General features: G+C 45.9%; 1 protein-coding gene across 1 annotated transcript; it reads left to right on the top strand.

Moving 5' to 3' along the window:
- The first annotated feature begins 19,523 nt into the window (after positions 1–19,523).
- On the top strand, positions 19,524–67,941 carry LOC142564054 (acetylcholinesterase-like). The gene is made up of 4 exons (XM_075674872.1): positions 19,524–19,566; positions 50,531–50,816; positions 58,037–59,259; positions 67,774–67,941. The coding sequence occupies exons 2-4, from the start codon at positions 50,550–50,552 to the stop codon at positions 67,913–67,915; spliced, it is 1,632 nt and encodes a 543-aa protein (XP_075530987.1). The 5' UTR covers positions 19,524–19,566; positions 50,531–50,549; the 3' UTR covers positions 67,916–67,941.
- Positions 67,942–72,089: the final 4,148 nt, after the last annotated feature.

The following is a 72,089-nucleotide window of genomic DNA, read 5'->3' as shown; positions in this document are numbered from 1 at the left end:
AATAAGTGCTAGCGCTTTTTCATTCATGTCATCCTGGGTGCAGCAGTGAACATACGATTGATGTAGCCAAGCCAGCGTTCACGTCATAAACGCAAAGGGAAACATCCGAACACTTCAGTCGTCCCTTGAAGTGTGAACTGCCGCTCACTGACACAAGTAAGCCCCACTACCGTATGAAATACATCACGACACTAAATATGAAAGGCTACTCACAGTTGGAGATATTTGAGTTTCTCCTCGTATGTGCAATCAATAATAGGATTGAAAACTGGGAGTTCGGGGAAGCCCACTGGTACAAACGGGGCGACAAGAAGAGACGTGAGCTATGAAAGAAAACGCCCGAGCGCTCGTCGACTTGCTTTCCTTGCTTACTTCCTGCCTTATTGCAGAATTCGTACCAGTGCATCTGTGCCATATTGCGGCTCATAAAAAGTCATCAACCAGAAAACCATTGTTTTCAGTGTGAGTCGACATGCAATAGACCATTTTTGATTGATGCACTTGACCGGCGGCCTGTATATGCATTCCGATCGACATATATTTGGAAAGGTAACGGGTCACTCCTTCTCCACGGGCGTATCACAACCATTTTATAACAGTTAACCAGGAACAGGGTTTAAACCAAGCCTTCACTTTCCTTTCTGGGAAAAAGCCTACAACAATATTGACACTGTGATTGCTCAGGCCAACAAGAAAATCTCCATTGCTTTCTGCCCCAACGAGCATAGGTCGGCAGAACATGTAGCCTGCCTCCTCGCATCGCGTCCACTGGGCATGGTGGCACAGGCGGAATGACGGTCACTAATCCGTTTGTTTTCATCGTGCAGCTCTCCATCGGTCTTTTCGTATCCCTGGATGGCATACACATGCTACCGGCGGCATCGTCCAGGGAAGCAAGCGACACAAGCTTCGTCACGCTTCACGGGGCGAAGATAACGTGTTCAGCACCTTGGAACTGTTTGCCCCCATCCGCGACTAGGCCCACGTGGGACGAACTACGTGACAAGCAGCCAGCGCCGCTTCACAGCGCGCCTATATGTAGCCTGCCTCCTCGCACAGCGTCCACTGGGCACGGCGGCACCGGCGGAATGACGGTCACTAATCCGTTTGTTTTCATCGTGCAGGTAAGAAGACAACACGACTACTGTATCCGTTCTAGCGATCCGTTCTTGCTGTTGCTACTGTGCCCGCAGCTTTGTTGTATGCTTATGAACGCAGTGACATGGTTAAAAGAGCTGCTTTTGCTAGCGGGAGACATTGAGAGCAATCCAGGTCCTGATCTAGCGCAAATCGTAAAGCAGTTGAAGGAAGTTCCAGCCGATATCAAGGAAATTAAAGAAGGACGGCTTGCCAGTATAGATAAAAAAAACTAGATGCTCTGTGATGCCTGGAGTCGACGATAACCCCATGCGTAAGCCAAATACAAGACAGTCATGAGAGTGCAAGGAAAATGGAAAAACGAATGGACGACTTGGAAAACGAGAGTAGACGGTCAAACCTAATAGTATACGGCCTGACCGAAGCAGAAGGCGAAAACAGTGAAAAGCTAGAACAAACCGTAAATAAGACCATTATACAGGACACGCTTGGCTTGCAGCCTATTGCTATAGAGCGAATTCATCGTGTCGGTAAACCAGCGCATAGCAAAATAAGACCAGTAATCTTTAGGCTTCTGGATTCTAGACAGAAATCTATAATATTAGGAAAAGGGCGCAAGCTAAAGAACGCAGGTTTCTCTATCGGGGAAGAGTTCTGTAAAAAAACTTGAGAAATCAGGAAACTGCTGTGGAATAGCGCCAAGGAAAACCGAGAAAACCATGACAGGGTTTCTTTGTCATTAGACAAGCTTTACGTTAATGACCAAGTTTTCGCTTGGTACGAGGACAAGGGGGAGAGAGTTTTACTTAAGAAAAAACGTAGGAGCAAAGCGTCAAATCATGCGAAGCCAAGCGCAGTCAAAGAACTGACGTTATTGACCGTAAACGCGAGAAGCATTTTAAGTAAGACTGACGCGCTTGAGAATCTACTCTTTGAACATTATCCAGACATAGTAGCGATAACTCAAACGTGGCTGCCCTCGGCCATCTTAAATCACGAATTTATGCCTCCCGATTACTCCGCCATTCGAAAAGACAGACAGACACGTGGTGGTGGCGTGGCACTGCTAATAAAGAAATCCCTCCCATACGAACCGTTGCCAAATTTGAGGGATGCTGAGGCCTTGTTCTGCAGAATTACCTGCAACAACACTGCCATAATTATAGGCTGCGCTTTCCGAAGTCCTGACTCGGACGAAAGCTTCATAAAGAACATACATGGGTTTCTGCAGTGCCACGCTCACAGCCTAAGAATTATCATCATGGGGGACTTTAACCTTCCAGAAATTAACTTCTGAAATTAAAGAAAATGCAATACTCATCACGCACTTCAGAAGCACTAATTGATTTAATGCTCAACTTCAACCTACAACAAGTAGTTGATCAACCAACACGCTCACATGGTACTGCAAGTAATATACTCGATCTAATACTACTCTCTGATCACTTATTCGTAAACAAAATACACACTAGTATTGTTGAAGGTATATCCGACCACAATATACCAATATGTCACCTACCTCCGTCGTTTAGCATACAAAAAAAGGTCTTTAGAAAGCACCGTTATCGACTTTGCGAAGTCGGACGACGCCAATGTTTTGACGTACATGGCACATGAATTCACGGATTTTGCGGAAATGGCTTGCAATCCTTCGGCAGACGCAAATTCCCTCTGGATTAAGTTTAAGACAGTAATACATGACTGCATTGAACAATTTATACCGTTAAAAACAAGAAAATTGCGCAAATACAACCCATGGGTAACGCGTGACGTAATTCACGCCAAACGAAAAGTGAAAAGGTTACGTCGGTCTTTGAATAAGACTAAAAATGAATCACTTCAGACATCAAAATTGATTACCGCCAAGGCAGAACTCAAAGTCAAACTAAGCCACTCCAGAAAAGAATATTTTAATACTACCCTGCCTAACTTCGTAAAAAGTAATCCACACAGATTTTGGAATCACTTCCGTGCACGCAAAGTAATCACGCCTGAACGACCCCACGATGAAAAAGTTTCTCAAGCTAATGCATACAACAAGTACTTCCAATCGGTATTTACTGCAGATAACGGGTTTGTCCCCCCAATAATTCCTACAGGTTTCACCATCGACTCACCAAACATAACTGACTCAGGAATCTTTAACCTCCTACTCGGATTGTAGACGAAAAAATCTAGTGGCCCTGACGACGTCCCGAACGAATTCTTAAAGCGATATGCAGAATGGTGCAGCAGGTATCTTGGCATTATTTATCTACATATAACTTTCATCCGGACTTGTGCCAGATGACTGGAAAAAAGCAATGATAATTCCAATCCATAAATCAAGTGACACAAACTCTCTTTCCAATACAGACCGATATCACTAACTATTACATAGTGCAAGATACTAGAGTATATAATTTTAAAACACCTAACAACATATTTTGAAGAGAATGGCATACTAACAGCCAATCAGCATGGACTTCGGCACGGGATGTCAACATTAACAATATTGACTGAAGTTATACATGACCTAGCACAGACTATTGTCAACCGCGGTCAAACAGATATAATATTTCTAGATTTTAGCAAAGCATTCGACTGTGCGTGTCACAACAAGCTAATTGCAAAATTGGAGTCAATTATTGGAAATGAAAGCATTACAGCCTGGACTAGGGATTTTTTATCACAACGTTCACAGTTCGTTTTCATGATGAAGCATCATCTGATACAGTTCCTGTCACATCTGGCGTTCCTCAGGGCTCGGTCTTGAGGCCCTTACTATCTTTAATTTACATCAATGATATCGTCAATAACATAGCATGCAGCATAAAGCTTTTTGCAGATGATTGCATTACATATAAAGAAATAAGAAGTTATGAAGACCACCTTACTTTGAACAGATGCCTTAACGAGATCAATGCCTGGTGGGAACAATGGCAAATGTCTATCAACATCAAGAAATCAGTGACAATGGCAGTAACAACAAAGAAGATTAAGTCAGGATTCACCTACCATCTCCATGGTACACCCCTAACTAATGTTCAGCAACACAAGTATCTAGGACTGACTCTAGCATCAGACTTGAAGTGGAACAAGTACATTGCCAACATCACTTCAGCAGCCACCCGTAAGCTTTTAAGCTTTTCTTCCTTAAAAGGTCCCTGAAATCTGCTCCCAGTCATATCAAACTGCTATGCTATAAAACCTTTATGCGGCCAGTACTAGGATACGCCATCACGGTTCGGTTTCCTCACACAAAGACAAACATAGCCGAAGTGGAAAAAGTTCAAAGGAAAGCAATACGGTTTATTCCCAACAAGTACAAAACCACTGATTCGCCCACAGAACTCCTGGCTTCATCCGGAATGGACACACTGGTAAACAGAGCACAGTAAGCTCGGCTAAAATTCATACACAATTTGTTGCACAACCGCATTAACATTAATTCTTCAAAATACATTACTTTCTCTACGTCCCGTATTTCACGCCATAAGCATGATAAAATGTTAGTTGAGTACCCTTGTAAAACGGACATATTTAGATACACTTTTTCGCTACTGGTGGTAGGGAGTGGAACCACCTCGACTCAGCAATAGCTGATATAGACTCGCCTTCAATTTTTAGTCAAATGATAGAAAAGAATAAGGAATAACTGATAGAAATATTTTAGTCTTATGCAAATTTGTTTTTATATTGTTTAGATTTATCTCTTATGTTATGTTAGATTGTATTAAGTTATGCACTGTTAGGTTGTAAATGGTTGTGTTGCATTTATATCCCACGAGATTGTATTGAATGCCAACTTATTGTATTTATAACATCTGTTTTATTGTTATAGCTGACTTCACTAATTATATGCATAAAACGATGTCTTTATTTTTTTGCATCTTGTATTTTTTTTCCAGACTGTACTGTGTAGCTATATGTAGCGTATCTAGTTTATTGTACTTTGTATTCACATGTTCTATGAATAATGTTGTATCAACGCCTACATTGTAACAATATGCCCACCTGCTATTGTCTCGATGAAGAGACTGGCAGTATTGAAAATAAACAAAATAAACAAAATAAACGGAACTCATACTCACTCACGAAATATTACTATGTGAATGTACTGCCAATCCCAAGGGGATCATAGCAGGTGGGCATATAAGTTTGGTAAATATAATTAAGAATAACACATATTGTAGTACAATAGTATTCCAAATAAAGCAATGATATAATTGCAACGAAAGTACATTGAATTACAATTATGTCTATGGGGGAAACACGTGGAATGCGGGAGGTGAAAATTCAAGGTGATGAGCAAAACGAGAACAAGGTGTAAGCAGGAGCCAACGTTTCGACGAGTGGACTTGTCTTCAGGGCGACGTATGCTTTCCTCACCACAGTATATATAGGTGAGGTTCTTCTAAAGGGGAGAGGGTGTAAGGCGGGTGGGTGTGGCAGTGAGGGAAGGTGTGTTGGCGTGTCGAATTGAGAATGAACGAATGTTGTGCACAAGCCCAAGGCCAGAGCCAGGGCCACCCCCACCGCGTCTGTCAACCATGTGTCAACGCGCGCGTGTTAGCCGGCGTGTCAACGGCGTCTGACACGCCGGCTGAAAAAAAAAGGAGGAAAGAAAAAAAGAAAAAAAAGGGATACGCCAAGAAACCAAACTAGGTGTTGTTGCCTATAGCTTGAAGTTTAGCATAGCGAATAGATTCTAAAGCTCCCTTTGAAACGTTTATGCCTATTGGTTGCACTGTCTTGAACTTATGGATAAGGTAGATTCTCTGTATTTTCTTTTTCGTTCAGAACGGAAATTTGACTGTAATATGTAGAGTTTCAGTTCATCAAAGTTATGACCTGGTTGGTTGAAATGCTCGGCGATGGCTTTGGGAAGCTTTTTAGCTGTGTTCGGGCGATGTCCGTTCAATCTGACGTTCATTGATTGTCCTGTTTCATCGATATATTGTTTCTTACAGAAGGAATATTATTCAAGCATATAAATCACATCCGAGCTTGCACAAGTAAAACTATATTTGACTTCATGTGTATAACAATTTGCGGTGCTTTTAATTTTAATGTCACTTTGAAGGTGCCTGCAGGTTTTGCACCTGGGGCGACAACATGCTTTTATTACGGGGGAATGCTGTTGGCTCACTTTTGCGCGCACTAATATGTCTTTAAATTTTCTGTTTCGGCGATAGGTAACCGTAGGTACATCCGGGAGCGCTTTTCTCACACGCTCGTTACTGGATAATATTGGGTGGTATTTTCGTATGATCTTATTTATGTTTCGGAGTGCCTTAGAATGTATTGTTATAAAAGCGGGCAGTCTGTCAGATTGTAGTGTTGGCTGTTTTTTTGCCAATTCTGAATGCCTCTCCAATCTTGGCGCGGCATCATAAGCTCTATCGAGAGCAACTTGTGGATAGTTTTAAGGTCATTTAGGTGGTGGATATAATCGTGGTCTTCGCTGCAGATTCTTCTTATTCGTGTCGCTTGCCCGACAAAAATTTATTGCTTGCAATGTCGCGGGTGATGACTGTTGTAGTCTAAGTATTGCTGGCTATCCGTAGGCTTCTGGTAAAGTGTCGTTCTCAGTTTTCCGTTTTCTATGTAGAAGTTGATCTGACTAGGAGAGTGGTGAGCAGTAAATTTTATACTCGGGTGAACGCCATTGAAATGGCTAATTAAGTTGTTTAAGGCGCTTGCGCCGTGTTCCCATATTATAAATATCTCGTCAATGTAACGAAGCTAGGTGTGGGGTTTTAAAGGGTAGGATTTCAAAAAGTATGCTTCAAGCTGTCCCATGAAAATGTTCGCATAAGTTTGAGCGAATGGCGTGCCCATGCTAGTGCGGAATGTTTGCAGGTAGTGAATAGAATCGCATTCGAAATAGTTGAGCGCGAGAACTAACCTCTGGAGCGTGCGCTTGGGGATTGATTGCGAGGGATCTAGAAACGGCTTCAATTTCTTCACTCATGGGAATGTTGGTGCAAAAGGCAGAAACATCCAAACTGACTAGAATAGCTCGGTCGGATAGGATTTATTGGTGTTGATGCCATCGATAATTCGAAGGAAGTGCGGCGTGTCTTGAACAAAAGATGGGAGGGTGGTGGACATGCTAGACAGGCGGTGATTCAAGAATTTAGATAGTGAGTCAGTAGGTGTGTTGTGTTTTTTTTTTTTTTTGAAGTGAATGTTAGGAGAGGTTGGCATCTTTATGTGGTGGCACCGGCTACTCCTTGTCAGTTGGCTGACGAAACAAATTTGCGCAAAAAGGGAGAATAGCGACACTAAATATAACACTCAGTAGAACACCGGATCAATAAAAAATATACAGTCCAACAGTACATGAGTCGCAAAGTTCTGTGCATGAGTTCAGTCCACGTACGCATATATCAAGTCCGATGTTTTGAACAGCCAAAACACACAACAGCACTTGTAATACACTCCAAGTACAGGACAGAATTATACGTATTGCGTAAAAGTTGCGATCACCACATAAACCAACTACGCACCACGAACAACGTTTATGTAACTCATTTAGCGTATTCGGATCATCCAATACTTAATATATCCCCCAAATGTTGGTCTCCTCTAAAAACTTTTTCAGAGCAAGAAGCGCTCTTTTTTGAAGGCCCGCAGTTGGCCATGGGCCAAGTATCTTTTTTAGATTGAGTGGTCTTCTGTCTAATATAAGCAAATTAGCTTGCAGTACCGTTCTTTGTGTATAGTATTTCGAGCACTCGAGAAGAAGATGATGCACATCTTCGTCTGGATGGCCACAAGAACACTGCGGACTAGAGACACGTTTTATTCTGTACAAGAAGTGTCTCGTAAATGCAGTACCAAGACGCAGCCGGTGTACCAAAGTTTCAAATTTTCTGTTGTCTCTTAGGGGTGTGTTGTTATTAGACATAATATGCCGACCTGGGATTTCTGCCTGTAAATATTTCTTCGACCGGAACTTCATGTATTTTAACAACAAGATAAAAGCAGCCTGCTTTTTTGTTCTTGGGCATCATGAAGCGATATTCAGATTGCGTGATTAGTTCCCTGGACAGGAGCTCCGCTATTGTGTATCACAATATTACTATAATCTGAAGTTGGGTTGTTGGGTTAGAGTCGAGTTTTCTGTATTGGGTGTGGTTGCTCAGTGGTTTAGAGGCCTCAATCTTGTACTTTTCTATAGGCGAGATTACGATACTGCCGCCTTGGTCTGCTGGCTTTATTACAATATCATTCCTTTTCGCAATTCTTTAAGGATTTGGTGTTGAGCGCGGGTCAAGTTTTTGCGTTTCCGGCAATGCCGCGCTTACTCTAGAAATCCCTTTGATATCAGCTTTATGTATAAATCCAGGTCTGGGCACTGTTCGGTTTCCGGTGTCCACGTGCTAGGTGGTCTAAGAGAGTCTCTATCTTGTTTTCCTACATCTGGTCTATCGAAAAAGAACTCCTTGATGTGCATGCGTCGGGAAAACTCTGTTATATCTTTGTGGAGTTCGTATTCGTTTACTGCGTTGTTCGTCGGACAGAACGTTAGACCACGTTTCAGGAGATCAACTTCTTCGTAGCTTAGACTCTGGGATATATCTGCTACATTGTAGCAGTGCTCTGGATGCTACAAGAAATACAAGAAGACGTCTACAAAAGAAATTCAAGCAATAATTTCAATGAACTAAAAAGTTCAGCAGGGAAAGAAACACTAACATTATACTAGACTACGAAAAGAAAATACCTACTGGATGGATGGATGGAATAACTTTAATGAAAGGTCTTGCTAGCTACGGGACGCAAAGTCCCATAGAGCGGGCTGCTCCCACGTTGGGACCGGGAGTTGTAACTCCCTGGCCGCATTGTGGGCTCGCTGGAGGGCCCAGAGCTGCTCGGCCAGGTCCGTGCTGCGTAATGCTTCTTGTAGCCTGGCGGGGTCTTGATCCTTGCTGGCGTGGGTCCGACCACAAGGCCAGAGCAAGTGATGCACGTCTAGTGTGCTATGGCAATTTTCGCAATATGATGTTTTGTATAGGTCAGGCATGTAGTGATGTAGTCTGTTCTGCGTGGAGCACGTGTTTGTTTGAAGAATTCTGAACGTGAGGGCTTGAGGCCTGGTGAGCTTATTGTGAGGTGTGCTGTATATTCTGTGGTCTAGATAAAAGTGCTTTGTTATCTCGTTATATGTGGAGGGAGGGTCCCGATTCTCGCTGGGATGGTCACGACAAGAATTAGTGGCGTCGCGGAAGGTCAGTTCTCGCGCGCTCCTGTGAGCCATCTCATTGAGATTGCGAGGAGCGTCCTCGATATCTCCGAGATGTGCCGGGAACCAGCAGATGGTGGGATGCTGCAGCGGTGCGGATCTATTGATTAATTGTAGTGCTTGGCGTGCAACTGCTCCTTTCTGAAAGGCTTTGACGGCCGAGCGTGAATCGCTGTAGACGTGGGTGGTGGTCGGGTCTGTGAGCGCGAGTGCGATGGCGACCTGTTTGGCTATCTCGGACTTGTGGGTCTTGACTGTGAGAGCGTTTGTGACATGTCCTTGCTTATTGATCGTGGTGGCAACGAAGGCCTTCCTGGTGGGGTACTGTGCCGCGTCTACGAAACAGGCTAAGATCTTCTTATCACGTATTTCGCGCAGGATGAACGATCCGTGTGCCAGCCTTTTGGGTTGATGGTGCGCAGGGTTCATGTTCCGCGGGAGTGGGCGAACCGTGTAGGTGTTGCGTGTGTCCGTCGGAACGCTTTGATATATATTCTCCATTACTGTGGTATCATGACCTAATTTGGCTAGGATTTTTCTACTTGGTATTGTTCCAGAGAGTCTTGTCCATTGAGCCCGTTCTTGAGCTTCGGCGATTTCTTGAAGTGTATTGAGTACTCCCAGTTGCAGCAGGAGCTCTCTCTCGGTGTTCTTGGGGATACTTAGCGCTAGTTTGACTAGCTTCCTCAGTTGTACATTGAGTTTGTCCTTCTCCGCTACCTTCCATCTGTGCATGGCCGCCTCGTAGGTGAAGTGGCATAGCGCAAAGGCGGGTGTTAGCTTCAGGAGATTTTCTTCCTTAAGGCCGTGTTGCCTGTTTCCTACGCGTCGTATGAGATTCAAGGCATTATTCGACTTTGTCACGATCTTCTCCACTGTCGCGGCGTTGACGTGCTGACGTATGGAATTCTTCCTCCGTCTTTTCTTCTGAGAGTAATGGAGTGTGTGTCTCTGATTTCATTCTTTGGCTTGGGACCGCTTCTCGATGGTTTGTAGACAAGGAGCTCCGACTTCGTATGCGAACATCGCAGGCCGGTGGGAGTTAGGTATTCCTCGATCGCGTCGATCGCTTGCTGCATAGCGCTTTCAATTGATCCCAGGCTACCTCCGGGGACCCAGAGCGTTACGTCATCTGCGTATATCATGTATTTGACGTTCTCGATTTGATCCAGTTTCTTGCCTAGGGCGGCTAGGTTAAAAAGCGCAAGGTTAAAAAGCGTCGGAGAGATGACAGAACATTGCAGTGCGCCCTTGACGCCGTGCTTGTATTTCTGGGACTTGATTTCTGCTAGACGGAGGGTGGCCGTTCTGTTGCTCAGGAACGATTTTGTATAAGCGTAGAGTCTCGTGCCGAGGTCGAGGTTGGAGATGGTGTCGAGTATGCAATCATGTGATAAATTATCGAATGCCTTTTCAAGGTCTAGCCCTAGGATTACTCTCGCGTCTCTCGTGTCTGCGTCAATGATCTGGTGCTTGAGTAGCTTCATGGCGTCTTGGATGGATAGCCCGGATCTAAAGCCGATCATTGCTGCGGGGTAGATATCTTTTTCTTCGAGGTTCTTCGAGAGCCTGTTTAGGACCGCGTGCTCGGCTACCTTGCCGACGCAAGACGTCAGCGAGATAGGTATGAGGTTATTGATGTTGGACGCCTTGCCAGGCTTTGGGATGTGCACGATGAGGGCCGTTTTCCAGTCTTCGGGTAGTGCTCCGTTCTTCCAGATTTTGTTGATTTCCTCTGTGAGGGTTTCGATTGAGGTTTCGTCCTTGTGCCTTGTTAGTTACGCCGTCCGGCCCCGGCGCTGACATGCTGTTTAGGTTCTGAAGCGCCGTGCGTATCTCTTCGGTTGAGAAGTCCTGATATAGCTCTGGGTTTGCTTTGCCGCGATATTCTTCGGCGGTCGTGCCTCTAGCATTTTTGGCCAGCGGTAGGTAATTGTCGGCGAGACGGTCAATGACCTCATTTTCCACGGTAATTTTGAGTTCCTTGTGCATGATCCAGTTCAGCGTACGACCCTAGTCCGCTTTGGTTCTGTTTCTGTCTAAAAGATGTTTGAGCAGGTGCCATGTCGTCCCGCTGTTGATGCGGCCGTCCGCGGCGTCGCACACCTCGTTCCATTGCTGGTTAGATACTTGCGTGCAATATTCTGCAATCAGACGGTTGAGGGAAGAAAATCTTTCCCTCAGCCGTCGATTGCGTCTTTGTTCTTTCCATCTCCTGGTGAGCGATTGTTTGGCTTCGAGCATGTGAGCCAGTCGGCTGTCCATGCTTTGATCGGGGAGATCTTCCTCTATTTCCTTCGTGGCCGCCTCAATGTCGGCCTTTAGTTGCGACGTCCATTGTTCAATTGATTCTCTGCCTGTTCGGCGTTCGCGTCTGAACTCGCGGAACTTTTCCCAGTCGATGTACGTCATTTTTCTGGGTTCTCTGGATGGGTTGTAAATCGTTGTCTAACCAATGTGATGATCCCTGCCCAGATCCTCGAAGGGGTTGTTCCACTGATAGTTTGGAACGTTGCGGACGAAAGTGAGATCTGGCGTTGTGTAGCGGTTGACCGAGTTACCCGTTCTTGTGGGGTATTCGGCGTACGCGATGAGCGTTAGGTCAAGTTCATCGGCGTCGTTTACTAAGTACTTGCACTTGGCTCTGCTGGCGACGTATCCCCGGGCGGTGTTAGGGACGTTGAAGTCCCCGGCCACGATCATGGCGTTGTCGCCGGCACGGTTGCGGGCGAGCTGGAGTATTTGCCTAATTCTTTGTGCTCTGTGCTTGGGGCTGCTGTAAACGTTTAGGATGAATATGCTTTTGGCGTTCTTGGCTCTAGGGAATACTTCTGTGAGAATGAATTCGCAATTGCTGTGGTCGTGATTAATCTTGTGTGGCGTGTGGGCTAGCTTGTTGCTGACCAACGTGGTCATACCTCTACATTTGTGTTGCGGTGTCGTTGCGGTCACGTCATAGCCGGATAGCGAAGGTGTAGCGGTATTTGTCTCTTGTAGGAGAATGACTTGGGGTTTGTCTTTCTTGGCTCGAATGTATTGTTGCAGGGAGGCCTTTTTTCGGAGGTAGCCCCTACAATTCCATTGCCAAAGGCGAAATGTTTCAGTTTGCACAGCCATCTATGTTGTTGGCGTGGGGTGGCCTTTGTGAGGCCACGTTGTTGCTTTGTCTATCGAGCGACAACGCCCAAGGTAGCTTAGTGATAGCAGACTGTGACGTCACAGACGGGTGGTCTGCCATTTCTAGCGCGTTGGACCTTGCCCCATGGATGTTGATCGTCTCCATCATGTGATTGATTTGTAACGTTATCCTGTCGTATCCTTCCTAGAGGGTCACTACAGTCGTCGCAAGTTTGTCTTGCCCTTCCTTTAGAGACGCGATGGCAGTTGCAAGCCCGCCGAGCAGTTTCTTGATTCCCTTAATGTCGCTGTCCGTGCTCGATGGATGTGTGTTTGTCACGGCTTTTCTCTTATGCGGATTGCACGTGGATTCCGTGACCGGTACTTCCACTACCATGGGTTCTGACGTGGCTTCGGTTTGATTAGAGTCGGAGGGTGCTGGCGTTTTGAGTTGTCTGATTTCCTCGACGAGTCGAGTGATTGTTTGCTTTAACTCTTTGTTTTCGTGTTCTAGCCTTTTATTGTATTTGCTATTTCTACTTGCTCTGGCCGTGCCATTGGACTCACCTGGTTGGCGGCCAGCTGTTGGTGCTGCTGTTCTTGTCGCTCCTGTTGTTGGTGCTGCTGAAGTTGTTGGGCCCACTTCAACCGTTCATCAATGCCAACTCGTGGGCTGGGGGCGAATCGTATCCTTGACGAGGATCTCTGGCTCGGGTTCCTGGAGCGCCCTCGCGATCGTGACGACAGGCGACTGCGGTTCCTCGATCTCGAGCGGCCTCGCTCGCCGGACAAGCGAGCACCTGTGTTGGCGGCCACGTTGTCGTTCATGGTGCTACACTCGGCGCTCTTGAGCGGCGGGAAGTCGTGCTGACTCAGGGCGATTGGTCCTGATCTCGTGGTGCTTTTGCTTGCGTTTGCTGCGATTCTTATTTCAACTCGTCTTCTTCGGACGACGTAGGGGAGTTGGAAGCGGTTCGTGCATTCCTTGCTTGCCGTGAAGTGATTTCCCTCGCAGAGCGCACACTTGATCAAGGTGCACACATGATCTGCGTTAGGGTTAGCTAGTCCACAGCCTTTGCAAATCGCGTCGTCAGGTGAAGGCCATACGTCCGCACGATAGCCGAGTCTGCCGCACAGATGGCACATGGCGATCTGCTTGCGGTAAAGAGAACACTTGATCAGGGCATTGTCGTATCTGACATAGTTTTCGACTCGAAAGCCGTCGAAGGCGATGATGACCGTGCCAGTTTCCTTGATTCTCTTTGCCGCCAGAGCGAGCGTGTTGCGTGGGTTCACGATCTTGCAGTTTATGGAGTCCTGCGTCTGATCGAGTGGAACCCCTCTTATAACGCCTTTGCACGTTTTGTGCGGAACCTCCCTATATGCAGTGGTTTCAAACGTTTGCTCTCCTATGGAAATGCTGCGGATCCTGAGGTATTTTGCTGCATTCGCTTCGGACGGTGTGCTGACCACCATGATATTCTGCTTCAAATTGGGGCATATCGTGTCCTCGCTTCGCTGGTCAGGTACGATGCCAGCAGCCATGCAAATTGCTTTGGTGACCGTGGGTTGGCCTACCTTGGCTATGTTGATACCGCCACGTATGCGAATCACGATCTTGATGTCATCTTGGGGCAGCGCGGGCATTCTGCTTGCTTTGATCAAGGAGTTTCTCGCTGTTCAGACGGTTGCGTTCGTATTTCCTCCCTTTCGCTGGTGGTTAACGAGGCTGAGCTGGCTCAACGCAGTCTTGATTACTGACGGGCGCGGCACCACGATAGTCCACCCAGCGTCTGCGGTGAAGTCCTCCGGGCTCATGCCTTGACCATTGACTTCGTATGCCATCGCTGTAGGGTCGTTCTTCGGTGGAAGGCTCGTTTGTTGTGATCACTGTAGGCACCCGCAGCCGGGGTCGGCGCGAGGAGGTCTGGGGTCGGAAATTTGTGTGGGTAGAAAAAGAAAGACAAAAAATCAGCAAGCATACTTCCATAAATCAATAAGCTTAAAAGTAAAGACGCAGTGTCAGATTTAGAATTTCGCTTTCAATAGCAGGTGAAAACTGGGTAGTGATGTACCTTTATTAATGTGTACAGGAAGTTAACTGCGTTCTCTTATTCGATAATGCTTATGTCTGGCTGGATGTCTTAGCAAGCTAGAGATGTATTCAGCTGCATCAATATTTGCTTGATCATGCATGAGTAAGTACATAAATTTTAGGCGAGCTATTTCGGCCCTGCGTTGTAGTGTTCGTATTCATGCGGTTTCCACCAACATGGTAGGTGAATCGTATGGCCCATAACTGTTACATATAAACATGACGACCTTTCTCTATATAACAACAAGTTTATTAATGCCTTGTTTAGTGAAAGGGAACCACACGATACTTGCGTACTTTAGTATCAATCTTTAGTTTGGTATCACATCGCTCTGATTTCTTTCTGGTTCAGTTCCGGTTCCGACACACAAAAAAATATAACAGTTGCAAACCGATTTAGCGTAGTCCAATTTGCGTAGCCTCCTTGCTATACGTTGCCCAGCGCTATCTAATTGTCTACATGACACATGCGCAAATTCACACGGTCACAGCCAAATTGTAGCAGGTTTTATTTATAAAGAGTACATTGTAATTTAGTGGTATAATGCTGTAAACAATAAAGAAATGCCTTGAATATAATAAAAGAATGATAGTAAGTCTGATACAGAGCATATGCGCAGGCATGACAAGCGATAAAACCTAAAGAAGCATGCCGAAGTATTAAACATACAACCAATCACCCTAGTTTCTGTGCCTCACAAGTTCCACAATAACAGTTATAAAAAGTTTGCATATTGTGAAGAAGCAACGCGATCGCCAAAGGCGCAGCTCAAAGTGCGTCACCGATAAATATAACTGAAGTTATCCAAAAGGAATGAAAGCAACATAATTAGAATGGGAGCTGTTCACTCAATTTAGTAAGTTAGTGTAGAAGCTGCGAAAAAGAACGTCAAGATTCATCGTAGTGTGCAGAACGATTTATTATGAAATAGCGTAATGTAACCTGATGTCTGACCTAACTACGTTAAGCGAGAGCACACATGACTGAAATTGCGGCTCACGTTACCGTTCAGGAAGGTAGCGCTGGACGCTCAACATTTCGAATATCCGTGGTTGCTCCACGCGTGCAACAGGAGTACTAATCACCACACTAATTGCACACAACGTAGATGTGTACGCAGCACGCGTAGTGCACCGCCGTGGCATGACATGCACACAGGCGCTCGGAACGCCATCGCCGCATTCGCACATACAAATAGGACACTATGTTTGTGCAGCATGCGCGTGCATGGCAGAGAAACAATGACGAGCAGGTTCTGAAAATGAATTCTAACTGAATCGAAGAAACTTCGAATCGAAGTACTCCACACCAATCGCGATCCCTTTCCACGATGCTGCCGATATTGCAGAAGGCTAAAGTAAAGCCGAGAGTTACGCTCGTTATCGTGTTATGGTAGAGAGAGTTATGGTGTGAGAGTTAGAGAGATAGTTATGGTGGAGAGATCGAGGCTTCCTCGTTCCCCCCTCACACTCGCTGCATCATGCCAAGGATGCTGGAGAAGCGAGCGAAGATTTAGGAGCAGAGCGGGAGGCAGCGAGCAGGCAGGCTGGAAGCAGACGCCGTACGTATCGAATGAGCGTCGCGGGCGCTGCGACGGCTCTCATCAGACGCTACATAAAACTCGCGTCTGCGTGTGTGTGCGTGTGTGTGTCTGTGTGTGCGTTTGTGCGTGTGTGTGTGTGGGTGGGTGTGTGTGTGTTTAGGTGTGTACGCGTTCATGCGCCCGTTTTGTGCTGGATATTTTAATTCGGAAGCATAATATGACGCATTCCGCGAATATCCTCCGTTGTAGTCGGCGGCGTGAACGAATAATGGTGGTGCCAAAAATGGCCGATGAGACAGAGTAAAACCGGATGAAAAATGACTCGAAGTGACATCAAACTTATCAGGGAGATTCCTGCGAACTAAGTAAATTAATGCGCTTGAAAAGAATATTACGCAAGTTTCGGTCTTAGTGGGAATCGAGCCCGTGCCTCCGGGGTGCCAGACGACCATGCTTCCCCGACTCGATGGCGGCTCGACTGGTTGACTAAATGTGTGCCTAGTGCGTTCTTCATTGGGCACGTGACGGCGCACCCAATGGGTGTGAGGATGCGCCATGTCTGGAGTATGTAAAATGAGTGTATCAAATAAAAACCATCATTCTCCAATTGAACGCCGTTGAGCTATTTTTCAAGTTACGAGTTCCTCGCGGGCAAGCGAGCCCATTGAGATGCTTGGCGCGTTTGCATTTGGCGTTACCAAGCCATAATTAAAATTTGCGCGGACAAGGACGCGCAGAAGAAAGGCTATTTCACCATTAGCGACTTTACTGACTTCTCATTCCCACATGTAAGTAGTCTTAAAGGTCTCTGCCGAATTTCTTTATTGCGATAGCAAATGTATGGACACTCTAGGCGCATCTCTGCCGTCGTCGTACTCTCCGTATAAAGTCCAGGTGCGATAACATTGTCGTTTAGTGCCGTAGGCCATCTGTACGAGAGAAAGCGTGCGAGCGTGAGCCCACGATGATGTTTCCATATCACAGGCGCAAGGGACGAAACTGCAAGGCACCTGAGGGAGAGGCTGGAAGGGGCTGTTCTATTCTGGCGGCTGCTGCCAATGGCGCGACAGTGGGGGCCCCATCTTGAAAGCGATCTGCAATGGGACAAGGTGCGCGCCGAGTGCTAATAGCTTAATGTGCGCTGCGTTTTCGCCGCTTACTTCGCGTTGAAGCGAGAGGCCGCACGAAGGTCTTTTCGCTCGCTGCTGCTGCCGCCGTGCTTTTTCCAGGGTTTTGACACCGACTTTCCGCGGTCTTCGAGTAAGACGTGTTCGTATTCGCATGTCCGCGTGTGACACCATGCTCGTTAATTTGGTTAGTGAATATGTACAAGTTTATACTGCTGATAAAACTACGATCTTTACTTCGTAAAGGCGTCTACTAATTTTCTACCGCTATCGATGCTTCGCCGTTCGGACGAAACTGCGAAACTTTCCCGAGTGCGTAGGTGATAGCAAGCAAAGGGCTCCAGAGAGGAATATTGCCCAAGAAGAGCGGTTTAGCTATTTTTTTTTCTTTTCTCAGATAGCATCGGACAACAGAGGCAAAGACGGGTGTAATAGAGAACCATTGTGGAAAAGAAAAGGTTTCAGTGCAGCTTCCACGACCCTGTCACACATTGAGAGCATAGGTCATTTTTATAACGTCCTATTTTCACTGCACTGGTCGGGAACTTCTTCATTGTGCATCATTCTGATCTCTCCACCGGCGCTAGCTTGTTCGGCTGGCAGCGCTAGCCGTGCTGCCTGCACATCCACGCTTGTGTGCCAACTTGTGTCGTGATTAGTACTCCTGTTGCGTCCGTGAAGCAACCACGGACATTTAGTTGTCCGTTGAGATGAAATGCCTCCCAATCTTCGTCGAGTCTTGCGTTGCTATATTGACACCTGCACTTGCATACATTTTACGGATGACCGCTTTTCACCGTCTAAGAAGCGTTATCGCGCAGCGCAGGGCGCCCCTGCATGTGTCGGAAATTACTGGAATGTTATCAATCGTTCTATCCACTGTCTGTTGTCGCCGAAGCTCATGTAATCTGATTGAATTATGCGCGACGCGAATGGTGTAGGAATTTCTGGAATACACGCGGGCACCAGCGATAACTCTGGAACGATCCGTGGCTCATATGTAAAAGCTAACGCGCTTGACCCGCTGATCAGATTTCCGATGATGGCCGACTGCGTTTGCCGCTATCGTTGTGTTTTAATTGCAGCCTGATTTTGTGGGCACAGTTTCGCCCAATAGAAGTTAGTTTCGTCGTTCACAGTATTGACGCTGTGTTCTTTGACGTCACTATTACGTGACAATATGAATGAAAGAGAAAGTAAACATCACACGATCATCTCAAATTTTCGGGCGCTACTGTTCGCGCATTAAACACAACAATGAATAATTGAAGGTGCTCCTTGAAGCGGTCTTAAACAGAAGAAGAACAAAAAATAAGCAATAAAGAACTTTAATATGCTGCCATTTTACTTCCTGTCATTTCAATGAAAATAAATATTATTTAACAATAACGCGAATGGAACAAGAGCTTCTCTATGTATAGTGAGAACAACGAATCTGCAAAACTGAAATGCAATATTATAAATGGCACTTGCGCTCTATTTTAAAACAAGCTATTTGCATACGCAAAAACAATTACCACATTTATATTTACTACCCCGCTGCTTGGGCATCAGGTTCGGCACACATTCATCTTGATGCATCACAACGAATATAGATTTCGAATATTTGTAATATTCCCTTTTTTGTTTCTTTTCTTGGTTTCAAGGATTCAGTAAACGAAATATGGCCCTCCCTGCGAAGAAGCAAAAGTTGTGTTGTCGTCAAGAATGCTGGCCGAAAAAATTTACAAGCGGTGTGACATCCGTGCCGAAGTGTACGGTGGTGTGGTCCTGTGCCTTAGACGCGGCGCATGGAATGTGTTGCCACACTCGTTATTTTCACCATTCAGGTGCATCTTAGTCATTTAGAAATATTGCCCCAACGTGATCAAAGTGTAAACGTTGGGCCGCTGGCCATATTTTCTTTAACCAGTATTTTGAGGATCACCTCAATGTCTCCATTGCAAATCCAGCTTAGGTTACCTACTATCCTACAAGCCTCTAGGACACGGGCACGCCACCAGCGCCAAGTTTTATCGCTGGATGGATACTATGACATTCCGGCGAAACGTGTTCAACGGTGGGTGCTCCATCCTCTCGCGCTATAGACGCAGTAGCGCATAGCGCCGTTTCTCTATTTTCTTGCTATTCCATGTGGTAGACTAATCTTATATCACTCGCACCTCCTCGCACAAGCGGCTTGTGTTCCACGGCCACGTCCTGTGGGAGCATATTTGTTATCAACAACCCGCAGCCCACGTGCCAAGAAAACGACTATCTTTTTCTGAATATATATTTTTTGTTGTTCTTGCGCTGTATAGCTACCATTGTGGCTTCGGCTTGACGGACATCAGACGCTATCCTCGGACGACGGTGAGTGCTAGACGCCGGAGCGACGGCGGCTCTGTCTCTCGGTCGGGAAAATGCAGCGAAGGCATTTTGTTGTGGCACTGTTGCTGCTAAAGTTTAGGTCAGTCTTGTTTGTGCAGTATACGGTGAAACGGGAAATTACTGTGTGCATCGCTGTCGGTTGCTCTTGCCGTTTTCACTGGAGCAGTAATGTTACTGTTTTCTATCTTTACCTCATGAAATATGAAAAAAGAATTATGCCCTTATTGTCGCCAATATTATTTGTGCTGTAGGGTTCGAGTTGTATTATTCTTCGCGAATTTTCCTTTGCCTGCTCTTCTGGGCTTGTGGTGACTGTTGGGTGACGCTTGCCGACGAAGCAGCACGAGTAAGCGCAAGCTCCTTTCTCCACAAAAGTATTATTTGCTGCATAACGAATTCACTAATTTATTTCAGCTCTGCTGCTGTAGCTGTTCGGTATGTGACCACTCTGCCATTCCTCCGGAATTGTTACGTTAAACTGGGCTGTATAGATCATCATCTTCGTCGCTGTCGCCGTGATCATTATCATCATCACTATCCAATATTAATGTCGGCTCCGGAAAGAAAGTCTCTCCTACGATCTCCGATGGCCCCTGTCTTGTGCCAGCTCCTTCCAAGTTGCGCCTACAGATTTTCTCATTTCATGAGCCGCCACCCCCACCCCCCACCCCCTCCCTAATTTTCTGCTGTCCTGACTACGCTTGTCTTCCATTTGCATCGATTCTGTCACTCTAATGGGACAACGGTTACATGGCACACGCACTACAGTGCGTCCCCAGCTCCATTTTTTCTCTTATTGTCTGTCTTCAGGCAAATCGGCTATCCCCATTCGCTCTCTGAACCACATCCCTCTATTTCTGTCTTTTATCGTCACGCATACAATATTTTTTCGCTGTATCGATCTTTGCGAGTCCTTAACGTGTTCTCAAGCTTCTTTGTTAACCTCCAAATTTATGTCCCTATGTTAACAGCGACAGCACACAATGATTGTGCCCTTTCCTTTTTAACGACATTGGTAAGCTTCCAGTCAGGATTTGCTAATACGTGCCATATGCACTCCAACCCCGCTTTATTTTCCTTTAATATTCTTCTGCAGGCGCAATTTTTATTTGCAGGGTCATAGCGCATCTACATTATCTACGCCAGACATGTCTTTGCGAAACTGAAACTGCCCTTGAGTTATGATATGGCGAATTATTTAGAGATTGCGATCTGCTGCCGTAGTGTAGTGGTAATGTACTGGGCTTGGATCAATAGGTCAGACGACTGAATACGGGTAGTGGCATATTTGCCTTAATTTTATTGCTTTAAAACGCTTTTTCTTGCTTTACGTATCAAAAAAGATATATGCGTCAGTCAGGCACCGCGTATTTCTAGCTCTAGAGCTGGTTTTCGCTCCAGTACCTAGCGCCTCCCAGTATGCCGCGCCTGCTCAATGCCCCAGCAACCTGCGTGCGACACTGTGGCCCTAATCTGGCATGACACTGGATACTGGGTTTTGCAATAGCGCCAACACGACCTAACACATCCACCAAAACTTCTCAGGTTTCTCTAGTGAGTGTGCAGGTGAAAAGTAGACCAGTGAGCTTTCCAGCAGGGTGGAACAGATTTTTGTGTTAGTAATGCATTTAAAGATAAGAACAGTGCGCAATGATAACGGTAATCCTGCGTTTACCTCCAAAGTTTCAGTTTACAATTCCTGCACTGCTGAAAAGAAGGGCCACATATTTCATATCACAAAGCCACATGTCGCCCACGTTATGCCTGCAAGCTTTTCATAACTTTCGGCACTCGCAAAAGGAGAACTAAAGTACAACGCAAGGTTTTAGGCACATTTTTTACCAAGCAATGACAAATTCATGACATTTATAAACGCTAAATACTATCTTTCCGCCCCTTGGTCTACCGGAAAGCTCCCTGGAGTAGCGATTTACTCGCAAGCCGTAATTCACGAAAGTGAGGTGTTCATATTCGGGTAAACGGGTATAGCCGGTCCGATATGTACGCCTTTCTATTTTTGGTCTTCCCAATTATTCAACTGACTTCTAACGCTCACCATACCCACTCATCATACCGTACCCGCCCTCGTGAAATATTCGCTATGGTATCGGCTACAGCTCCGAGGGCACTGGATGGAATCCTGGCCGCGGCTGCCGCATTTCGATGGCGGTGAAATGCAAAAGCGTCCGTGTACCATACAACGAATGCACGTTAAGAAACCCCAGGTGGTCACGATTATTACGGATTCCCTCACAACGGCCTGCCTCATAATCAAGTCGTGGTTATAGCAGGTAAAACCCCGGAATTTATGGTTTAGGTTATGGCATTTATTATTCATTAGTAATTATGAATTTATGACAGTTAGATATGGTAAGTTCATTTACTGATACGAATGCGGGTGTCAAAAACAACTTGCTTAGAGAAAGTACAGAAACCACAAGGTTAAAGCCCATTCTAATTGTCATAAACAATGGAGAAATTTTCTTTTCGGAGAGAACAACACAAAGCATTTGTTCCTCCGCGTAATTAACAGCGCATATCTCCTGCGACAGCATTAACCTCCACCGCTTTGTTATGCTTGCAAGGCCTATAGCCAATTTTGTCCGCCTTTCTGTAGCTTTTGAAGAATAAGTCGCCCTCGAGAAATAATTTTTTGAGGCAAACATATTTTCAACCTTGAATTCGATACAATTTCGCTAATAGATTGTCCACATCGGTAGAAAAAAATGGTCGCTCGCTAAATATTTGTCGCTAAACCAACCGAAAAGTAGGTAAATCTAGCGAAAATATTGTTGAAGTAGAAACATTGTGCTTCAGTGAAGCTTCGTGTTACCTGGATTGCCCCATGCGCGTTAGGTCTGCACTTTTTTTGTGTTTGTGGTTGGAACAGTAACTCCACCGTTGGTCCTTTTTTTCGTGCTTCTGTGTTAATAGGCATTCTCCCTATTTATTCTTTTCAATAGCTATGCTCATGGTTCTGTGGAGCTATAACTAATATTTGTTTGATAGTCAATAAATTTTAAAAGGAGCGGTGCGCTTTCAGATTCTTGCGCGTTCAGCGTATTGAAAAAGTTCCCGCTCACGTCCGTGTGCTACTGCCTAGTAGGGCCCCTATAAGCCTAGCGATGTTTCTGATTCAACTATTAGCACTCGTGCTTAAAGTCCAGCTTTTGTTGCCTTTTTCTTCAGCTTTTCAGCGTTCGTTGTATTCCACGAGATTTCGTGAAGTGGTTCAATGTATGTAGAAGGTTTGTAGGAAGAGATCAGGAAATTCGAAAGTCGACGTGAGAAAGCAAGCATCATTTCGTTTACTTGAATAAAGAAAAAAAAAAGAAAAGTGTCTCTCGTGGCCAGATTCGAACCAGCGCATTTGCCGGATGCTCTACAAATTAGGTCACCGACATTTGGATCAAAGCTCCCTTTGCCTACTATCCCGGATTGGAGGTGGTTGCCGTCTGCTTGACCAGTCAGTATCTCGGCGGATACGTTTGCGCCCATACGTATATGCACGCAGCATTAAATGCATTAGAGCCATCACAACAAGTTTAGTACGTGGTTAACAGGAGCAGTTAGTATGTTTTAAAAGAGAACAAAACTACAAACAGAATTCTTTATGTGAGATCAAACGTGATACCCTAGAGGGCGATACATTTCATATGCGGTTTTAGTAGTCTGCTCCTACATAGCCCGACCATTTTATGTATTTAACGTTAAAACAGTAACCTTGTATCAACACGCTCCATCATAGAACCCGGATAATTAAATGTTTGGTTGGCTGTAAGTACTGCAGTGGCTGATGGCCGAACTGATTAATTAATGTTTTGCTGCACAGTTAAACGTAAAACTTTTTAACAGCTCACACTGGAGCCAAACATTCATGTTCTACTGTAGAATAACGTGTTTTTCTAGGCAGTACGACGTTGCGCCTAGATAGCAACGGGATGCAAAACGTACTCAGTGCCGGACTGCCGGAGGAAAGCCCCTATACTTATGTTTGAAGCATGCGTGCGAAACACAAATGGCTTCTTGATGTCAGGTGCTTGAAGTAGCACACTAGCGGCGAGCTTGTCCTTGAGCACATTAAATGCTCTTCCTGCGTCGGTCCCCAACAAACTACGTGGCTTTGAGGTTTCTTTGTTAGGTCATTAACGGGCTTGATAATTTCGGCGTAGTTTGGAGTAAATTTCCTATAGTAGCCGGTTGAACCAAGAAAGGATTGTACAGCTTCCTTAGTATTTGGAAAGATTGGATGCGCTTTGTAAACGAACAGAAGGAAGAACACGGGACAGGTGCAAAACGACGGGACATGCTCCTGTCCCGTCTTCTTCCTTGTGATCGTCCACAAAGCGCATCCAATTTTTCCAAATACAATGAAACAACTTACCCAGCAACGCATTCTGCTAAGCTTCCTCAGTAGTTGGGTGCTTGGCGGCTGGAATCTTGTGCAGCATATTTAGTATTCGTTTTACTTTCCCCTCTCCAATGCAATCTCCGAGGGATGTAATAGTAGGATGTCCGATCTCACACGTGCTCGGTTTCATGGTAAGGTTTACACTCCTGGTTCTCTCGAAGGCAAGTCGCAAGGACTCCATGTGCTCTTGCCAGGTGGTGGTAGCGATTACGACGTCGTCAAAATAGCGATGCAAGTTCAGTAGGTATGCATTTTTTCCTAGAGCTGCCAAGGACTGGATTAAATACAATAAAATGAGACATCGGAAACCAGCAAATTGTTTGGGGCGAAGCGCGCGCATGTGTGTCTGCGTGCGAACAGCTATTCTGGTGATGTGGCATAACGGATGCGAGGAAAAATGAGCTCTTTTTTTATCTCGTTTGACATGTACTGTTGATTCGTGACGAGTGGAAACTCTTTACATCAAGGCTGTGTTTTGACAGTGCGTAAATGCATAGGGGAGCCCCTATCCCCATACTCATTTACCCACAACGCCGTACCATATCATATAGTCCCTGACGAAGGCTGGACCCCGGTCGAAACGTAAGAAACAAGGCAATCATTTCTTTGCGCACGTGCTTCTTGATGCTACAACTGCCTGTGTATATATATATATATATATATATATATATATATATATATATATATATATATATATATATATATATATATATATATATATATTAATTCTGGGCACCTCGGATTCTACCGCACGCTATAGAGGATACAGGAAAGGTATTACTGGCCGCGCTTGACAGCCGACGTCGCCCGTTACCTCAAGACATGCCGACACTGTCAGCGACGCAAGGGACCACCGACAAGGCGAGCGTGATTACTGCAGCGAATCGGGCCTCGTTGCTGAACATTTCAGTAGATCGGGATGAATTTGCTGGGACCCTTTCCGACTTCAACATCCAAAAATAGGTGGATCGTCGTGGCAACGGAGTACCTCACCCTATTCGCTGAAACGAAGGCTCTGCCGAAAGGTAGCGCAGCCGAAGTGGCAAAATTATTAGTCGAGTACATCCTGCTGCGACATGGTACCGCAGAAGTCCTGATCACCGACTGAGGAACAACCTTTTCAGCAGAACTCACCCACATCATCGCGCAGCACAGCCAGACAAGCCACAGGAAAGCTGCGTACCACACGCAGACTTACGGAGGTCTTACGGAGTGCCTGAACAAGAAAGACCCTTGTCGATGTGCCAGCAATGTACGTCGACGTCGAACACAAAGCAACGGATGCGGTCCTGACTTATGTAACCTTCGCTTATAACACGGCAGTGCATGAAACAACTCAAATGAAGCCGTTCGAACTGGTTGACGGAAGAAACCCGACGACGAACCTCGACGCCATGCTGCCGTACGTTACCGACGAAGAGAATCTCGATGTCGTCGCCTACCTCGAGTACGCCGGAGAAGCCCGACAGCTCGGCCGCCTGCACATCAAGAAACAGCAGAGGACCGATAGCCAGTACTACAATCTTCGCGGACGATGCGCGAAATACGAGCCTGGTGACCGCGTTTGGGTTTGGATCCCGATATGCTGACGAGGACTTAGCGATAACCTTTTACGCCTCCATTTCGAACTATACAAGATTGGTGCTCTGGACTATGAGGTCGTGCCAGACGGCATTTCGTTTTCACGGCGGCGCTGCTCATGACCTGAAATAATCACTGTTGTGTGACTGGAGCCGTTCCCTCAGCGCTAACAAACTTTGGAACATTGCATAGCTGAACTTTGCACTTTCTTTTTTTTTTTGTACTGTTTTATTTAGACTTTGTCTCTATCTTGTTCTGTTTAATAAGTTTCCTTTTATTTTTTCTGTTCTGTTGTGTCTACAGCATCCAGACGACGATTTTTCAGAGGGGGGCTTTGACACGTGTACTGGCTTATCTTTTTCGGGTGACCGCTGTTCACCGCCTAACAAATGCTATGGCTTAGCGCGGGACGCGCCCGCATTTATCGGAAGTTTTTCGAATGTTACCGAAGGTTTTACCTGCTGTCTCTTGTCACCGAAGCTTGTATATTATGATTGCACGGAGAACGCGAACTGTATAGAACATTCTGGAAGACACGCGGGCACCAGCGTTTATTCTGGAACCTTCGATGCCCCATGCAAAAAACCGATGCGCTTTACCGGCGCATCAGATTTCGACGATGGCCGACCGTATTCGGCGCTATCACGGTACTTTGTGTGCAACTTGCTTTTGTGGGCACAAGTTCTCCCGTTAAAAGATAGTTTGGTCATGCACACATTGGTCATAGTATTATTCACCGTCACTGCTACGTGACAATATTGTATGATGTCTGATACAGGATTTTATATGACTTGTTCATTTTAACTGATACACCATTGTGACGCGGAGGATTTGATTACTTAAACAGACCGCCACTTTAACTTAACGAAATCCATAGCCTCACCAGGACTCCAAGCACTTTGAAAGCTCTATCAAGCATAAATGTTTATGCATTCTGGCGTATGAAATCGCGGTTCAATAAGTCATCGCTTGGTCTGTCCTCGTGTAAGTTCCACAATGAAGTCTGTCGGATAGCAAGAGTCATTATTATGCAATAAAGTAATCCCCAAATCACCTCGTACAATGTTTAGGCGTGTGGAGTATACGTGTTTGAAGCACTGTTAAGAATGGAATGGAAATATGTGGAGAAACAGTGTTCCAGGTAATCAGGATAAGTTTACTAGAACACATTTCTACGTAACCATTACGTTTTCTCAAGCATGCGCATAAAACACATAAAAATGTAAATGAAAAAACTCAACGGCGTGGGGTGTAATTCGATATGCTTTGTCTCCTTTTGTTGGTTATTCTGGCTACGCTAGTTTAATTTATGTAGAGAAAGGAAACCTTTTCATTGAATATCTGGAAACTAAATGAATGACATAACAGTATTGTATAATATAGTACAACTTTTGTTGGTGCCAGACGTACAGCACACCAGGAATATCTCAACAGCGAAACTACGCCTATATACACTCAAAGCAGGGCACAAGTAGTCCATAACAAGCACACATGTATGCCTTTCTTTCGTCTTTCTGTTAAAGTGTGCACTTGTTAAAGCCTGTGCACTTGTTAAAGCCTGTTAAAGGACCTAGGAGTGGTTGCAGAGGTTAAAATGATATCCCATCGTGCAACTGTCGTTTCTTGCTCTCTTGTGTTGCTTTGCTCTCTATGTACTTTTAGGTATTTTCTGTTCCACCTTTTCTACCGATCCTTTCTCAATCTTTGTGTGTTTCTCCACAGTACTTATTTGCTCACTTTCTTTTCAATATCGGTACTATTTTTCAGCCTATGTTTTTCGCCTATTATATCAGCTGATACTCTAGGCAAAGGTTCATGCAGTTCACTGTACACATCGGTCAACACTCTCTTAATAAGGATTGATTAAACTTCCGTTGTGATTGTTTGCATTCCTTTTTTGACAACAGTCTCTACCAATAATTTTACTCATTGCTGATTTCATTCTTGGTACTGTTATTTCGTAGAAGCCTCCCGACCAAGGTTCTCGTTCGGTGATATACATCAATTTGATTTGATGTCCGTGGCGTTCTCTTGGAGATTTCTTGGAGAGTTCCCCCACCATACGTAGCATTTTAATCACGCAACATTTTCACAGAAATAATATGGCGTAATAAACACATGGTACATACAGTATACAAGGTAAATGTCTCCACAGATATGCAGGTAAATGTCTCAAAAATACAAACAATACTGTCACCCAGTGACGAAGTCGCTCGTAAAAACAGTCAACATAATGTCAACATAAACATAAAGAACATAAACAAAACAGGCAACATAACGTAATTCACAAATACATGCATATATACAGCGACAATGAAATGAAAGGAACAATAAAATCGCTATTAAAGTCCATGAATGCCGCTGTTTTCAAGAAAAGTCTTTAGTGCTCTTAAAGCGCTCTTCTGCAAAGACGTTGTTGGCCAAGGACCCAAAAGTTTTTTTAAACTGAAAGGTCTGTGGTCTAATTTATTTAGGGTTGCTTTAAGTCGGCATCTTGGTGTGTCGTGACGTGGGCAGTCTAGAAAGAGGTGATATGTTCGTCTACAAGTCCACAATAACATTCGGCGGTTTGCGCACGGCCAATTCTGTGTAAGAAATGCTTTGTGTAGGCACTGCCTAGCCTTAATCGATGAATAAGGGTTTCTACAGTTCTGTCTAATGATAATGAAAATTTGAATTCAATGAACTGATCAAGGTGGTATAAGTCCGTGCTCTTGGAATTCTGGTCAAACCAAGTGTTTCTACACATACTGAAAGACGTTGTCCTTATAATGCAACGTAACTCATTCTTTGATATTGGGAGCGGAACCACGTTATCTTTGAGGTGTGCTTGTCGTGCTGCTTCATCGGCTGCTGTGTTGCCAGGAATGTTACAATGTCCTGGTATCCACTGAAATGCTATTACATGTTACGCTGCGCTTGGCTTTGTGAGGTTTTTAAGTGTCTTGTATATACACTATCACTGAATGTTTTCCCATTTGTGTTGCAGAGTGATGTTAGAGCCGCCGGTGAATCGCTGAAAATTACCCATTTTTGTGCATCTCATACTGACAATATAAATTTTATCGCGCATAGCATTGCGAACAGTTCAGCCGTTGTGGAAGAAGTCGCACGAGATACCTTAAATGATTTTGTTTGTTGAGGTGCAGTATAATGAAAGATGAAGTTGAAGAGGTGGATGTACTGGAGCCATCTGTATAGACGTGTGTGTATCCTGAATAGCGCATATATATCTGGTAAAGTGCTAGCTGTTGATCACATACTGCCAAGAAATAAATTTTGGAACTCAGACGTCGAATATCCTCCGTGGCTGGTTACACTTCCAAAAATCGAATTGTCAGTAGACGGGATATTCAGAAAAAGAGACCTATTCATTCTTTTCGTTTTCTTGCTTGCACTGCGAGTATATTTTGTACCCTCAGTCTTCTTTTTTTGTCTTGATGTCCGCTCCCATGCGTTTCAAACTCGACCTTTGAATGACGCCCGTAAAAAGATGATGACTGATTGAGTGAAGACGAGAGATTGACGAGGCCGAAACGACGACGGTAGAACCACCACTACACAACGACCACAGCTACATGGCGATTACGCTGAGCCGATGCTGCATGATTACAAAGGTGTCACCATGGCACGTAATGAATGACGTCAAGAATGCTGTCATTCATGACAATAATAAAGGGTTAAAATGTGGGATGACCGCAATCTAATGGCCACGACTGATTGACGACGTCAGAGTAACTACCACTATACAACTACGATCACTATGCAACCAGGACGGGAGTGACGAGTGCATAGTGAAGAACGCGGAACGGTGATGATGAAACCACGAAGCCTGGATGACCGCGGCATGACCAAGACTCAATGTTGACAGCAGCATGACGTTAAGGCATTCCGACGACTTCACGATGACGCGAAGTTGACAGAATTATAATGGCGGGACAAGGACGAGCTGACGAAGATCGCAAGTGAAGAAAATACGACAAAGAAATGATAACGTTAGAATGACTACTGAGCGATGACATCCGGTATGTAGCATCCATTATACCTGGACCGACGTTGGTTCTATGCAAGAAATCTCGAAAGTTACCTATCAAGAAAGTTCTCAGGCAAGGGGACACATTCTCTCCAATGCTATTCACTGCATGCTTAGAGGTATTCAAATTTAGGAGAGAGGATCAACAGCGAATATCTCAGCAACGCTCGGCTTGCGGATGACATTGTCTCATTCTGAAACACTGAGGACAAATTACAACAAATGATTGATGACCTTAATCAGCAAAGTGTAAGAGTGGGTTTGAAGAATAATATGCGGAAGACAATGTTCAATAGCCTGGCAAGGGAAGAAGAATGCAGGATCGCCAGTGAGTCTTTTGAGTCTTTAGAGGAGTACGATTATCTAGTTGAACTACCCACAGGGGACCCTGATGAACAGAAGGAAACTTACAGAAGAATAAAAATGGATTGGAGTGCATACGGCAGGCGCTACGAAATCCTAATTAGGAGCTTGCCACTGTCGCGAGAAAGAAAAGTGTGCAATCATTGGGTTCTACCATTGCTAACATATGCGGCAGAGAGTTGGAGAATTACAATGAAGCTCTAGAACAAGTTAAGGACCATGCAAACGACCATCGAACGGAAAATATTAGGGGAGTCGTTGAGACAGGGAGAGAGCGATGTGGATCAGATAGTAAATGTGGTAGCCGATATTCGAGTTGACATTCAGAGAAAAAAATAAAGCTCGGCTGGCCATGTAATGCATAGGGTAGATAACCAGCGGACATAAGAGGCGCACAATGGGCGCTAAGGGAAGGGAAGTGCAGTCGATGGCGTCAAAAAACTAGGTGAGGTGATGAAGTCAAGAAATTTGCAGGTGCGAGCTGGCATCAGCTAGCGCAAAACACGGGCAGTTGGAGATCGCAGGGAGAATGGTTTTCGTTATGCATTGAACCTAAATATAGGCTGCTGCTGCTGATGATGATGATCATGATACACGGAAGACGAATGAACGATGTCAACATACAGAATGAGAGAAGTTTTATTTTGATGTTGCGCCTAGTCCGGAGCTTTTGCTTTCCGATTGGCATTGACTACCAAGAAGGCAACGTCGTGACAACAAAAGTTTCTTTGTCTGAAATCACGTCAATGCTTGTGCATTTGCACTGATACGAGACACGCACATGCCAGCTCGCCCTGTGCTGCTATCTCTGCCAACACTTTTTTGGGACGAGTGAGGGGTAGTGGCCGGACTTCCTCAGCTTCAGTATCGCTTCTTTTTACTAATATCAGAAGCGGCCTTAACAGGTGCAACTCACCTCAGCAATCGATACGTGTTCCGCTAAAATAATCGCCCCAGCGGAAACATGGCTCACTGCGCATGTCTGCGACGCTAATATCTTTTTCAATGCTCATCGCTTCTCATTCTATCGTTCTGATCGTAGCCGGCAAAGAGGCGGCGGCGTGCTTCTCGCACTTTCCGATGATACACCATCATCATGCATACACGTGCAGACTGATCTAGAATCAGTATGGTCAGCAATAGCATTTAATCATCAGAACGTTGTAATAGGGACATGCTACCGTCCACCTTCGTCGTCACCTAAGTTTAACAACGAACTTTATGACGCTGTTAACATCGTTGCAACAAGCTTTCTTTCATCAACGCTGTTCCTACTTGGCGATTTTAAATTACCAAACATAACGTGGAATACCGACCTCCCTTTAATATCCGCACTCTCTTCTCAAGCTCGCGACCTTTTATAAGTGTGTTCAGTATTCTCAGTAGTGCAGATGTGCGCCCAGGCAACTAGAATAGCAGCTAACACGGCGAATACACTAGATTTAGCCCTCACTAATCGACCCGACATAGTATCGCCTGTAACGTACGTGCCAGGAATTAGCGACCCCTTGCTTCTACAGTTTGATATTAAACTAGACCGTCCGGAAACTAAGAAGAAGAAATAAAATAATACGAGACTAGTATTAAGCAAATTGTGAGGCCATAACTAATGCACTGTCTTTCTTTATAGGCGTTTTCCTTGAGAGCTTTGAACACCGTAGTGTACAAACTAATTGGCACTTGTTCACAGCTATGGTTACCCATGTAACTGAACATTACATTCCTCAACGCACCATTGCAACTCACACAAACTCTCCGTGGTACAGTAACCGCATTAAGTGTTAATCAAATAAAAAGAAGCGCCTCTACCGCATTGAAAAGCTTTCAACCACAATTGAACACTGGACGTCATATAGTGCGGCGTCAAACGCATATGTGCAATCGCTCAAAGACGCCAAAAAGCCCTTCCATTCACGTGTTCTCCCTTCAATGCTTGCCACCAATATTAAAAAAATTTGTCGTTCAATTATTCTTTCGATTGAAAACAGCCTTGCATTAACTGACTCTTCCGGAGTTCCAATTCCCTATGACCGTTCTGTCACCATACTACACGATACATTTTCAGAAAGTTTCACAGCCACATCTAGCGAACATACGCCAAGTACACAGCACTTTAACTATGTTAACGTGGCCTCCATAATTGTTACTCAATCCGGTATCAGCAAGCTTATTGATGGACTATCCATTCATTCTGGCACAGAGAGAGCAAGGCCGGCAAACACAAGATGTGCCTCGCTCAGTACCTCCGCGCCCGTCAAAGAATGAAGCGTCATCCAACGTGCGTCCAACCTCTTGCTGTAGAGTGGCCTTCGCTACCACAAACGGCTTCAGATAGAGATATTCCTTCGGCGCTCCCCAAGAGCCGGGAGGGTAATAAAAGGCTTGGAAATGAAAAGGTGATAGACATGCTTAAAGAGCTAGTGTTTACGCATAGTGTTTACTAAAGAGCTAGTAAACACTATGGGTATATTACTCTCTGGACTGGCAACGCCAACTGCACTATTTATCGTGAAGGTGTTAAACGCTATGGAGCCGCTATTAGCGGCTCTAAAATAAGGGGGGCAGTCATGGCTCTCACAATAAAACACCGGAAATTGGAACAGAAGATGCATCACTCTGTTACAATGCCATGGAATGCTCGAGGTCTATGCGGCCGCATGTCTGACTTTAGGCAACCGGTTTTCAAATAGCGCTTCCAAATGATCGTGATATGCGAGCCAAATCTCACGTTGGAATTTCGCCTTTCAGGATACGTTAAGCTCCACTCACGTGAAGATGGACACAAGAGCAAAGTGCTCATGTGTATACGCAGTGACATGACGTTTGTTCGGCACACGATGACTCCCCATGACAGCAATGAATATGTGTGTGTGACACTAAAACATAAACTACATGTATTTTCGATCATCGGCGCCTGCATACCTCCTGGACAAAGACTTGACCATTCCTACCTATCCACTGTGTTACAAGGTTCCCCAGGCCCTCATTTTATTACTGGAGACTTCAATGCTCACCATCCTTACTGGGGAAAGGCCGCAATGAACTGTCAGTGTAGGAAATTGATGGATTTCATAGACACTGAATGTATGACTGTCATCACAGATGGGCCTCCAACTTACATCCGCGGCACCACCTATGGAAGTTGCCTCACTATCGTATCTCAGAGCCTCCTGCCCTCAGTCAGCTAATGCTTGGACATAGAAACGCATGGGAGCAATCATATACCAACATATGAGCCGACGAACTAGTTTGTGCAATCAACTGCATTGGCTGTACGTTGCACTGATTGGCCCACGTTCTCTACATGTGTCGAAGAGTATTGCGAAGACATCACTTCACCATCTGAAATAGAATACATTATTGTATCTTGAGTGCAGAAGACAACTAAGTTTATCAGCGCACCTACATCCAGAACGGCGATTGATATTGAATATGAACGGCGCCGCGCGAACTGTCGTAGAGCGGAAAAGAAGGTTAGGCGAAGTCAATCGTCATTAAACCTTGTCTTCTGTGTACGATCTCAACAAAAAATAAGGCGTCACCTCTAAAATATGGGAAAACGCTGGTGGACCATCTGTTCGTCTATGAATCTTCGAAAGCCGCTTTCTAGGATTTGGGAAGTAGTACGAAGCCTTCATTTCCCTCCTCAGTAAAAACATCTTTTCCGCGCTCTAGCACTTCACCAATCTCTGACGAAGTGCAGGTTGCCGGAGACTTCCGGAAGAGAGTCACCCGTACCAATATTTCGACATGTCCAACATTGGATCGAACTGTGCCACGTCCAAAATATGCACGTCCTGACCTTCCTTTCACGATGTGCGAATTGGAAGCTGCACTTGCTGCTTCGACACGATCATCTGCACCTGGACCTGACAGTATTTCATACACTGCTCTGTGCCGCCTTGGTGTGGAAGGTCGAAAAGTCCTGCTGTCGTACTATAACGCCAAGTGGTCCTCCAGTGCAGTCCCGAAGCAGTGGAAAACCAGCTGTTTGGTTGTCCTCCTAAAGGCAGCAAAATATCCTTACGAAATGTCATCTCACCGACCAGTAGCTTTAGCTAGCTGCGTCGGCAAGGTAATGGAACGGATGCTGCTCAGTAGATTAGAATGGTTCATGGAAAAGAATTAGCTTTATCCGGTATTAGCCGGATTTAGACGTGGATTTAACGGGGTTTAGACGTGGACGGTGTGCAATAGATGGGGTCTTTCATCTCGTGTCCACGATCGAGCGCGGAAAAAGGCGACACCGACCTGTAGGATCAGTTTTCTTAGACATAAAAGCAGCCTATGACAATGTACTGCACGAAGCCATTCTTCATGCTGTAAGTAATTTGGGTATCGGCGGCCGTCTCTACATGTGGATTGAAAATTACCTGGATGGTTGCACATTCTTCATGTCCACGAATGATGGCGAAACGAGCGGACACGCTGTGGTCCGTGGAGTGCCTCAAGGAGGAGTACTCAGCCCGACTCTTTTCAATGTTGCCCTTAGTGGCCTTGTGGAAATAATTCCTTATACAGTACGCATCAGTACCTACGCTGACGACATGTGCATATGGGCGTCTGCAGTCACGCGATCGCAAATTTGTGCAAGATTGCAGCGAGCTGTTTTTTTTAATATCTCAGTACCTGCAGTGGCAAGGACTGCAACTGCCCCAGATAAGTGCGCTGCGATAGCGTTTACACGGAAGCTTGTGTGTTGGTATCCCATTATGAACAATGGCAATGTCATCCCAGAAGTGACCCACCGCAGATTCCTCGGCGTTTCATTGACCGCGTAGTTTCATGGTCGAAGCAAGTAGCAATGCTAAAGAAAAAAATTAACTGGGCTCGCTCAAGTTTTTCGCTTTCTGGCCGGTATGAAGTGTGGTCGATCTGAGCATTCGCTACTCCGGCTGTACCAGGATCTCTACGTCGGCTACATTCGGTATAGCCTGTCAGTTTCTTCAAATATGAGCCGGTCATATTTGCGTACGCTGGAAAGTGCCCAGGGGCAGATGCTGAAAACATGTCTTGGTGTTCCACGTTGCACCTCAACCTACGGAACAATTGAGGAGGCTAGCGTCACCCCTTTACCTGTCTATCTACGATTCGAACCTCTTCGAGTATTCCTGCGACGGCTGTGCCGTCATGGACGCCGCCCCTTATCGACACCTCCCAACATATGGCCGGATTCCACTTTTTCAAGAGCCATAAAATGCCAAGAATCTGGCATACCATCATACTTTGCCCCTGCTGACCTTCCACGTTTGCCCCATGAGTAATGCCCAAAATACGGGTGCGTCTATCAATTCCTGACATTTCTAAAAAAACGCGATCGCCTACCGTTAATATACGTCGAAAGAATATGACTCCTCGGTGAATACGTATATAGACGGATCGGTCTTGTCGTGTTCGTCTGGTGCGGCTTTCGTCGTGTCTGCGCATCAAGTCATTCAACGGTTTCGTCTGTGTAACAAGACGACTACAACATCTACGGAACTAGTGCCAATCAGAGAGGCCGTTCAATATATTTCGCAACAGCCTCCTCAAGTATGGACAGTCTTCAGTTATGCAAAATCGGCTCTGCAACTACTTAGGATGGTGTTGAAAGAAAGCGCTTACAGAGTATTGGCTCTCTCAAAATGAGGAGCTCTACACATTACCGCAAGGACAACGGCCACCGCATCACATTTCAGTGTATTCCAAGTCACTGCGATGCACACAGCAACGAACTGGCCGACGCCGAAGCGAAGAAAGCAATCAAAGAACCAGAGTCATTGCTTCAACGCAGCTGTGCCAGTCTTCTGCACAGACTAAGACTGGGGGTAACGTTTACGCGCGGATACATGCATCTCATGCGACGCGCTGAGTCTCTAGACTGTGAGTTGTGCAATGTGAATGAGACTATAGGTCATGTGCTTTGTGACTCCCCTAAGTACGTGAAAGAGCGTCAAAAGTTGAACAATGACCTTACGTGTCTCGACAACCCACTGTTGTCAAGGACGTTATTTTAGGCTCTTGGCAGGACGCTCAATCGAGTTTCTAGGTCATCCAGGCGTTACTGAACTTTATAAGAAGAACGGGCCTGGACTGTAGGCATTCAGCATGCCAAATTGCTCGCCATATATTTTACATACTCCTTCTGTCGTCATCGTCACCCATCATGCGCCTCTTTGTTCCCTCTTTCTCTCCCTCTTCCCCTTGCCCCAACGCAGAGTAGCTGGCTAGAGGAATATACCTCAGGCCAACGTCTCTGCATTTCGTATCATTAAGCTGCTCTCTTTCTCTCTCTCTCTAACTCAAAGTTCTTAAAAACACTTCACAATATTCTTTTATCATACTATCCAAACTTCTCCAGCAATCCCTTGACCGCTACCTATTGAGTGGAAAATAGGCAAAGGGATTCCAGTGTGTAAATCCGGCAGCAAAGCATTCCCTAATAAATATCGTCCAATCTCTCTCACCAGTACGCGCTGAAAAATTCACTAACATATTATTTTTACCAACCTGAATAATTTCATTGAATTGAAGTAATTTTTTACGTCAGCACAACACGGTTTTCGGAAATCTTACTTCTGTGAAACCCAATTAATATCGCTCGCTCATGCAGTACACCATATTGTTGCCCAGTCATGACTAGCCGATTGTATATTCTTGGATTATCATAAAGCATTCGACAAGGTGTATCACAAAGCAGTGCTTCACAAACTAAAACAACTTAACATTGACTCTAACCTTTTGAAATGGATTGAGTGTTTTCTTCTCAACTGCTCGCAATTTGTTTGTGCTAACGGCATTGACTCCGATTTTACAGAGGTCCGCTCAGGTGTTCCACAGGGCTCCGTGCTTGGACCCCTGATGTTCCTAATTTCCATTAATGATCTGCCCTCGCTTGTCAACTCCCATATCCATCTGTTCGCTGATGATCGCGACGTTTTCAGAGAAATTTCCAGTGCTAACGATATTGAATTATTTCAGTCGGAGCTCACCACTATACTTAACTGGTGCAATGAATGAATCATAGAGCTAAATATTAACAAATGCAAAGTCGTGCGTGTGTCTAGGAAAACCTCATCCATACCGCCCTACCAGTGGCGTAGCCAGAATATTCGTTCGGGGGAGGGGGGCGGGGCTCACGTTGGAACTGGGCCTCTTCGCATAATTTGTCGAGGGATCAAATACATGAATAATAACTGCATTGCAATTGGTAAAGATGCTGCAAACAAATTCTTGAACGCTACGCACTGTCAAGACAAGTAAAATATGTATTTTTTCATAAAAGAGTATATTATGTCCTAAAAATTCTGACAAAAATAACAGATATCTATGATTCCATGTCGTTTGTCTATTCATTAAGAAAGAGAATATCACACGAACTTTAGAACTATATCAGTGCGAAACCAGCAAAGCAGTACATGCCTTGATACGATAAATGTAAAGGCCGTGAAATGAACAAGTTGAGGACAAATATGTTAATGATTGTTTGTCATTCGAAAGCCTTGTTTACATTTTTGTACATATGCAACGGCCAGGGAAGAATCTTAGTGACGCTGTCCTTCATTCTAATGTGCTGCGCAGGAGCAGCTGTCACCGGTTGCGTATTGTAATTGCACCGAAATCGTTGTCGCAACAGAGATGACATATAAAAAACAGCAGTTCTGCAAAATTTACATTAGAAATTCGAAGTGCAATGGAATACACAAATGCCAAGATAAGAATTGATAAAAAGCAAAAAAAGTGTATCTGAAAACGAAGTTCACTGCACGTATCCGCAAAACCTCGCAACAAGATATTTAAATATACATATAAGTAACCAATAAATCTACTTGTTTAATCAAAAGTCACTTTATACCGGGTGTCTCAGCTAATTTTAGCCAGAGCTTAAAAATGTGCCGATGCACTCTAAGACGACGCGACCAAGTGGATGTTGCCCACTTTTGTACGTAGTGTGTCAAGCTATATTTTGCTTAATAAGATTTTTAGTCAAGATTATTAAACCAACTTCTGAAGGAACTTTGTTTTTAGGAAAAAAATTCTATTTAGAAAATTGCAGAGCGGTTTGCAAAGCGTCCGAATAAACAGTTTCTGTCTTCCTATATATGTACATATATATATATATATATATATATATATATATATATATATATATGTATATATATATATATATATATATATATATATATATATATATATATATATATATATATATATATATATATATATATATAGTGTGTATTTCAGCTTACTGATGATGCCCGCGAACCACAATATTAGTGACATGCCCGCACGCGTCGTGATTGCGCTGCTCCCCAACGTTCCGCGCACAAACAGCCATAGGCGCGCTGCCGCTTAAAAAAACGACAGGGTAACCACGTAGGCATAGGCTGTGCCATCTACGCCAGCGACGTGCTCCCCTCGCGAAAGTTCGTTATCACGATAAGCAGACGCAGCGGTTCTCGCTTCTGCTGCCGGAAGCTACAGGTCCGTTATTTCGCGATAGCTGTAAGCAAGTTTAACCATCCCTAAATAAAAAAAACTCAGTTTTCAGAAGGCTGAAAATGGTGGAATAAGAGCATCATTAATGACCAGACGCAGTCTCTCATTGAATTTACGTTTTTTTTTTTCATGCGCTTTCACAGCAAGCGCTCGAAGAAGTCACCTTCGGCAGCGATACAACACCGGGACCTTCTGAGAACGCTTGCTGTCGCTGCCTTGAGCACCATCAGTGAAATGCTATGGCAGACTTCAATTATCTTCTCCTGCAAGGCTTCTGGAGTCGTCGTTTCCGTCGTATGTACGTGATCCTTAATATAGCCCCAGAAGAAAAAGTCAAGAGGGCTGAGTTCGGATCACATTGCCGGCCACAGCACAGGCCCGTTTCTCCCTATCCATTGCCCTGGGAAAGTAACATCAAGGCTTGCTCGTGCTTGACTGTCGTGCTTGACTGGCCCGGTCGTGTTGACACCCCATTGCATCAAGCTGGGCTAGTGGCATGTTGCAGCGGAAGTCTTCAACCTGACCTTTGAGGTACTGACATACCTCTTGCCCGCACCAAACGTTAGAAGACCACTGATATTGGTGGCGGGATATTCCTAGCCAGTGGAGATTTTCCTCACATCTATAGTGGGCGTTGTGGATATTTACTTGGCAATTTCAGGAAAAGTTCATCTCATCAGTCCGGATACCTTGGTGAGAAAGTCAGAATCCTTCTCCTTCTGAATCGGAATCTAATTCGCAAAGTTGAGTCTCTTTTGAAGATCCCTTGACTCCAGGCATTGATGCAACTGCAGGTGATAAGGGTGCAGTGCAGCTGTTCTCAGTACCATCCAGGCAGTTGAGTTGGACACACCGAGCTGTGCGCGTGCTAGCGTGTGGATTAACTGCCATGAAACACAAAAGGTTGGAGCGAACCTCATTATTTATGACTGAAGCTCTCTGCCACTTTCTTGTGAAGCTGCCGGTTTGCTTCAGCGACTCCTAGGTGTCGAATATTGTCATCAAGTTCAGTCGCGTACCTGGGGGCCAGCTTCGAAATATTCTTGCAGCCTGCCGTCTCTGTCTGCTTGCAGCTACCAGTGCAAGGATCATCTTTGCTTTTTCCTCTTTGAAAAAAGGCATCGCAAAATTCCTCGCGCTTTAGCGGCCGACGCACGATAGTCTGTTTATCGCTGTCTGAAATTACCACCTGCCACTACAACCACGTCCATCAGTCGCTTTACACAGCGCAGGAGATAACGGTTGCTAGCATAAATCGAACCGCCAACGCTTTCGTCGCTGCTCTGTCGCTTCTTAAGTGGCAGCTAGTGCACCTATGGCTGTTTGAGCGCGGAAAGCTCGGGAGCGGTGCAATCATGACACGCAAGCGGGCATGTCACGTTGTGTTTTTTGTATTTCGCGGAAATCCGCAGTGAGCTGAAAAACACCACATTTAGAAAGACAGAGACAGAAACTGTTTATTCGGACGATTTGCAAAGCGCTCTGAAACTCTCTAATTGTAATTTTTTCCCTAGATTAGTTGCTTCATAAGTATGTTAATTAATCTTGACTAATAATCTAATAAAACAAAATACAAAAATAGCTACACGATGCATACAAAAGGCAGCAACATGCATTTGGTCGCGTCGTCTTAGAGTGCACCGGCATATTTTCAAACTCTGGCTAAAGTTAGCTCAAACACCCTGTATAATGCGTCGAACAAGGCAAATAAACATGTTGCGCTATCACAAATTCACAGATCACAGAATCCTAAGGCCCGCACCCCCTCTCACTCCACTCCCCCGATGCATCGCGTGCGACGGAAGGCGGCGCGCTTCCTTCCCGCTTTTCTCCGTTGCGCACAAGACTGACCCACCATCGTCGGTTTCCCCCTCCACCCACTCTCGCTACGCTTTCACTCGCACATACAGCATGCGGCACGCGCTGACGATGTTATCGCCCTCGGACTTCATACGGAACGTGACGGCGACGACAGGAATGCGGCTTGTATGTCCATCTCATTGCTATCGCAATAATGCTGGAAGAGTATCCGGCAAGTAAAGAGTCCCATGGCCCATTACTTTTCGCAAATGCAGTAACAAAATCGAACTTTCAGCATGCGACCATTCGCTGCGCGGCAACAATGTCTTTTTGCGTTTGTGTGTGTGTGTCGGGGGGGGGGGGGGTTAGGGCTCCGTAATCAAGAAACGCAAAGGAAAGCATCTTGGCCACAATCGAATGCCCACTTGGGGCACCTAATGTAGCTACCTAAGAAATATCCAAGAACACGTGAGACGCTTCGTCCACAGAGAACCATATGCATGCTGCTCGTTATCTTGCACTGGCGAGATAAGACTTTCCGTAGACGTCGCGATAAGATCTAAACGATGGTGATGCCCTCAAGCGAACGCGTTGCAATCTGTCGAGTCGCCACAATGGTGACGGCGAGCGACCATTGCTTCTTTTTCTCGTCTGCTAGTCAGAAAGCGTTCGAAACTCTCCAAGGCCAAAATCCGCTCGGCCAGAGAAAAACGAACGCGCACCGCAGTGCGCCGCGTGGTTGTCAGGGCAACACATGAAAAACGCATGACCTTTGGCTGGCTCTGGTAGCCCGCGGGGAGCGAGAACAAAAAATTGGAGAGGCTCAATTTGTCCTCGCAAATGAAATTCAAAGTAGAACAAATAAATAAGAACGCAGTTACCTTTGCTGGTTTAAGTGTCTTGACATGGATGCTTTAGCGCAGGTGAAAAAGATGTTCATATTCTTTTCTGTGACATGATGCAAATATGAAATATCACAACGCTTCGTCTCATCGGATCGCGCGGCGTGCTTTGCCAACTTGTCTGATAGTGTATTGATTTGGCTTGTTTCATTGCGTGGTCCGATGTACGACTTTAGAAAAGTAAATGCAGTTTTGGTATCAAATGTTACTGAGGACACTAAACCGACAAGGTCCGGAATTGAACAGGTAAAGCACGACCTTGGAAATGTCAATTCAACTTTCGTATTAAAACATTATGTGATCTTTATACCTCTAAAATTTCTTAATTGAAAACCATGCGCTCAAAGATTCTGCGGCCTCTGCGAGATGCCGCGGCGGGCCCGCGCGCCCTCAAAGCACCTTTGCAACTGTGTGCTCGGATGGGGATCTTTGTGTTATGTGACTCCAGGTATATGGGCGTCGCCACGAAATCCAGCCCGAGTTCACAATCTTCGCGCCGAAATGTTTTTTCGGGCGCGAAATATACATCCTCGAGAAAATGCACAATGATATCCGGCGCCGTGGGCTGTTTAGTTTGGCGGTGCATCACAGCGCGAAAAAACTTCAAGGAGGGGGGGGGCTGAAGCCCCATAAGCCCCCCCCCCCCTGGCTACGACGCACCCTCCCTGGCTACGCCCCTGCGTCGTACTACATTGACATGTCATTGGAATCAGGTTCTTAGTGTTTGCATCAATTCTAATCACAGCTGGTCTCTTCATACAAAGAACACAATTGAAAGCACTAATCCCATGCTTGGCTACCTATGTCGCAACTTTTTCAACGTGCCTACTAAGTTGAAACGTTTGTTATATAAAACTTTATTACGACCCAAACTTGAATACGCGACTCCGGTATGAGGCCCTGCTCATGGAAACCTAATCACTGACCTCGATATGGTTCAAAGTAACACTGTATGTTTTATTCTTGCTAACTACAACAGCACAGCGAGTATAACAAACGTGAAATCTAATCTTTGCCTCCCCTCGTTGGCATCTCGCAGAACAGTGTCTCGTATTGCCCTCTTCCACAAGTTGTACTATCATCATACTCTATGAGATCAACACATCCCCCATCCAATTTATGTAGGCCGTCGCATCGACCATCAGTACAAAGTGGGCATTTTGTCATGCAACACTAAATGTTTCTCACATTCATTCCTGCCGCGAACCTCACGTGACTGGAACCATCTTCCTGCTGAAGTTGTAGGCCTTACTAATTATGAACAGTTTCGTGAAGCCATAGCTAATATGCTACCCGCGTGTGATATTTGCTTGTTTGATTGATTGTTTGATTGTTGATTGCGTCGCTCGCATTTCTCACATGCAGCTACGTATCTTCGAACGGAGCGAGCAAGCCCTGGCCAAAAGTAGCGCCGGTGGATCCGGTCATAGGTACGTGACACACCCAGGTGACCGGCAGTGGGGAGGTCGTGAAGTTCGTGGAGAGCAGCCGAGTGAACGTGTTTAGGTATCACAAGGAGTAATGCAGGGCCGTCGGGGTGAACGTCATGGCGGTAGAGTATGCCATCTTGAAGTGTGAGTATCCCAGGGGACTGTCGACGAGTGACAATTCTAGGCGGTCAATGATGACACGCAAGAACGGGTCACGGCGCTGCTCGTCGGCGACATGGAGCAGTGGAAAAACAGAGAACACAGGCGTCAGTGTCAGTATCAGACGTAGAGGTCGCGTCTTCGACTGGGTAGCGAGAGAGGCAACCTGCATCCTGGTGTTGGGGTCCCGACTTCTAAGTCATGGTGTAAGGATATTCTTGTAATCGGAGGGCCCAAAGACCGAGCCGGCCAGTGGGATCCTTGAGCGACGAAGGCCAACGGAGCGCATGATGGTCCGTGATTGCTGAGAAGGGCTTGCCATATAAATATGGGCCTAACTGTGAAACAGCCCAGACGAGAGCAAGACATTCGTGCTCCGTAATTGAGTAGTTGAGCTCTGCAGTTGTCAGGAGCCACCTTGCGTAGGCTATTAGGCGGTCGTGTCCGTGTTGGCGTTTCGATAAGACGGCGCCGATCCCATAACCACTGGCATGGTTTCGGACCTCTGTAGGTGCGGACAGGTCAAAGAGGACCAAGACCGGTAGATTGGTGAGAATCGTGATAAGGCGCGAAAATGTGGCAGCCTGAGGGGAACCCCACGTAAAAGGCACGTCTTTCTTTGTAAGTTCAGTGAGTTCCCTATTGCAAAAACCAGTGCCACTGGGACCCAGTGCGCCGGATTATGGGCCCAGTGCAGCGCGCTGGACGCTGGGGCGCTGGGAAGGCGCTGGGAAGGCGCGGCGTACTGGAAGGCACTGGCTACTCGTGCGAAAAATAGCTCTAGCGCGTTAAATATGCGGTGCCTGGACACCGTATATATTTTTTTGAATACAGAAAGCAAAAAAGAGCGCTTTAGTGCAATAAAAAAAGAAAGAAAACGTAAGAAATAAAACTGCTCCGACTAGGATTCGAACGACCGACCTACAGATCCCAAGACCGTCACTTTAGCACTACGCCACGCCGTCAGACCGAAATTTGCCATGTCAAAGCCGAGGAGCAGTTTGTTTCGCAGAGCTACGGCTCGTACACACATGGTTGATGCGCTATCGCCCAGCAACTAAAACTCACGCCTGTACTAGAAAGCAAAAGTTGCTGTCCGTATTCAGCAGTATGCTTGGAAGTGCCACACCATCGATTTTCACTTGCGATTGCTATCTTAAGTTCGAAAAAAAGTCCTAAATAAACCGCCGACCCGGGATTGTGTATGGCCTGTTACTGCCGATTTCGATAGCCATTTCTTGTTCTTCACGCAAATGATATCACCGTTTCCTTAGTTCAGTGATGCCTTTCAGTCAACACGCCTGTCTAGTCCTAGATCTTCGTCAGAGAAGCGCGGGCTAGTGCTGGGAGCCTTCGGCGATAGCACACATACCTGCGTTTATGACGCGTCACACTGCGGTCATCGCTTCTTGTGCTGGCACTGTAGACATGAAAAAACTGTTTATTTACGAACATCGTTGCGAAAGCTGACATACAGAGTGATTTATCCTTGTTAGATTTCTTGATTCCTGCGCCTAGACACGCCCAGAGGACGGACTCGGCGGATACGCTAGGCCTAAGCTTCGGTGGGGAGCGATCTCGGCGCGGGTAGTTAAAAAAGCAATCTCAGGTGAAAATCGATGGTGTGGCACTTCCAAGCATATTGCTGAATACGGACAGCAGCTTTTTCTTTCTGGTACAGGCGTGAGTTTTAGTTGCTCGCCGAGAGCGCATCAACCATGTCTGTACGAGACGTAGCTCTGCGAAACAAACTGCTTCTCGACTTTGACATGGCAAATTATCCGCGAATTTCCGTCTCATGGCGTGGCGTAGTGCTAAAGTGACGATCTTCGGATCTGTAGGTTGGTCGTTCGTATCCTTGCCAGAGCAGTTTTGTTTTTACGTTTTTTTTATTGCACTAAAGCGCTCTTTTTTGCTTTCTGTATACAAAAAAAATATATACGGTGTCCGGGCACCGCATATTTAACGCGCTAGAGCTGTTTTTCGCACGAGTAGCCAGTGCCTCCCAGTACGCCGAGCCTTCCCAGCGCCCCAGCGTCCAGCGCGCGGCACTGGGCCCATAATCCGGCACACTGGGTCCCAGTGGCACTGGTTTTTGCAAAAGGGTTGTCGAGCGATCGCTCCGAAATCTTTCAGAACCGTGTGAAATAAGAACACAGCCTCACAAAACTCCTGACGTCCTTGACAGACTGAGGCACAGGAAAAGCCGTTACTGCTCGAACCTTCTCCGGGTCGGGTTGTACCACGGAAGCATCGACAAGATGTCCTAGCACTGTAATCTGTCGGCTCCCGCAGTGGCACGTCGTTGAGTTTAATTAGAGCCCGGCCTTGCCGAAGACGTCAAGGATAGCTGCGACGCGCTCAAGGTGCGCCTCAAATGTAGAAGAAAACACAAGGACATCGTCGAGGTAACAAAGGCATGGTGACCCTTCGAAACCTTGAAGCACGGAGTCGGTCATCCGTTCGAACGTCGCGGGGGCATTGCATAAACCAAACGGCATCACCCTTAATTGATAGAGGCCATCTAGAGCGACGAAAGCGGTCTTTTGTTGGTCTTCCTCATCGACGGAAATCTAGCAATAACCAGATCGAAGGTCAATGGACGAAAAGTATTTGGCGCCGTGAAGACAATCACGAGCGTCGTCGATTCATGGTAAAGGGTAAAAGTCCTTTTTAGTAATTTGGTTTAAGTGGCGGTAATGAACACAGAAATGCCACGTGTCATCTTTCTTTTTTACGAGCACGACCGGCGACGCCCAAGGACTCGACGAGGGCTCAGCAGTGCCTTTGGCGAGCATCTTGTTTACTTCCTGCTGAATAACTTGCCGGTCTGCCGTGGACACGCGATATAGTCAGTGCTGAATTGGAAAGGCATGACCATTGTTTATCCTATGCGTAGCAAGGAACGCCTGACAACGTGGTCGATTGCCAGTGTCAAATATGTCGTGGTAAGAAACCAAAATGCGAATTACGGCGGCTGCTTGGTCAGGAGCGAGGTCCAGCGCGACCGTGGGACGTAATGGGCCGTTGAGGTTCAAGGCATCCTGCGGGTAATCAGGAGGATCTGGAGACTCGTCGGCGGCAAAAGCAGTGACGTGGTCGTCTTTCACAGACCGGAGCGTGGCCACCACTATGCCTTGAGGTAACACTTGCTTCGTCGAGCCAAAATTAATACCCGGGGCACACATCTGATTAGCGGCAAGGGTTACAACGGAGTGTGGCACAGGGATGTCACGCACCAGGAGGACATCATGAATGGGTGCGACGACATAGTCGCCATCAGGCACGGTTGCCGCTGAGGCCAATTCGACGAAGGTTAGGGCTTTTGGAGGTAAGCGAACAAACGCGGTAGTGCTGACGGTGTTCGGTTGTTTGGGGCGAACTTCTTAAGTAAAAGGAAGCTCAAGACATAGCGTACCGGTGGAACAGTCAATGAGGGCAGAATGCGTCGTCGGAAAGTCAAGCCCGAAGATAAGGTCATGAGGGCAACTGGTCAGCACGGTGAACAGGACTGGAACTTGGAAGTCAGCAATTCCTATGCGTGCAGTGCACATACCCCTTACGGCTATAGTGACTCCACTGGTGACGCGTACAGCTCGAATGACGGTAGACGTAAGAACATTTTTGAGGCGGCGACATAGATTAGCGCTTATTATTAAACTTGGGCTCCAGTATCAATTAATGGCGTCCACGGAACACCATCTACGTCTACTTCAATTAGGTTCGTGTTGGTGAGGAGCGTCGACGGAGGATTCGGACAGGACGAACGTGATGCAGCACTGCCTCCAAGATCTACATGCCGTAGTTTTCCGTCCGGGATGGTCCTTAATTGGTCGGCGACGAATAGCGGCGTCCTTGCGGTGACGCGGACTGACGCCGCTAAGGTGACGGCGAGCGAGCAGGGCGACTGACATTGACGGATACGTCAGAAGTAGGCGGCATACGGCGAGGTAGTAACGGCGTGGGTCGCCATATGGACGAGGAGACTGGGAAAAGGAGCTTGAATACGCCGACGTCCAGGAGGTGCGGTAATGGCGAGCGACGTGGCCAGTGCATAGACAACGGAATCAAATGGGCTTGACGTCCGGAGTTCTCCACTAGGCAGGGTTGCGGTATCTGGGAGGGGAATACAGATCGCCGTGGGGCGGAGCAGTCGGCACCGGAAGGGCATCAGGTCGGCGGACGGAGCAGGCAGCACAGAAACCTAGGTTTGCAAATTCTTTTCAATTCATTTGCAATTCATTTGCAAATGAATTTGCAAATGAGGGAGATCGCTGGAGCTGGTTGGTCAATGGTGGGTTCTAGTGGGCGTGAATGGAACGGCGCAAGACTCGCGGCGAACAATACGTGGGATGTGCTCAATTGAATGAAGCGGTAAAGTCGACGCAAGACGACATCGTAGCCGTGTTAGGGAGCCGGGAGAACTGTGAAATGACGTAGCGGCATTCATTGACAATGACGTCGATGGTGCACACACTGTTGAAGACCAACGAGTTGAATGCGTCGTCCGTGATCCCTTTAAGTACGTGTCCGGCTTTGTGAACCTCAGCGATTTTCTCGTCGACTTTCAGGCAAAGAGCGCGCACGTCTTGTATGTACCAGACACGATTCAATATAAGACTGAACTCGGAGAGTAAGCTCTTTTCAAGCAGCCAGCTGCGACCGGTGGGATTTCCAAAGAGGCCGACGAGCTTCTTCTTCAAAGCCTCTCAGCTAGAGATCTCGCCCTCCTGTGTCCGGAACCAGACACGAGGAGTTCCGCCCAAGTAGAATAGGAGATTAGCTAGCATAATGGTAGGGTCCCAGCGGTTGGTTTACCTATCACGCTCATATAGGTTGAGCCAGTCCTCAACGTCGGCATTATCTTGGCCGGAGAATACGCAAAGATCGCGGGGATATGTAACCGTAACCTACGTTGTTGTCGGGGTCGCAGCAGTAGAGGGAGTCGAGGTGTCGTCACTTGGAGCCATTGCGGAAAACGAAAGGATGTGGCCGCTGCGGAGCTCCGTGCCGCCACAATATTACGCGAAGGACGACTCAGTAAGACCAGCAACTACTTACGGCTTATAGTTACAAAAGCGGATGCAGCGCTAACCGGTTAGATTCACAGCGCCAGCCCAGTTCAAACAATCAAATATTACATGCGTGTAGCAATATTTTATATACAAGGGCCATTTAAACACTCCTGTAGTCAACTGTGTCTGTCTTCTTCATTATTTTGTATTTACCACTCCGCCTATGTAATTCCCTTGGCCCTGAGGGGTATAATGAAATGAAATGAAATGAAATATGACATGCCACCGCTGGCCGCCTTTTTTGCACTATATTTTACGCTGTTCTGCACTACACCAGAAACGGCAAGCGTGCAAGGCAGCGGCTAACATAATAGCCTCTGGCATAGGGATCCAAGTTCTACGCGTATACTTGGCTCATACCAGAAGTCAGTGGTCTAAATCTAGGGATAACAGTAAAAAAACCATACCATTAAAATTATGCAGATCTTACGCACCGTATGAATCGACGCTATGCGAAGCATTTTGCCCGTACCTGTCTACCCAGCATGGCTCGAGGTTCAGTAAAGCGTTATCATGCGGAACAACGTCCTCCTAATGAGAGCAGTTGTGTGTGCAACACAAGCATGTGCCTAACAACACTACCGGATGTTGAGATCTTCATACCTGCTGGACGTACATATAATTGAAAAACATGGTTTGAGCCGTCATCTTGGTCATGTTGCAATTTGTGAAATGATAGGGTAAATGAATTATTCTTGTACGGAAAAAACCATCATCTCAACATGTGGCAAGCCGTACTGGGGGACTGCGTATTAGTTTTGACCTCCTGGGATAATTTACCGTGCACCTAATTCTAGGTCGACGAGCTTTTTAACATAAATGTGTTTTGCATTTGTCCCCATCGAAAGGCGGCCACCGCGTCCGCATCGAGGTTAGCACGCAGCGCCACAGCCACTAAGAAACCGCGGTGGGTCGTCATAGGATGTGAATCTATGGCTATGTTATAGGGTTTTCACAATTACTTTCGTACTCCTGCCAGGAAAAGACAAAACCTGTTAGACCTAGGCCGACCATGAAGGTGGTACAATGTCTCACAGCTTCTACGTAGCGTTAGCTGTTCCGAGGAAAGGACTGGAGCATGTGGGCCGATCCTGAAGTTGTATTTCCATGTAACACAGCGTCTCAAAGCCCTAGCTGGCGCGAGGGACGAATGCGGGTAGCTGGCACGTGACGCACCCGCCAAGCATATAAAAGAGTCTGGTTTTCTTTGGAACGATGAATGTGCGCCTGCGACTGTGGCCTATGGATTAGAGCATCATACTTCTGTGCAGGAGGCCAGACGTTTGATTCCACCGTCGGCCTTGCATTTCCTTTAATGGAAGAGATCTGGAACTAAGCAAGGAACAAACCTACCTACCTACCTACCAACCACAAACAGCCTTGAATGAGGCAAAAAAACTTCGCTTTGACTTACCATTGTAGGGTAACCTGACGGCGCCTCACATAGCGATCTCGCGGTGAGCGAAGTGGCGGCCGCGGGCATGTTTGGTTTTTGTTTCGGGGGATCGGCCATGAATCGAGTGGCAGTAGCCGGTCGCTGAAGAAAGCGCATTGCATTCGCGGCTCGCGACTCTAACTACCGGCGACAGCCTCCTAGATAACTTCTGTGCTTGTCGGATGACCGAAAAACGGCCACATACTTAGGGTGAAAATCAGCATATTGAGGGTAGCGGCAACACTCACTAGGCCCTAGGCGACCAGGGCATGGCGTCGCCGAAGAGTAGCGGCAGCAGACCACCAAAGTTATTTGCACTCTTCACATAATAATTACATTGAGTAGCGGTTGCGGACGGCTCAAGTGCCGTTCCTGTGTGGGGTGACCTAGCCAGAGACCTCAACGTAAGTGGCGCCTCTCTGTGGTAATTCAAACAGCAGCTGGTATTTGTTGATTCGCTATAGCTTCGAAAATAATTCGGCAATCAGATGTATGCTGCGGCTCTTTTATTGATGCACATGCTTTTTGTTGTCAGCAGCGAGCACCAAAAACGTAAGAGTGCTCGATGCCACCCTACGTAAGAGGCGCCACCGCCATTGTTGTAACTACGGCCGCTTTCCATTGGTTCAACCATCATCGGGCAGGAACAGAAGTTATATAGGAGGCAATGTACAGGCATACACACGACGCTGATGATGATGGCACATAATGTAAAGCGGGGTTCTGAAAATTACAATAGAAAGGGTTCCTTCCACTAGCCACACTAGCCATGAAAAGAGCCTGGTTGAGTCAGAATTGTCTTAAAATGATGTTGGAGCACCAACTCACTCTAGTGACACCTGTGGTAACAGCGCTTACTCGCATCCAACTTTTTAAAATAAAGAAGGGCTAGACTGTATACTAAGGAAAGAAAGCACGACTGAGGTGCTTACAGAAACTTTTCCTGTGCGAAAACGGCCCAAGTACTCGAAAATGCGTGCCATATGAAATCAGCGACGTCACACTAACGTGTCGAAGCTGAGTTGCCACCGCAATATTCTGCAAGTGAGGCGCTTCGCGTCCGGTCTCTCGACTAGAATTCAACTTTCCTTAGCCAAATGAATACTAGAAATTTTGTAAATACTAGAAATACTTAAAAAAAGGATATTTTACAAGCCTAACCTGACCAAGTGTCGCTCTCAGTGTCCATTTAAAAGCAGGATAATCAATCCACCAATGTAACAAATTATCACTGTGTTTATTCGCGTAATTCCTTTCCACAAGATCTTTTAACGTGCAGGTAAGCAGAGTGTAGAGCAATGGCGGTCAAAGCAGCGTTGTGGGCGCTCCTTGCCCTCACGGCCCTTCTGAGTGCCACGGCTGAAGACCTGCACGTCGAGAGGCAAACAAGCGAGGGCCGTGTTCGTGGCAACATTGTGCGCAGCCTTGGCAAGAGTGTGGAGGAGTACCGCGGCATTCCTTTTGCCGAGCCTCCTGTAGGCAAGCTCAGGTTCCGTCCTCCACAACCAAAGGCACCGTGGGAAGGAACGTTAGATGCCACTGCAGGATCTACAGTGTGCGCTCAGGTACGTGTATAGAAGACTGCGGTAACGTGCGACAGGGGCAGGTTGCTTAATATTGTTACGTGTGGGAAGACACACGTAATAGGAAATCATGCTGCAAATAAAAAACTGATAAAAGGGGCAAGCGCTTAGTATTGTCACATTGTAGTGTAGATGAAGACTGCAGTCGCAAAAAACTGTGAATGACGAAACTGACTTGTGCCCACGAATGACGAAACTGACTTAACCTGTGCCCACAAAAGAAACTTACACTCAAAGTAGAACAATAGTGGCGAACAGAGTCGGCGATCGTCGAAAATCTGATGAGTGGGTCAAGCGCGTCGGCTTTTATACATGAGTTATCGAAACTACCAGAGAAACGGCTGGTGCCCGCGTGTCTTCCGGAAATTACTACACAATTCGCGTAGCGCATACAAGCAATCAGATTACACAAAGTTCGGTGACACCAGAAAACCGATAGACCCATCGATACCATTCCAGAAACTTGCAATACATACAGGTGCGTCCTGCGCCCAGCAATAACATTTGTTGGACGATGAAACGCGGTCACCTCATGAAGATGAACAAGTACACGTGTCAGTGAACTTGTTCATGCCGCGGGAGCTCAATTGTCATAGAACAAGGAACGTCGCTTGAGCCAAGATCTCAATGAACGGACTTGATTTCATCAGAGCAGCAAATTCTTTCTTTAGCCTTTATGGGCCCCTAGCTGGCAATCCCCCGCCATCAGTGCAAGAGGAGGAGTAGAAAAGGCTAGTCCAACACAGGCTTATTGCAGCCTCCTATTGAGTATAAGCTTACTGTCCGTTGCCTACAAACTATTTACTAAGGTAATCGCAAATAGAATCAGGAACACCCTAGACTTCTGTCAAGCAAAGGACCAGGCAGGATTCCGTAAAGGCTACTCAACAATAGATCATATTCACACTATCAATCAGGTGATAGAGAAATGTGCAGAATATAACCAACTCTTATATATAGCTTTCATTGATTACGAGAAAGCGTTTGATTCTGTCGAAACCTCAGCAGTCATGGAGGCATTACGGAATCACGGTGTACACGAGCCGTATGCAAAAATACTGAAAGATATATATAGCGGCTCCACAGCCACCGTAGTCCTCCATAAAGCAAGCAACAAAATCCCAATAAAGAAAGGCGTCAGGCAGGGAGATACAATATCTCCGATGCTATTCACAGCGTGTTTACAGGAGGTATTCAGAGACCTGGATTGGGAAGAATTGGGGATAAAAGTTAATGGAGAATACCTTAGTATTTTGCGATTCGCTGATGATATTGCCTTGCTTAGTAACTCAGGGGACCAATAGCAATGCATGCTCACTGACCTGGAGAGGCGAAGCAGAAGAGTGGGTCTAAAAATTAATCTGCAGAAAACTAAAGTAATGCTTAACAGTCTCGGAAGAGAACAGCCATTTACAATAGGCAGCGAGGCACTGGAAGTCGTAAGGGAATACATCTACTTAGGGCAGGTAGTGACGGCGGATCCGGATCATGCGACGGAAATAATCAGAAGAATAAGAATGGGCTGGGGTGCGTTTGGCAGGCATTCTCAGATTATGAACAGCAGGTTGCCATTATCCCTCAAGAGAGCAGTATATAACAGCTGTGTCTTACCAGTACTCACCTACGGGGCAGAAACCTGGAGGCTTACGAAAAGGGTTCTACTCAATGTGAGGACGACGCAACGAGCTATGGAAAGAAGAATGATAGGTGTGACGTTAAGGGATAAGAAAAGAGTAGATTGGGTGAGGGAACAAACGCGAGTTAATGACATCTTAGTTGAAATCAAGAAAAAGAAATGGGCATAGGCAGGACATGTAATGAGGAGGGCAGATAACCGATAGTCATTAAGTGTTACGGACTGGATCCCAAGGGAAGGGAAGCGAGCAGGGGGCGGCAGAAAGTTAGGTGGGCGGATGAGATTAAGAAGTTTGCAGGGACAACATGGCCACAATTTGTACACGACCGGGGTTGTTGGAGACCTATGGGAGAGGCCTTTGCCCTGCAGTGGGCGTAACCAGGCTGATGATGATGATTATGATGATGATTGAGTATAGTGGGGAGTTAACTACTGGTACGTCAACGCTAAGGAAAGCAGTTGCACCCTTCACGTAATCAAGTCCTCGGTGGAAATGTTCGCCCCAGCGACATTCCGTTTTCAACAAACTCTAGATCACTTCGACCTCATACCTCCCGATCAGCTACTGTTTTGTTTCATTCCGTAAGAGTGAAATTCATAGTAAACATTTAAATGATAATCCAGAAGAAAAACAGCATGCACAGTAGACGTTTGCGACTTTGTGGACTCACAGCTTAAGTTTCAACGAGGAGGTTCTTTTTTGTAAACAGTTCTATTAAACATTTTGGTTGCCCCTAATTATGCCACACGCTCTAACGCCTTCACCCAAGGCATTGTGCCCTATTTTCGCTAAGTTTAAACTCAATGTGGCCTTTTGTTCTCCTAGGCCGCCAGTAAAACATGGGCATAACGCTTGTAAATGCCGCATCATTGACACATGCTTACTAAGCTTGGCATGCGCATCAGACGTGCGAAAAGAGCTACAAATTATAGATTTGTCTGCCGCCAGAATCTGTCTCAACTACGCTGTGTCGAGAATTTATACGTCAGTGAAAACGCATGGCAATAATTAACTTTTGATTTTATAGGGTAATGCAGAAATAACGCCTTCATCGCGAAGCTGGCCTTCCTTCTACGGAAACCTGATTAAAAGCGCTTGACATCAGACGCAACAGAAGACAATGACGCCATTCATTTTCGTATTCCGTGGGCTTTCTTCCGAGAGCAGCAAAAATACCCTCATAAATGATAACGCGCGAAGAGAGTATTTCTTTAGGTGTTGCTAAAGCCGAGCACAGACTGCATCATTTCCAATCATGCCAACCTGCTTAAATAACCACTAAAAATTTGCTCGAATACATTTACCTACCATGAAAACTCATCAAACTTTAAAACTTAATCTGCCTGACTCCTGATGACAACAAGCAATATATCCGTGCTCTAACATGGATAGCCTGGCTAAAACGTAACATTTATTAAGAGAACCTTTAAAGCGCAATAAACACATGGGAAACCACACGACAAGGCTTTTACTCCAAGTGAAAAGATGTATTGAAGAAGCATCACATCTATGCACATATAAATCAGCGCACATACCAAACAAAGCACCGAATTAAAATAAAAACGATACACCGATACTTACGCGCTAAAGACCCGAAAGCACATATCTGAAAATACATATGTGCCAACATTCGAGAAATCTTAGCAACACAAAGGGATGGCTTGACGCAAGCATCCCCTGCTTTCCTAATATGGAAGGCCTATCATAATTGTCGCGTGATTTGGTTAAAAAGTTTTAAAAACTGTCTCTGTCCTACATAAAACGGGAATGCTCCGACGCCCTCCACAATGGGCAACAAATGCGACATCCCAGATGATTTTATGACGTCTGATGATGTCTTATATGTACGGGGATGCAATGACCAAATAAGCCTACATGAACCTTGCGACAGCTAAGCCGCATAGGTAAAGGTTATGCATTGCTCTGCTCTCGCAAGCACGAGAGACTAGCGTTGCTGGGAGAACGCCAGTAGAATAGTGCCAAGTTACAAACACGACACACGAGTGCCGGCAACGCGTCCCTAAGGTTTCCGCCAAAAGGTTGTTTCGCATGGCGCGATTTTCAGTCAGCGATACAGAGAATTCCGTCGCTCAGCGACCGCCGCAACATCATGGGTTCTCCGCGGCTGGACTCCAACAATTTGGTCATGCCGTCGCTGAGTCTCAGAGATCGGCGCGATGTGGGAGGGGCAATGTGGGAAGAAACAAAGCGCCGTCAAAATAGGCACTCTCCTGTTTTACGGCGCGTTGTTAGCTCTGTGGAGCAATGTCGCGCACCTGTTTTCGTTAAGTTTTAGTAGGGCGTGCCCACCAGCGCCTGCGGCTCAGGACCTTCATAAGCATTTTACTGCGTCTTACGCTTACACGATTCGTTTAAAAGATGAAGCTGCGCGCTATCGAGGTCGGGAGTGGACGCTGCCTCAACATAAGGCACGTGCCCACTTCATCGCCACCGTCGTCAACCTCCTCATCGCTACAAATTGTGCCAGCTGCTTGTACTTGCACACTCAATAGTACCTTGTTCTTCTGCAAAAGCAAATACTCCTCCAGGAAAAAAGTTGTGGCTTCCATAGCAACAACGAAACTAGAGTGTACTAAACGAAACCACCCCACCGACGCTGTACGAGCCGCACGCTCATACTTGCGGTGTTGTGCAACGTCTCACTCCTCGCATCTCCAAACTATAGTGAAGTCTCAACGCTAATAAACGTTAAAATATGGTGTACTTATTCTATTATAGAAGAATAATAGAAAAAATGTAATACATGACAAGTTTCCATGTTGTTTTTATTTAATGGTACAGGCATGGATAGTTCGTGAGCAAGGGGCAGCATTGCGGATCGCTGCGACGGAAATCGCGCTGTCGCAGACGCATGTGAACGCTGCCAGTGAAAATCGATTTGTGACCTGCGCGGCAGAACGATTTTTTTCGTCCCAATTGCGCATTGTGAAACAACCTAAAGGCGTCCACTTCGGCGTCCGCGATCCGCGTGGCCAACTCCGTAGTAGACGCTGCGGTTGTCTCAACGCTGTATGGAGCGGCGGGTGAGGCGGACATCTAGGCACCCTAGCAGCAGCCGGAGGAGAACACCCCACCTCACTCGCCTCACCCCCCTGCCTCGCGCGCCACAGGAGAGGGCACGCATCTGGGCTGCGTTCCACGCTCGCGTACGCACCGCACCTTCTCCCACGCTAGGCTCCGCCCGCTCTCGCCGCGTCGCTGTGCTGCGCAATGCTATTTTTATACTTTCATTTCACTCTCGTAGCTCTCTCTCCCCTAACTCGGGTAAGCTGCGGACGTCAAGAGAAACCCAGCGAGGCTCTAACAGCTCCACTGTAACAGAGTGCATGAAATATATTTCAGAAATTCTTCGCTGTGTAGAGTAGTAAAGCTATGGAACTTTCTATGATCACGGGAAAAATACGTTGAAACAGGACGTCAATATTAAGTCCAGCTCCTAGAGGCTTCACTTTATAAGTTATCCTGCGTAGGTACGGAATAACTGCAAATTTTGTTTTACAATCATCTCTAAGGCTGCGCACATTTCTCTGGGTGCCTTTCAATTTCTTAATAGATTTAGCACATTCTAATGTGGTAACAGTCTGCGCATAGCTAGCTTGTTGTGACTTATCGACCTGTGAATGTAAGGTCAATTCTGTTAGGGGTTCGCACAACTTTTTCTATGTTGAACCTGCACGATTCCTATTTTCGCCAGTTTCAAGGGCACTTAACTGTAAACAAGAATAGCATTAACTTATCTGAGTAGTTGATACAAGCAGACATGATGCGTGTTAAAGGGCTGTCTTGGTTCGATGAACTGTAACTAATAACCATAGGGCAAATAAAAAATATTTAACTTGATGCCTTGTCTCTCTATTTTTCTTCAAGTTTATGCGACATGGCGTTAGGCATTAGTCACGTTACGGGGCAATACAGAAATTATCTACGTACCTAAAAATATATTCAACAAGCTCAGAAAAATTGGCTTCCTACTCCGTACCAAGCTTGTTCTGAAATATGTCGCTCCACATGGGAGTTACAAATGGTCTGTGCATTTAAATAAAGGAAGAAGAAATTGGGAAGGTGAAAATATAATATTTGAGACAGCATGACATGCATTCAGGCGATATATTTGTTAAATTCTACCCTACTGAAGCCAATCGACCCAAAGAACATTGAGCCATAAGTGCAAACCGACTAAGGAATGGATATGTCACAGCGGATCAGATCCATGTAGTAATCCACGAGTAATTAAGAAGTCTGGGGTGTAGTACTGCTCCTAGTTGATATCACAGATTACAGGACGGCGTTCGCTTCAGTAAGGATACAATCAGTCACCGCGGCGCTGTCTAGTCAAGGAGTACGGGAATCACATGTAAATATCCTTGTGAATGTGTATAAATAATACTCAACCACTTCAATTCTTCACAAAGAAGCGGAAAAATACTAAACAAGAAAAGGGTCAGGCAGGCACGTACAGACAACTTCTACAATTTTATTCACTGCATGCTTAGGAGCTTTAGGGTGGTTAGAGTGGCAACAGTTAGGAGTGATGATCAAAGGAGACCATATCTTCCACGTGCCGTCTGCAAATGACACTCTCTTTTCCACCATTGCTGTAAATGACTAGCAAGAAATTATTGAGTACATTAGCTGATAAAGTGTAAGAGTGCGTTTGAAAACAGTTTCCAAACATGCTGACTACAATTGAGAATTGTAGAGCACGAGAATTTGTGATTAACACCCAACCTCTAAAATATATCCAAAAGTAACATTTACAATACTAATTACTCACAGGTGAGCGGGGCAAAAGGAAATAAGTTTACAAAAGAATGCTGATGAGACAGACCGCATAGCGCAGGCATTACCAAATCATGACTGCCAGCCTGCAATCAATGCATTCTACCTGCACTAAGGAATGGAAGAAAATGTGGGGTTAGCAAAGAAGCTCGCGAAGCAGTCAACGAGTGATTCAACGCAAAATGTAGGCATATCTTTAAGACATAGCAAGACAGCGGTGTTGATTAAAGAGCGAACTTTCGTAACCGATATTATGGTTCATATTAAGAAAAAGAAATGGAGATGGCTTGACCATATGTGATGCACAACAGAGGTGAGAGATGGTCTACTACAATTACAAAATAAGCGCCTAGAGAAAGCAAGTAAGCAAGAAAGTACAGCACGTTGCTAAGTGTTAAGAAGTCAGGAAATTTGCAGACGTGACATAGTGTCGATTGCGCTAAAGCGGGGTAATTGGAGATCGCCGGGAGAAGCCTCCACCTTGAAGTAAGCATAAGTAGGATGACGATGATGATGATTCTACTCTAAATACCTTCTTGTATCACGCCTCTAATCTGCTTGTAAACTGTCCAAAGTGGAAATAGGATGCGAGTAATTTTGTCGCGGTAGATGTTCGCCGTTATGGGCATAACTGATGAAATTTGTACTGGTGCCCTTAAGTTTATTCCAGCGTCAGTGTCTGATCAATATCAAAACTCACTGCGAGCATTACACGATGTTACGCACACATTACACACCTCGGGTGCCTACGTTTTTGATGTGCAGGTACCCTTTCCCGGCTTCGGCATGGAACACCTCAACATTACGGAGGACTGCCTTCATCTCAACGTATGGGTCCCCGAGCTCGCCAGAAACGCCAGCTCGAGTCGACCGGTCTTGATCTGGATCCATGGAGGGGGCTTCACGTTCGGCAGCGCCAATGAGGCGAACTACAGCGGAGCCGTGTTGACTGCGTTTGCGGAGGTCCTTGTGGTGTCCATGAATTACCGCTTAAGCATCCTGGGCTTCCTGAACGCGAACTCCACAGATGCGCCGGGGAACGTCGGTCTTCTAGACCAAGTCATGGCATTGAAGTGGGTGCAGCGGAACATAGAATTTTTCGGAGGTGACCCACAACAAGTCACGTTGTTCGGAGAGAGTGCGGGGTCAATGAGCGTGCACGCACACATCATGTCACCGATGAGCGAGCGTCTCTTCAAGAGAGCACTCTTGATGAGTGGCACTATGTTCAGCATTGATGTATGGGACACGGTTCATGAGAGCATGGTCAAGGGTGACAAGGTGGCTGCCATCGTCGGCTGCTCCGAGGGGGGTACGATCGACCTGTCTTCCAATCCACAGAATATCATAAATTGCCTCCGCAACAAGTCCACAGAGGAGCTCGTTGCCGCGGCTGGACAGAGTGTGGCCCCCAAACTTATGTCTTTCTTTCCAACCTATCACGACGCCTTCCTCCCCAGGAATCCAATAGAGGCAATGAAGCGTGGTTTTTTCACGCCTGTCGATGTCATGGCGGGAGTCGCTTCCGACGAAGCGGCTATCTTATTTCTGTTCCCGCCATTGCCTGACCTCCTAGCGGAAGACCTTGTTTCAGTGTCTCAAAATAGAATCGCTGAGTCTCTTGAAGCCTGTTTGTCACGTCTGTGGAAGCAAGACACACCAGACGTGCTACGAATGTATGTTGACGACGCACCGCAAGGCGACAACAACGCTCTGAGGAGGCAGTACGTCGACTTCACGTCGGACAGGGTTTTCAACTGCCCGTTACGGTTCATGGCAGACAAGCACAGCGAACGGGGAGGAAAAGTGTTCGCCTACGTCTTCGCCCACAAGTCGGCGACAGCCACTCTGCCTGGCTGGATGGGGACGCCCCATTCCTTCGAAATACCGTTCGTTTTCGGAGAGAAGTACGCCGCGGATCCAGCATCGCCGGACGGCCGTATGAGTGAGGCCTTCATGCGGATGGTGGCCACCTTCTCTGAAAATGGGTTTGTTGCGGTTTCTCACCTTTCGTTGACTAAGAGCCAATCTATGTTTTGTGTGAGCATGTCCGGAGGCATACATTCAACTGAATTATAAGGTATTTGCTTTCACCTACTGAAAGTGCATAGGACTGAAGTAATCATGAACACCGTCATGGAGTATGCACTCCCCATTACATTGACTGCTTTCAGTTCTGCAAAGTGCACCTAAATGTCAAAACACAAGTGTTGTTACACTCCCAGCACCTTCGTGCTCAGAGTGTAACACGATTGGCTGACCCGAATGGGAAGGAAACGTACGATCTAGTTTTCAGACGATATAATGCATTTTCGCCCCGTGTGTTTGTAAACGTTATAACTAAGTTTCAACAACTCGAGTAAAACAGGAATACGCAGAGATACGAATAACTCAGATCAAGCGCTGACAAAGTAATGACTTTTTATCTGAAGCATGCCAGCTTTTACTTTTATTCCTCAGAATATGCATGGGTACACGCCCCCCCCCCCCCCCCGCCCCCAGATACGTATACATTACACAGTCATAGCCTACCATGCAAAAAATGGCATTTCTCTTCCTAATAAAGCGCTAGATGGCGCACTTGCACAGCTATGTCCGACCTTTCTAATATAAAAGGCCTCCGTTATCTCGACTCCCCTCTTAGTCTTTCCTTTCCCTAGGAACGCATGTGTGTTTGTGTGTGTGTGTGTGTGTGTGTCTATGTATTTATGTATGCATGTATGTATGTATGTATGTATGTATGTATGTATGTATGTATGTATGTATGTATGTATGTATGTATGTATGTATTATTTATGTATGTATGTATGTATGTATGTATGAATGTATGTATCGATGGATGGATGGATGGATGGATGGATGTAACGATATCCTCATACATGGGATGCATAAGGGTGTTTTTTTGGCTCGCATACGAATCCTCAAGGCAAGATAGTGTAGTCGTTCATGTCATTCAGGACATTCACAGCTATACTGTTTGGCTCTGTAGTTAATAGAAAATCTAAAAGTGAATTTCCACGTGTTGAGCCAGAAACCACATGGTGTAATTCAAATGACGACAGTACGTCGCAAAAATCTTGACATTCACGCTTCATTGAGCTGCCTACTGGCCTGCGCGACTTCCATTAAATAGGTGGAAAATTGAAATGGACAGCTAAATTTATTGAAGAAGTTGGGTACTTGTTTTGGAGAAAAGTTCAGGCACTCTGAAAATCTCTCCGATGAATCAGGTGGGCCATAACAGACGCGACTTACACAGGTGACGCGTGAGGACAACCATAGGGCCGCCCCCAAAATTTCCAGGCACGAATGAATGTAAAGAATGTACGCTTCCATAATGTTTTTACTGCCGATTAGCGCACCGTCACCTCACAACTTCACCCTATATCTTCAGAATAGCGTAAATTGACGAGATAATGACAACTCGCAGTATGCACTATCGGGTGATAGCCAGGTTTCTGTTTCTAAAACTGTATCTGCTGAAAATGATTCAACATAACGACACAGATGATCTCACTTGTGATACAGACAACGGAAGTCTGACAGAAGAATTCACATAGAAGCGTCCTGGCTTTCGTGTTTTCGTCACCGGATTTTAGAGGGTGCATGGTGCTTCGCAAGGGCCACTAGCCTTCTTGTGGTACGGTCGAGGATGTAAAGTTTGTTGTCTAGGACAATCTTTTGAAATACAAGCTTGAATTTGTAGCCAGGCGTTCACTTCGTACAAGCTAAGTCTCTTAGCTTCTGTCTTATAAAATACGCCCTGTGGGAAAAGGCTTCTTCAATCTAAACACGTGGTGATTTTAGTTCTTCCTGTTTAGGTGCATTTATCAGTGCACCTTTGACTTTTGTCAGTGCATCAGAATTTTGTCATTGAAGTGGAGGAACTTCACAATCATCGGCCGAGGGTACTCTGGCATTTTCATCCCTATTCTATGCGCACGCTCAATTTTCTAACTCCGTAACATATTCCGTGTCCTTCCATGACTCTGAAAATTGCTCACGGATTCCTTTTAAAATAAGGTTATTTCGACGCATTCTGTTATTGAGGTCTTCAACTACTAAGCTTCACTTTATGCAGTGTAATAAGCACATTTATTTATTAAGCATCCCCCGTACCCGTAAAAGAGTCCCAGTTGCCTAGGAAAAATATATTCAGCATTACAGCTCAGCTGTACGAAATATTTTAGATGAGTTTGGTTTGTTTTTCAAATGTATTTGCTTCCTACTTTGCGGTCGAGGGATGATTCAACACTTGGACTGCAATCACGCATAGACCATGGCTACATTGCAATACCTCTGTAATGGGTAATATAAGGCGTAAAGGGGGGGGGTGCTAATATAATGAACATTGACCATTCCGTTGGCAGTGGGCATTTCAGCAGCATTCCGGACAAACAAAGATAAACATTGGACCACTCTATAGAGCGCAATGTCGCGCTATCTCTTTGTTAAATGTCATCTGGCTGTAGCTAGCCCACATAATGATTCCATCGCTTGTGCAAGTGACCGGAAGGAGTGTGTTTGTGGTTGACAGCTTGTGGTATACCATACAGGTAGTATGAGGACTTCTTTCACAATCAGTGCTCCTTGATTGCCCCTTTTCGGGGTTGCCATTGTTACATTCAACCGTCATATTAGTGCACAGTCAAACTTAGGCTTATTATGCAGCTTAAAGCTTCGAGCATAATCGCCATTGGCTGGTGTTATGAAACGGTCTCATACAAACTCAATAGCTTGTTCTGAAACAGAAGCTCTGGCCTTCGACAAAACAAGCCACTCCTTTTCGGCCTTGAATGAAAGCGTACGGAGATCATTATTCTTACACGCTGGCACAAAATCCACTACAAAAATCAACTAATAACTTGTCAATGCAGCCACCTACATGTGACAAGCCACATTAGGTCAGCGACTGCGGAGCGGTTGTTTGACTTTCCCTCAGGTCGTCAATTTGCTTTCCAGACATGTTAATGGCTAGTTGTTCCGCACTGATGTTGGACATGTTGGCTATATTCAAGCTACGTTACTTAGATTGCGCAATTTGATCAAGGACAGCGGTCAATTTGTTTCCGCGGCATACGAGTCCAACTCTGCCAAATGTTCCCTCTTCAGCAGATAAACACTTTTCTGCAGAGCGATGGCTGGTGCTTTTCGAGTAAATTGTACTGTATTAAGCAAAGTTCGTATAGCTTCTTCCCCGAGTGCCACTCCTTCACGCGACTGATCTTATTTGAACCTCCTGTAGTATATGAACAGTGAACTCGTTCTCGAGCCACAGCAAGCGTTGTTCATCCTCATCACAGATGCGTGCCATGTGGTGGCTTCATAGGAAGTGTCATGGATGTGAAAACGTTCATCAATCCTTTTCCTTTAGTAACTGCTAGTGCATGCTTCTGGATTAACATGCATGGCACGCTCTCCAGTTGAGCGATGCTGCTTATAAATTCGCCTTATGCGATGTAATTAGATATTTTTGCACACTAGCAGCATCAGTACTTCATGGTATGCTCACTCGGTCCATAGCTACAGATTGAAAAAAAAACAACGGGGAAATTTCCTATCAGTATTTTTACAGCGAAGCTGTTAAGGGCTACTTTCTCCAGTATCGTGTCCGTGTATACAAGAAAAACTATCATCAGCATTTGCTCCAGCATCGTCGTCTTCTTCCACAGCTGGCTCGTTGGTGCCCCTCGGCGATACTGCGCAAACGTGCTCGTGCCACTGCTCCCGCGTTCGTCGTCGTGATTAATTATTATTTACTAAGAACACAAACACGTAACCCATAATTGAGAAATACTTGAGAATAATTCAGATGTAATAATAATAATAATAATGATACGAAAAAGAAGAAGAACATAAATGAGAAATAAACTGTCGGGATTTACCCAGCGATAAACACCGGGGCCGCACGATTAAGCTTCTCTTGTTCACCACCTGTACGGAGTGCTTCGGCTGATCGTTATTTAGGTGTATCTTAACTAATTCACTGGTTAAACAGAATACAATATGTACATTAAATTGTGCAGGGTGACTGCGAAAAAGATCGAGGCTTGTCGATCAAGATCAGACTGTTATTTTCGACATTGTGGCTAGCGTTTACTGTGGAAAACCATTACGCATAGATCACTTCGCGGCAGACAAGGAGTTGCTCTTGATTTCCTAATTGCAGTGTATTTTTCTGCTTGTGTTTGAATAGTAAGCACGCACTTATTTCTTCAGCCAAGAGTGTTTTCATTTTAAATCACCATGTATCCTCTCAAAAAATTATTTTTTGTTCAACCGTGGCGGAAGCATCTCTGCTGCAGAATGCCCTCGACTTCGTCATGGCGCCTTTCATGGTGCTGTTCGGTGCGCTGTTCAGCACCTCCTAGCAGGTGCGTAGTTGCTGTTCGGAAGAAACGGACATGGTTTGAGGCCTTTTGAGTCACGTCATAAAATAAAAACCTGAAAACAAGCCGACAACTTCACCAACGATTGCGATGCTACCTAATGCGAAATTTGAACGCAGCTCTACATGTGTTTTCATTTCGCGATATATTGGCTGTCACGGGCAATCCGTCTCATGCAGCCGGTTGCGGACGGAGCGAAGTGTGGCGCCACTGCCTCGCTAATCGTGAGACCGCGAGAGCGAGCGCGTGGGTGACGCGCGGGTGCGATTCGCAGCAGCCGCCGCCGACAGACCTCCCAGACGATGCGGGCAACTGTGGCGCTTTTCCTCTCACTCTTTCTACAGAGTATCCTCTCCCGCTTTCAGCCTCATGGTTCCGCTGCATCTCCTCCTCCGCATTCCTCCTCGCACCTTTCATCCCCGTCTGCGTACCGCGTTCGCTTTGTTCTTTCGCTGCGCTCCTCTGCTCGCTTACGAGGGACGACGACGACGTCCGCGCTATGTCGGGGAGTCAGATATTTATCGGCAGTATGATTACTGTGCACACACTTTACGTAAAGGAAGGCTTTTCTGGGCAACGACAAAACAATATGAAGAGGGAGGTAGAAAGGCAATTGTTGTTGCCGACAAACTTCGTGTTGAGAGTACCCCTGTAATACTGGGATGTTTTATCAAACGCGCGTAGGGACGCGTCACAAGACAGAAGCACTGATCAAGGCAGATAGCGTGTAGGGCAACACCATCTTCGGTTACATTGTTTTAACGCACGAAGCGCAGTTAAGAAAATCGACAAACTGCAACACATTTTGCTCACACATGACGGACAAATATGTGTGATAACTGAGTCTTAGTGGCATGATGCCATTATCAAGGCGAGATCGTAACGCCTGGTTATCAGCTTTACTCAAACAGTTTCCTACAATAACTACTAGAGGGAACTATGGCGCTGTAGCCGTTGAGCCACCATGGGAATGATGGGTAATACATGAATTTGTCTGTTCTTCCTGCTTGTTATTTCCGACGTCCTTGTGGCTTTCTTTGTTACACTTTATCTTATGACTGTCTATGCGTTTCTAAGTGCCGAAGACTGCAAACACGTTCAATGGCTGCTAATTGCAGTAGTTCGTCCTGTAATAGTAGTCAAATCGAAAGACGCCAAGCGTCCCAATGCGCTGGCTTGTCCGCGAGAAACTCACAAGAGCATTTTATGCTACTTCTCGATGTATACGTTCGTGGCGTGATGGTTTGTATAGCGGGCTTCTGTGGTAGAGGTCCACTGTTCAAATGAAATCCTACCGTCGGACCATTTGATTATTTTTATTCAACGTAATTATTTATTACACAGTATTTTGGCAAAAAAAGACGAGTTTACAGTGTCAAGAAGCCTTGAGGACTCACAAGGAGGAAGTTTAGGCAAATCCGTGTACTACCCTACATTAACATGCCGGCTGAACTATCGCGCTTATGGCTGCCGTAGACACTAGCACCAGAGTTAACTCTAGTATGAAACTCTATGGCTTGACCATTGTGGCCAGAAATCTCCTTGCAGTGGTGTCACCGTCGTTACAACGTATCACTTTGAATTCGCACTTCCTGAGTGATTTCTTTTGCATGAGTGTTTACTTTCGAAACATTCAGTTTTTGGTGCTTCATGTTTTTCTCTGTGTGTTGTATCGAAGATCTCAGGCTCATGACTACCACCTTATTTTATAATCACATTTTGCGGCTCAGTAATAACTTAATAATACCAGCTGACTTCAATGTTCCCACATTTGACTTGAATGCTATTAATTATGGATCCTCTAATAATATGGCAAAGATTCCGGCATAATGTTTTAACTTAGCCCTGACCAAATAGTCAATGAATCCACACGCGGTATTTCAATACTGCTTGTTGTATTTGTAACGGAATTGTTTGCTGGAGCGTCGGTTCCAATTGAACCTTATATTTCAGACCCCAAACTAATCTCTTTTGTGTGGGATGGACACGGCTGGTAAGCTAATTGGAAAAAGTCCACTGCAGTAGTGGCATTAGTCCACCAGAATGTGTTGGAATATATTATTTGCTCATGCATCTTCCCACAATTGAGAGCGATGTTGAGAGCTGTAAGCGCCACTTTCGCAACTGCGGAGTTCTGTACTGAAACAAGGGTCGACTTAACAAAGTGCATGTTCTCAACAGCACACCCCCCACACAGCACCACGGCGCACTACGCCATACTGTCCACTAATACATGTAGACACTGCCCGGCTAGAAGAAAAGCGGCTGCAGGTGGCATAACCGGCAGCGAAAGACGCCAGGGATACAGAGCGCGCTGATCATCTAGAAGATGTAAAGGGCCTGATGGAGGCACCAGACAGCGTGGTGCCATCTGTCGACGAGACACAAAACGCGCGCACAGGCTACCTTGTCTCAGCGCCAAAGAGAGAGAAAGAGAGAGAGAGAGAGTGAACCTCTTACAAACACAGAATTTCGCCGGCCCGTATACAACCGCCGGCATGCTAAAAACATGACAGTGAAGTGTATGGGGACCTTTATGTGCCTTTTGAACGTCGCTATTGGAAATGACAAATAATATTTCAGCGTACCAAAAGTTACTGCTTCAGTGATATTGTGAACAAGCATGAGAGAGAACTCGGAAGGAATATTTTTTCTACCTTGTTTTCCCAGAAACTAACGCACATAATGCGGTACTGTAGAAATGGGTAGAGGCAAGCATGGGGGAATAAAAATTGAGGAGGGGCTAAGTGAAGCCGGAAATTGGCGTTGCTACGCCATCATATTGGGTCAGTTCTCCTCTGTTTTTGACCATCATCATCATCATCATCAGCCTGGTTACGCCCACTGCAGGGCAAAGGCCTCTCCCATACTTCTCCAACTACCCCGGTTATGTACTAAATGTGGCCATGTCGTCCCTGCAAACTTGTTAATCTTATCCGCCACCCTAACTTTCTGCCTCCCCATGCTACGCTTCCCTTCCCTTGGAATCCAGTCCGTAACCCTTAATCATCATCATCATTATCAGCATTGTTACGCCCACTGAAGGGCAAAGGCCTCTCGCATACTTCTCCAACAGCCCCGGTAATGTACTAATTGTGGCCATGTCGTCCCTGCAAATTTCTTAATCTCATCCGCCCACCTAACTTTCTGCCGCCCTCTGCTACGCTTCCCTTCCCTTGGAATCCAGTCCGTAACCCTTAATGACCATCGGTTATCTTGCCTCCTCATTACATGTCCTGCCCATGCCCATTTCTTTTTCTTCATGTCAACTAAGATGTCATTAACTCGCGTTTGCTCCCTCACCCAATCTGCTCTTTTCTTGTCCCTTAACGTTACACCTATCATTCTTCTTTCCATAGCTCGTTGTGTCGTCCTCAATTTGCAGTATTTGTGAATAAATAAAACTTAAAATGAAGGTGCTGAAAACCACCAGAGCAACTGTTGAGGGTTGTGTGCAATGCTTTATGGCTTTAGAGTGATGGTTGTAGGGCTATTTTAATGTAATGGTAGTAATGGTAGTAATCCTAATTCCGAAGGCACGCCTCTACCCATGGCGGTGCCGCAACAACATTGAAATCAGTTGCTAGGCTGCTCATTTTATATACGAAAGGCTAGGGACGTCACACCCCACGTCGCAAGCTAGCGTCGTTGCGGCAGCTTGCGCAGCAGTAATCCTGATCAGGCAACGGATACGGGGAGCCTCACGTGCTTCGCATTGATATCATAAGCAGCTTGTCATGAATTATGTGGTTGGGATGCTTGTTCTAAGCCTGTTCTTTATTCAAACGTATGTTGTTCTTTGTGTTGTACGAGTCATTCCAAAGACTGTATGCACCGTTCGCTGCCCTTTGCAGAGTGGTTGTAGCATCTGCCTTACGGGGGTATGAGCCATTACATTTTTGCTTGCTTACAGGGGTATGAGCTATCGATAGCGATAGTTTTCTGTCGACGGCCGTGAAGGAAACCCGGGATCCTAGCCATATACAGGTTCACTGTAACAAAAAATGCGCCGATGCCGTGGACTGCTCACATTATAAGCCTTGCCCTTTCTCTTATTGTTATTTTTTGCGTAAATAAGTTGCCGTGACAAGGACAATATCTTTCTTCTTCCAGGGTTCCAGAATTACCGAACAACCAGCAATGGCCACCGTACACGCGGAGTTTTCCCATTATGATGGTGATGGACCACGATACCTTCAACCAGACGCAGGACTTCCGTGCAAGTCACTGCGAGCGATGGAGGCCACTATTCTAAAAGAAATGAAAAAAGTGGTTTACTTATCTATGTGTATTATTATTGATCAAACCTACTTTCTATGACGATAGTAGTTAAGTTGGAAAATTTGCTAGTCTTTTTCCCCTCTGGAAGAAGTAAAATTCAAAGAAGCAAAACCATGTCTAATCATGCTTAAGCGCACCCGCCGTGGTTGCTCAGTGGCTATGGTGTTGGGCTGCTGAGCACGAGGTCGCGGGATCGAATCCCGGCCACGGCGGCCGCATTTCGATGGGGGCGAAATGCGAAAACACCCGTGTGCTTAGATTTAGGTGCACGTTAAAGAACCCCAGGTGGTCAAAATTTCCGGAGTCCTCCACTACGGCGTGCCTCATAATCAGAAAGTGGTTTTGGCACGTAAAATCCCAAATATTATTATTATTATCATGCTTAAGCGCGCTTTCGCTCGTATAGCTACGTTCAAGCCATGTTGAACCCCAGCCACTATTTTTCTGCAGTGAAATAGATGACGCATTTGGAATAGACGGGTGCCATCATCACACTTAGTTTCGGCTTGTTCCTGTGTGTCGTTCTATGTGCGTGTACTGTTTATGACTAGGGCCCTGCAGGCATCGGACACTGCTGCCACGGTGCCTTGATTTGCTCTGTTGTGAATGTGTTTGTACTCAATGTAAGAATGTCAGTTCTAAAAATTTAATTATGGGGTTTGACGTATTGAAACGATCTCATTGTGGGGCATGCCGTGGTGGGGAACTCCGGAAATTTGGTCCACCTGGGGTTCTTTAACGTGCAGCTAACTCTAAGTACACGGGTTTTCTCGCATTTTCCCAACGACGAAGCGACCAGTGGGACAATTAGCGGCTAGCGCGACCTTTTAGCTTTTTGTCAAGAGCAGCGTATTGAGTGGTAAATATACTTGTATATAGCTTCGCGTCTGCATTCTCCCACGTGACAATATCGTAACAAATGTAGATGCCAAAGTCGTTTTCGGTCTATCTATGTTGCTTACCCATCCATATATTTTATTCCTTATTCTAAGTTCAAAGAATTAGAGCGAGGTATTGCAAAATCAGACGTGTCTGTACACAGCCTCGACTGTTCCTAAGAAGCACGTTTGAGGCCTTTAATTATGCGTTCTTAGTGCGTTAAGCGATTTTGTGTCCCCGTAACGCTCTGGCTAAGAGCATAGTTGGCCAACAGCGCTCCCGCACTGCTCAACAGCCAAAGCTGGCCACCCAACACCTCGAGCGGTGCTGATGATCTGACTATGGCCGGCTCAATAAGACCCAGGAATTCCGCGCCAGTCGCTTCAAAAGCTGGATGCCGTTCTACTAAGGAATAAAAAAAATGGGCTTGCCATTGTCCCCTCATTATAATGAATCAAACATGAGGCAGTCATAACCGATGACAGATCGGCGAGCAAGCTTTCTGTTTTTTAATTCAAATCAAGCGTCTTTTCACCACAAGGACGAGGGTAGGCTAGGGATAACTGACTAACCTGCCGTGGTCACGTAGTGCCTATGGCGGTGCACTGCTAAGCTCGAGGAATCAGGATCAAACCCTTACCCGCAGTGGTAGCACTTCGAAGGGGGGGGGGGGGGCTTAATACAAAAACAACTCTACAACGTCTATTTGGCGCATGTTCATAAACCCAAGTTGATCAATATATTCCGCAGTTGCTTACTAGGACGTACCGAATAATTACGTCCTGGTTCTGGCACCTAAAAATCCGGAATATAATTTTGCTTTTTTGTCTGTGTGTGTGGGAAAGAGAGGAGGGGGGACAGATGGGAATTTTGTCATGAGGTGAACGCTATCCTCCTTGTCACATGAAAAACAACGTGGACATAAGGGGCTAGTTCACAGAACATCATAAACATTAACAATATATGAGCAAGATATCATCTCCATCATCATCATCAGCAGCCGAAGTTATGTCCACTGCAGGACGAAGGTCTCTTCCTGCGATCTCCAATTACGCCTGTCGTTCGCCAACCGATTCTAACTAGCGCCTGCGAATTTCGTAATTTTATCACCCCACCAAGTCTTCTGTGGTCCTAGGCTGCGCTTTGCTTCTAACCTAACCTACGCATTACATGGCCTGCCCAGCTCCATTATTTTTTCTCTCCATGCCAATTAGAATATCGGCTACCCCCGTTTTCTTCTGATCCACAGCGCTCTCTTCCTGTCTCTTAACGTTACGCCTAACATTCTTCGTTCCATCGCTCTTTGCATGCTCCTGAAGAGGAAGCTGTAGCTCGGGCCCAACTCCCACGCGGACTATTCAAATACATGTAAAACTCAAGAACGTTTTTTCTAAGATAACCCCTGGACCAATTTTATTGAAATTTCTTGCATTCTACATAGAAAGTTAAATTCTAGTGAATGTTGGACGTGCAATTTTGATTTAGGGCCTAAATTTTGTTCAGAAGATTATCAACAATTCGAGGGTTTAAAAATATAGAAGCACGAAGTTTACAAATTAATAGCTCTGCTTCAATGACAGATGTCACGATTCTGTAAACGGCATCCACTAGATCATTGAAAGCGGACAAATTTGATGTGTGATTTTATATCTCACATGAATTTGTTACATTGTCTACAAGGGTTCTACAAAAGCGTATTTCCATATTACTAATATTTATGAGATTTATGCTAACATATCAATTTTTTCCGCCTTGCAAGTACTGTTGGATGCAATTCAGATAATTATAATATCTCTTTTCATTGCTGACTTACAGTTGTAAACTTGTTAGCTTTGTTTACAGAAAATTTGCCACTTTGGCCAATTTTTAGCAAACAATCGATACTTAAATCACAAATTCAGAACAATCAGTCATTAGATTTCAAATTTGTCTTTTAAATGCAACAAAGCTCCTGATATTTGGTGCAGTGGTTGCCGAGAAAAACCAATTCGCCTTTTACATCCATTTAGATAGGAGCACTCGAAGGAAAGCTTCCTCTTAACTTGTTCTCGTGCTTCTTTGTCGGTCTCCAAGTTCCTGCCTGATATGTTAGTACCGGTGTAATGCACTGATTGTATATCTTTCTTTTTAATTATAGTGGAAAGCTTCCACTCCGGATCTGACAATGTCTGCCGTATGCCCTCCAAGCCATTCTTATTCTTCTGTATATTTCGTTCTCGTGATCAGGGTTCCCATTAACTCATTAACCAAGGTAAATATTCTCTTTCCCATACCCTAAAGGCTGACTGGCGATCCTGAACTCTTGTTCCTTTGCCGGACTATCGATTATTATCTTTGTTTCCTGCATACTAATCTTCAGCCCTACTCTTACACTCCCCATCTGTTAAGATCCTCAATCGTTTGTTCAACTCCTCCCCACTGTTGCCTAACAGGACCTTGTTATCTGCAAACCGAAGGTTGTTGAGATATTAAAGCGACAGCGTTAAGGAGCTCATGTCGCAGAAAAGCCGGAGTCATCGACGTCGTCGGCATTGGCCGTGAGCGAAAAAACCCAGAAGGCAATTCATAAATAAAAACAACTTCAAAGATGGACTGTGTGGGAATCGAGCCAGGGTCTCCGGAGTGTGAGACGGAGATGCTACCACTCAGCCATGAGTTCGATGGTTCAAAGCTGGACAAAAACGCCTCTAGTGAATGCGGTGTTGCCTTAGAAACATGCCGTAGAAAGTTCTACTGTGTTGTATATCGGTAATTATCAGCATGTAAATTGCAGTAGTCGCAGTTAAACGAGTAGCGAAGTGCGTTTCCGCCACATTTCTACTGGCTTGGCGCACACGCAGAGCCATCTTGTGGCAAACACAGAAGACCCCCTCCTCGCAATGTAGAGCGCTGCCCCGACAGGTGGCGCGCCACTCGCCCGCTTTACCCCTTCGTCTCGTTTGGGCGCATTGGGGCCGTGCGGGGACCGGTGCGACGATGCCCCAATATCCTTCCGTTTAATATGTTTTCTCGCATTCTCTCCTTCCAACTTCCAGCGTGCGTCACTCGAACCCTCGTGTTTAGGCGACGCGGCTCCTCTTTCAGCTCAAACCGCGATTCCTAGGTGCAGCGTCCGATGCGGGACGCCTCTGACATGATCGCTACGCCGTAGCGCGTCTGGTGGGAAAGTGTCCCCTTCGATGGGTGCCGCGCTGCTGGCGAGGAGTCATACGTATGCGTGGTGCTCCCAAGCGAGATAGAAGACGATCCCATCGAGGTGTCAGCCCCAT

The sequence above is a fragment of the Dermacentor variabilis genome, chromosome 11, assembly GCF_050947875.1.
Source record: "Dermacentor variabilis isolate Ectoservices chromosome 11, ASM5094787v1, whole genome shotgun sequence".
In the NCBI taxonomy this organism is placed as follows: domain Eukaryota; kingdom Metazoa; phylum Arthropoda; class Arachnida; order Ixodida; family Ixodidae; genus Dermacentor; species Dermacentor variabilis.
The sequence above is the reverse complement of the archived record's forward strand: the minus strand, read 5'-3'. Positions and strand labels throughout refer to the sequence as shown.

What these genes read in the sequence shown, in the direction of transcription:
- LOC142564054 (XM_075674872.1), top strand. Translation starts at nt 50,550, where the DNA reads ATGGCGGTCAAAGCAGCGTTGTGGGCGCTCCTTGCCCTCACGGCCCTT. An exon ending in GATCTACAGTGTGCGCTCAG is followed by an intron (nt 50,817 to 58,036) that starts GTACGTGTATAG and finishes TTTGATGTGCAG; the next exon opens with GTACCCTTTCCCGGCTTCGG. An exon ending in GCCACCTTCTCTGAAAATGG is followed by an intron (nt 59,260 to 67,773) that starts GTTTGTTGCGGT and finishes TTCTTCTTCCAG; the next exon opens with GGTTCCAGAATTACCGAACA.